This window comes from Hemicordylus capensis, chromosome 11 (assembly GCF_027244095.1).
Source record: "Hemicordylus capensis ecotype Gifberg chromosome 11, rHemCap1.1.pri, whole genome shotgun sequence".
Lineage (NCBI taxonomy): Eukaryota > Metazoa > Chordata > Lepidosauria > Squamata > Cordylidae > Hemicordylus > Hemicordylus capensis.
Window position 1 is genome coordinate 24,817,497 of NC_069667.1, and position 72,089 is coordinate 24,889,585.

Sequence of the window (72,089 nt, forward strand, 5' to 3'; positions counted from 1 at the left end):
GATTAGGAACATGGGAAGCTGCCAAATACTGAGTCAGACCATTGGTCCATCTGGCTCAGTATTGTCTACCCAGACTGGCAGCGGCTTCTCCCAGGTTGCAGGCAGGAGTCTCTCTCAGCCCTATCCTGGAGATGCTGCCAGGGAGGGAATCTGGGGCCTTCTACATGCAAGCAGGAAGGTGCTCTTCCCAGAGCGGCCCCATCCCTGATGGAGACAATCCTACAGTGCTCTAATGTGTAGCCTCCCATGGAAATGTGGACCTCTGCTGCCACTTTGACCCTCTCAAAGTGCAACCCTCTCTGCTCAGCCACTGATGTTCTGGGTGTGGGTGAGTGTATTGTGCTCCAGAGAAAAACAGGAGGAGGAGGAGGTTTCAGGGGGAAAGTGGAAGCAGGCAGGGGGAAGGGTTTTGCGCCTCCTCACACCAGCATTTGGCCTGACCCAACAGGGCTCATCTTTTATGTATAGCAAACAAACCAGGGTGGGCCCTGCTTAGCAAAGGGGACAGTTCATGCTCACTTTGGAGAGGAGAGCTGGTCTGGTGGTAGCAAGCCTGACTTGTCCCCTTTGCTAAGCAGGGTCCACCCTGGTTGCCTTTGAATGGGAGACTAGAAGTGTGAGCGCTGTCAGAGATTCCCCTCAGGGGATGGAACATTACTTTCCACTCTCCTCTCCTCCTCCACACTCCCTCCCCCACCGCTTTCTCTTCTGATTTTTGAAAATGCCAGACATGGGAGTTGAGAAGGGTGAGGGCAGAGACGGTTGTCCTGCCGTTGCCCTGAAAGGCTAAGGGGCGGGGGGAGGCAAGGGGGTCAAGCAGGCACTTTCCCGCCTCTGCCCGTCTGCTGCCTGAGGGGGACACCTCACAGGGCCTCACTGGTGAGCTGGCCACGGGGAGACCTGGAAAAGAACCAGGAAAGAGTGCGTTTCCGATAGGTGGTGGTTGGCAAGATAGCCAAGAATCAGCCCCATTGCTGGAGAGAGCTAGCAGTCATGGAATCACTTGCTTCTTTTTCTCCCATTGCCCCGAATGGGAGAAACGGCTGGATGTTGCTTATGTGACCACCGGCCCTCTCCTGCGCCTGCCACAGCCTTGACACGGAGAGTTCTGGCTCCATTACGCCACACAGCACGTCAGCCATCCTTTCTTAGGCAGTGCATCTCATCTCCAATGGTTCCAGGCATTCCCTTTATTCCTCCATAGAGCGCACATTCACATGTTATGTTCAACACCCGTACGGAAAGGTGCACCCAGGTCATTTTGAAGTCTGGACCTCAAGGCCTTTGGAGGCCTGTAAATTAAGCATCATCATACTCCGCCAGGTGGCCACAACACCCAGGACAGACTAAAGAGCATTTGGGAGGCCCTCGGGGGCTCTTGAGGCCCTAGACTTTGACCCCAAAGTCCAGGGGTAAGATTGCCTCTGCCCATATGATGAGTGTACAGTATACACAGTACAGTACAGATCTGAACACAGGTACAGTAGTACACGTCCTTTCTGTCCTATGCATCTGCAGGGCCTGTATCCAGGTCCACTTTTAAAACAAACACAGGTACGGCCATTCACACCAACACGTGTACGAGTGTATAGGTATCTGTACACTCGTACAGCATAATGTCTGAATCAGGCTGGAGTGGTGGTGAATTGTATAACATGCTATTCCTAGAAATAGAGTGGGGAGAGGCAGAAAAGAGAGAGAAGGCAACATAGACCTTTAGCAAAACCATGCGAAGGAATTTAATTGCTCCCTCTTTTATTTACAGTAACAATCACACAATGCTGGAGGACACCCATTTCCAGTTATTTTGCATTTTATGATGACTCTTAAGGAGAAATTGAACTGCCAGAGAATTATGCAGCAGAGATTCAAGCATAAAAAGACGGTAAGACCCCATCTTTAAAAAATTGGCCATAAATCTCAAAGCCCGATCCTAATGGCACCAGGCTGAGGACTTTACCTGGAAGAAAACCTCACTTATTTGCTTCCAAGTAAGAAGGCTTACAGTTATAGCCAGGCAGCCTGGCCCTAGAGATATTTGCCCAGGGGTAACTCTCACTGGGACCTATGCCCAGGGTAGCATGCAACAGTGATTTATTTGTTTGTTTGTTTATTTGTTTATATCCCGCTCTTCTTCTGATGAGCTCAGATGGTTTTTTTAATCCTCACAACCACCCTGTGAGGTAGGTTAGGCTGAGATACATGACTGGCCTAGAGTCACCCAGTGAGTTTCATGGTTGAATGGGGATTCAAACCCGGGTCTTCCCGGTCCTAGTCCAACACTCTACCCACTATGCTATGCTGGCATATTTGTATTTGTAAAAGTTAGCAGCCCTAGTGTGAGATTGCAGCATTCTTCTTTTTTCTTTTTTTAAAGGCTAGGTTGGTTCTAGTCTGCCTCTGTGTGTGTGTGTGTGTGTGTGTGGCATGAAGTATGAACCGCTTTCCAGATGCAGCTGAAGTTGCACAGTGAGATCCCTCAGGATGATAGGAGGCTCGGCTGGCTTGTGTATGTGAGAGAGCAGTGCTCCCGTGCTGCCTGTGTGTGAGTCAGAAGAGCAGTTCCGCCACCGTGTAATAGCAGATGCTTGCCTGCGCTAAGCTGATTTACTTGTTTAAGATCTGACCTCATCAGTCTGTCAGAATGGATTCCCACCTCTACAGTTAGGGAGAGCTTAGCAGAAGTGTCCGTGATCTACGGGAAAGAGAGAGAAATAGAAAGCAAAGGAGGAGAAGGGCACACATGCCTTTTCTGGATTAAGACACAGGAGATAAACAGACTCCATTTCCTTTTCAGAACAGGAATCTCTCTCTCTCTCTCTCTCTCTCTCTCTCTCTCTCTCTCTCTCTCTCTCTCTCTCTCTGTTTTTCTTCCAACCTGCAAAGATGTCAGTGTCTGGAAAGAAGGAATTTGATGTGAAACAGATCTTGAGGCTCCGCTGGAGATGGTTCAGTCACCCTTCACAGACTTCCACTGGCACCGGAGGTTGTCTACAGCAGGAAGGATATGAGCATAGAGGGACGCCAGTTCAGAACAGGCTCAAGAACCACTCGCGGGACAGAAATGGGCTGAAGAAAACCAACAGTCCCATCCGCCACAACATCTTGGCGCCGGTGCCCGGCCCGACCCCGGTGCCCCACCGACCGATTCAAACCTGGCAGGAGCAAAACCTCATCGAACACCTGCAGGCAACGGACCAGCTGTCAAAAGCGGCCACGGGGGAGAACTGTGGCACACAAGACCCCAACAGAAACACACCGGACCTGCAGATGATCACAGAAGAGCACGACGACGAGACCGCGGAGAGGTAGGTGCTTTAGGTGACCGTGCGAAGGGGAAGGAAACAGCTGCCATCCTCCTGGGTGCTTCTTAAAATGGCATTTTATTATTCATGGCGTGTGTGTGTGTGTGTGGCGCATGGGAAAACTAGAAGAGTCCAGGTTCCTGTCCTGAGAGGCTTACCGATTCAGCACAGGGAAGATAACAGAGGAAGAGGAGGGAGATGAAGGCAGGGGCAGAACATGCCATTGTTTCCGTTACATATGCTTAGGTTACTTTGGCTATAGTAGGATATCGAGATTAAGGGGATGCTCTAAAGGCTTTACTGAAAAGATGGGTAAACTGCTCTTTCTTTAAAACCCAAACCCCGAACAAAAAACCTTCTCATTCTTGCTGTCATCTTGGAGCGACAGACATCCCAGGTGAATGAGCAACCCAGATCCAAGGAAGCAGGAAGAAGAGCTGGGGCTTTTAACCAAAGTAAATGTACCCCTTTCTGCTAAAATTGACACAAATCATTACTAGACAATCCGGAGACATTTTGTGCCCAGAGACAACCCCCTAGGTCTTTCACCTGCTTTTTCTTCGCTTTGCCTTTTCCGTAGGTCTGCAAAAGCTTGTTCATTTGCCCTTGATCCGATTCAGAAAATTGTCCCCTTTCTGTGACTTTAACAATAAGTTCAGCTTTGATAAACAGAAAATGCTGGATGGAAACAGACAATGTTTTTCAGTCTTTTGCCATTCTTGTTTATCGCCTCCTAGATAAATATTATTAACCTTGAACCATGTGGAGATGCAGCAACCAGCTTCTCAAAGGTTTTCAGAGTGCATTAATTTCGCAGGCCGTTAAATGAGAAGCGTAGGTTGCAATCCTGTGCACACATACTTGAGAGTAAATCCGATTGAACATAAAGGAGCTTGCTTCCAAGTAGATACACCTTGTTCCTCTCTGTAAGCACATGTACAGCCCCATCTTATGTCTGTTTATTTAGAAATAAGTCCACCTGACTTACTCCCAGGTCAGCGTGCATAGAACTGCAGACTTACTTGGAAGTAAATGCCACTGAAACAAATGGAGTAACATCCAAGTTCAGAGGGCAGGTGCTTTCTTGGGAGTCGAGTAAGAAAAGATCAATAAGATCCTAACACAAAAAGCACAGAGATGAATTCATTTGGAATTCTGATTCCAGAAGAAATGTTTTAAACAAATCCTTTAACTTGCACTTTCATATGTGTATGGATTTTCCAAAAAGACAAAAAGTTTATTTTTCTGGAAGACATAACACTACTTATAATGCAAGTAACTTTATCCAGAATTAGAAAATCCAGCTCTTTAGAAGGAGGAGAGAAAGAAAACACAGCTGTTTTTCTCTTATTTCCCCAGGATGCAGATGTGTTTTCCACCATACAAATTGCAATGCAAAATGTAGTTCAGTCCCAGGCAATTTCTGGCGGCAAAAACCAGATTAGACAACCAGCAGTTATATTACTTCTCATTCCTCAGCGTTGTGATATATGGCAGCTTTGATTCTTTTAAAGTCTATACCTGGGTGTAGGGGCTCGCTCACTGTTCAACAGCATCAGTGTTCTTTTGTGTGGCTTCAATGGGATGAGACCAATGTGATTACATCTCCCTTGCAAAGCCAAATCCTATATACGTTTACTGAGAAGTCAGTCCCACCGAGGCCCACGAGGCTCCCTCCCACCTAAGACTGCAAGCGTCATGTGAAAGTTGATTTGAACAACGGATGTGATGACAGAATCCTTTCCGTGAATTTGTCAACAAATTGGGGGAGGTGCTGTACAACAGCTCAATGGTAATGCGCATGTTTTGCACGCAGAAGGTCTTAGGTTCAGCCCCTGGAATCTCCAGAGGGAACTGGGAAAGACCCTTATTTTTGAAACCCTGGAGAGTTGCTGCCAGTGCCAGAACATAGAGAGCTGTCTTTTTGATGACCATTTAATGACGAACTGATCCGTAGCAGCATTCTCAAGGGTCGTATTGCACGGGACAGTGGAAGGTTCTGTTTGGTTCATCCCAACGACAAAGATTCTGCAGTACTGACTAGTTTTGACACACCCACCTGACACACCCTGACACACCCACCTGACACATCCACACACTCCTGACTTTCCAAAGCCAATTTGCTAGTTTCCGACGAGGCAAGGCTCTTTGCTGTTGGGGTGCCTGACAAAAGTGCTGATACCCCTCTGGAATTAGTCTGTTGTTTTGCAGGTTTCATTCTTAATTGCTAGCAAATGAGGGGAAATTCGCCCTGAAAAGTTTCCAACCTTGAAGATTTTACCTGCAGGAAAAGCTTTCTTCATAAGAAAGGAATATAGCTGAAGATGAGCCAGTCACAGGTCCCTCTACTCACTGTCTCTTGGAGCTGGATCTGATGAGTGAGAGAGAGAGAGAGAGAGAGAGAGAGAGAGAGAGAGAGAGAGAGAGAGAGAGAGAGAGAGAGAGAGAGAAGTATCTCATTCAACAAGTTGAAAGTTGTATTTTGAAACTGGCAAGAGATGCATTGTAACCTGGTGTTAACTGTAAATGAAGTTGTTGTTTTTATGAACTTTTATGGAGTTGTACTGTATGCTCCACCAGCACAATCCTATAGTTACTCTACAATACTACTCAGGAGTTAATTTCAACAGGACTTCCACTGAGTAATGTAGCTAGTTAGCGCTTTTTGGTTTGCGTTTAAAAGGCATTGGGCACTTAAACATTTTGTTACTTTACAATATGTAAGTCCTGCTTTTCCAGAAGTGAAGGGACTAATACCACAATACATAAATAAATAAGTCTTGTGCCAAAACAGAGTCTCTCCATCAATAAGACCAGGACTCACATCATAAAATGCAGCAAGTTAAAAGAGAAGCAACAAATCAGCCAATACAAAAAGTATCCTTTAAAAAAAAACATGCTTTAGCTTGTCACTGAAATGCATATAGGGGAAGAGCTTGCCTGGTCTTAACAAGGAAGACGTTCCTCAGAACCACCACTGAAAAGGCCCTACTCCCAGTGGATGCCCATGGAATATCTGATAAACTGGGCACACAATGTTGGAAACGGCAGTATTATATACAGGGAGGTACATAGGAGTGAAGCCTCCTAATGGCGCAGCAGGGAAGTAACTTGCCTAGCGAGCAAGAGGTTGCTGGTTCAAATCTCCGCTGGTATGATTCCCAGACTATGGGAAACACCTATATTGGGCAGCAGCGATATAGGAAGGTGCTTCCTATATAGGAGCGATATAGGAAGGTGCTTCCCAGGGAGATGCCTCTCCAGGGAGGGCTGGGAGATACCCTTGCCTGAAACTGTGGGGAGCTGCTGCTAGTTAGCATAGCCGGTACTGAGCTAGGTGGACCAAGGGTTGGGCTCAGTATTCTAGCTCAACAGCAACTCTCCCAGATTTCAGGTTGGAGTCTCTCCAAGCCCTATCTGGAGATGCTGCCAGGTAACGTACCCGGGATCATCTGCATGCAAAGCAGATGCTCTACAACTGAGCGACAGCCGAATCCCTAGGTAGCAGGGGCGGAGCCACTACTGGGCGAATGGGTTCAAAGAACCCTGGCCGCCGCCTCTCAGGGGCTGCGCCTCGTGGCCCTGACACCCCCCCCTGCATCTGACGTCATGGGGGGTGCTGGTTTAGCTCCTGAGTGGGGCTGCGTTGCCCTGTTCAGGAGTTAAATGGCCGGCACTGTGTTTGCAGGGAACAGCCACTCCTGGCCGAGCCACGAACGCAGCGCCAGCCCCAATCTAGTTCCCGAACGGGGCTGCGTGGCCCCATTCAGGAGTTGGATGGCCAACGCTGAGTTTGTAGAGTGGCCAGAAGTGGCTCTCCCCTGCCATTAAGGCGAATGCAGTGCTGACCTGGCTCTAACTTCCGAACAGTGTCGCGTGGCCCCATTCGGGATCCAGACCACGCCCCCGTGTCTGATGTCTGACACGGGGGCATGGCTAGCCCCTGCATCCGATGTCAGACACGGGGGGCAGGGTGAGAGGGGCCACGGTGGAGGCTGGGCACGGGCTGCTCGTGGTCTGGTTCCGCCACAGCTAGGTAATGTAGTCTCCACCCTGCTGCACATTTACTGGTAGTGATGTCAGAGCTGCTTTCCTCAGATGAAGCTGGGATGGAGGAATACGACCGGGTAGGAACGACCCCTGCCATTAGCCCCGCCCATGCAGTTCCTGTGTGTAGATTCCACCTCCAGGAAGTGGCTCTGTGAATGGCACCTGGTGTCTCTAGTTTCAGGATAGAGCCCGAGCCCCTCCAGTTTTATGTATTTATTTATTAAAATTGCATTACCTTTCCTTTCTCTGCCTTTAACAAGGTACCCAAGGAGATGTGCCGGATGACATAATCTGAATATTCCATTAGAAATTCAGAATGATCACCTAGAAACAAAACAAAAGCCCCCCACCCACTGGCAAGTCCCTACACCTTACAGACTCTCGTAAGGCCACTGGAATGCTGCCACCAGCAGAGCCGCACATTTAAATTTCAAGTCACATCTGCAATTTCTATGCAGATGACATTGAACTGGACCACTGAGAAGCCGTGTAAGCTTATTTCAAGCTCACACAATGACTTCCAATCAACGTCGCCCAAATAAGGTCGGGGTTGATGATACAGAAAATCATTAAACCTGCCTCTGAGTCTGCAGGCTTTGGATGCGAGATTGACAAGGGGACACATAGCTTTCAGGAACTAAGGTCATCGAAATAGGAGAGGGCAAGGAAGAAGAGCTATTCCTCACCCCTGCTATCAGTCCTGTAAGTTTTTTTTTGGAAACGCTAACTATAAATATGATGGAAAATGATGATAAGTAAAATTAGAACAAATCCTTAAATTTTTTTTTTTGGCAGGGGAAATAATAAAGTAACAGAGCGCGGTGTGGGGGGGAGTGGCTATCAGGCTATCTTGTCCACCCTGCTTGAGACAGGAAATCCAGTGCTAGAGATCCCCCCAAGATGGCTGTCCCACCTCCAGGGAGGGAGAACCCCGGTTCCCCTCTAGGTAAATGGATCCTTTCCCACACAGCCCCTACCATTAAGAAGTTAAGAGCCCGAGGTGGCACAGTGGTAAAACTGCCGCCCTGTAACCAGAAGGTTACAAGTTCGATCCTGACCAGGGGCTCAAGGTTGACTCAGCCTTCCATCCTTCCGAGGTCAGTAAAATGAGTACCCAGAATGTTGGGGGCAATATGCTAAATCATTGTAAACCGCTTAGAGAGCTTCCAGCTATAGAGCGGTATATAAATGTAAGTGCTATTGCTATTGCTATTGCTATTCTCCTGTTGAGTTGTCCAAACCTCTTTGGGAAAACGAGGCCTCTAATTATTAAATTATGTCCCTGTTATAGTTTTGGGCCATTGCAGAAAGGATTGCTTTCTGTTTTCAGCCAGAAGACAAGGAATAAGGGAGGAGATGGGACCGAGCGGAGGGGCGGGGGGAGGTTTGTTTTTGTGTCAGACAGAGAAAGACTCCGATCGAGGCATAGGCCAGGTCACAGCAGCTTAAAGACAATTTAATCAAAGCACTCCAGCAAGGCATCCCATGTGCCATCAAATCTGCAGAGGACATCCATTCATATATAATATATGTCACTTGCTCTCAAGATGCATCCACATGGATGTTGACACAGGCTGCCAGATTCAACAGCAAAATAATGCACACCATTGGGACGTATGGTATAGAGCAGGGTTTCTTAACCTTGGGCCCCCAGATGTTGTTGGACTACAACTCCCAGAATCCCCAGCCACAAAGGCCATGTCTGGGGATTCTGGGATTTGTAGTTCAACAACATCTGGGGGCCCAAAGTTATGAAATCCTGATAAAGAGGGAGGACAATTTAAAGACCAAAGGGGAGGAAAGGCTCAAATGCAAGATCAGGCAATTCCTGTCCTCAGATGCTAGTAAGGATTTGTAGATGCCTCTTTATCCCACTTACCTTATTGTGAGGTAGGTTAGTCTGAGACACAGTGATTGTACAAGGTCACCACCAGGTGAACTTCTCATAAGAACATAGGAAGCTGCCCTTTACCGAGTCAGACCCTTGGTCCATCTAGCTCAGTATTGCCTACCCAGACGGGCAGCGGCATCTCCAAGGTTGCAGGCAGGAGTCTCTCTCAGCCCTATCTGGAGATGCCAAGGAGGGATCTTGGAACCTTCTGCATGCAAGCAAGTGCCTTCCCAGAGCAGCCCCATCCTGAGGGGAATTTCTTACAGTGCTCACATGTAGTCTCCCATTCAAATGCAAACCAGGGAGGACCTTTCCTAGCAAAGGGGACAATACATGCTTGCTACCATAAGATGGCTGACTGATGATTTGAACCTGGGTCTTCCCACTCCTAGTGTTACTTTAACACACACAATACTGCACAATTTTGGCCCTCCAGTGGTTGTTGGACTACAACTTCAACAGCTGGACTACAACTCCAGAGACACAATAGGCGCCTATTGGCCACTGTGGCTAGGGTAATGGAACCTCTAACCATCACCCCACATTGGCTGTCCACAAATACATCATACGGCAGGCACAAAGTCAACAATGTGTACGCCTGGATGGGGCAGCCGGTGTGAAGTGATGCTTGGCATAAGATGTCACAAGGCCTTCCTTATTTTTATATGTTAAATGTTGGAGGGTGTCGTAGATTAGATTCAGGTGCTGCCACTCACAGCAGCGATATCTTTCTCTCTTGCTTAAATGAGAGTATGCCGGCATTAGAAACGATGCTCCCTTTATTTCCTTTAGCAGCATTCCTCTCTTTATCTTGGGAAATGGAATGGTACGTTTTATTTTCCCCCATTATGGCTAGTAAATCTTTTAAAACAGTCATTGATTACCTCTGGTGAAAAACGACCTCTCAGAAAGTGTCTCTTGACAGCGTGCAGAAAGACACGGCCGCCCAAATGGAGCAAGCACTCGAAAGGCCGTCCTTCTGATTGCTTGTTTTTGCACAGAGGTGGGCTGTCCGGCTGGCATCAACAAGAAACGGCATCACAGAGTGTGCATTTTTAGAGGGGTATAAAAATGATTGCCCAGTTTATAGAAATGCAGTCTAAAAGCATTTTGGAGTTAATGGACAATTAAAGGTTATTTTATGGCTGAATCATTGACTTCCCGGCTATTTATGAGGAGAGCAGCGCAGGGCCATTAGGGAAGTGCGTTGCATGTTTTAGAAAGCTAGCCATCCCCTGTGCCATTAGGCCAGACACAGCGAGTGGGCATGTGTTGCCTTTTGAGGCTTGGTTCCCACCCCACAAGGTTAATGTTTGCCCCCTGTGATGCCTCCCTTAGAGGTACCACTTGGGAAGGCATGTGCTGCCTTTTTCTTGAATGCAAACAACTTGGAGCGAGGCAGAGAAAGGATACGCTCCTGGCCCAAACGGCGCCTGAACAAAGTGCCGACTGGAAGCGGCAGAATGGGTGGATTTGGGGGGAAAGCCCTGTCTGCAGAACCTCCTGGAGAAAAGCAGAGTGCAAATGTTTTTCAACTTTTTGGTGACCTTCATAACAAGGCTGAGGGATTTGCTCTGCATCCTCTAGTGAGCTTTGTGGCTAACCCTACACATTCCTCTGTAAACCTGACAGAGCACCACAGTACTGTAGCCCAGGATATTTCAGATTTTCCACCCAGTCTCAAGAGTCCCTCTGTCTCCTGTTTTTCTTACACCAAAAACCAATCGCTCCGAGTGTGGACTCCAGGCACCTTGTATTAGCATTGGAGTGCTCCGCCTCCGGGTCTGAAGCCCCCTTGGGTTGCCAACACCTATTAATCCTAACCCAACTAGAAGCCTCACAGCATCTTTCAGGATTGGTCCAGCATGCTGCTTGCAAGCTGACGCATGGACCGATCAAAAGCACAGAAGCCCAAGTGAGGTAAAAACTATTCTGAGCTCTTCCATAAGGTTAGAAGCAGCTTTTCCCCCAGTACATTTTCAGATCAGCTTTGCCATTTGATTCCTGGTTTTTTCTGACATGGAAACTACATTGTGGCTTGTCTTCCTGTCCGGATTTAACTAGAGCTTCTCTTTAATTAAGCTTCTCTGAGGCGAGCTGGTCTTGTGGTAGTAAGCATGACTTGTCCCCTTAGCTAAGCAGGGTCTAACCTGGTTGCATTTGAATGGGAGACTTGATGTGTGAGCACTGCTAGATATTCCCCCTCAGGGGATGAAGCCGCTCTGGGCAGAGCAGAAGGTTCCACGTTCCCTCCCTGGCTTCTCCAAGTTAGGGCTGTGAGAGATTCCTGCCTACAACCTTGGAAAAGCCGCTGCCAGTCTGTGAAGACAATACTGAGCTAGATGGACCAAGGGTCTGACTCAGTATATGGCAGCTTCCTATGTTCCTATGTTCCTATGAGGCTCAGTCCTTGAAGCCTTTTACAGCTCCAGTGTCTGAAAAGGGGAAAGCACTTTTGACCAAGTGGAGAGCAGAAGTCCCTCTAATTTCCCCCCTCTATGTGTGGAATGAGTTTTGCTCTGGGTGGCAGTATCAAGGCAGGCATCAAGGCATCAACATGGGGCCAACCTGATTCAACCAAAATTAACTGAGCGGACATTAAAACAAACTTGTGAGTGCGCACATGTTTGCACGCCTTCGAGGGAACGCTGGTGGAGAGTACTGAACATATAAAGTTGGCCTCTACTGTATCAGACCATATGTACTTCTAGTTCAGAGCTGGCCACACTGAGAGGCCCCTCTATTTAAAAATAATAATCTGTGACTTGTTTTGATTTTGTGTTATTTATTTGTATCACCATTATTTTGCTTATTTTTCTATTCCATTTCCACCCAAACTTTCTTCAGGGACCTCAGGGTGGCACACATGGCTCTCCGCTCAGTTATCCTCACAATAACCCTGCAAGGTGGGCTAGACAGATAGCGTGACTGCCCAAGGGAAGCATGCACTTGGGTTGCATGGGGATTTGAACCCCGGCCTCCGCAGTCAAAGCTCAGCACTCTGTCTGCTAAACTCCACTGACTCCATTGAGCTGCTTGGTGTTTTCTCCCCTGTCAGTGAGGGGCTGGTTTTTATACCTGCCTGGCTGAGGATTCACTCCACAATGTGGAACTCTCTCTCCATATCATCATAAGAACAGCCTTGCTGGATCAGGCCCAAGGAGGCCTATCCAGTCCAACATCCTGTTCCACACAGTGGTCCCACAGATGCCTCTGAGATGCCCCCAGGCAAGAAGTGAGGGCATGCCCTCTCTCCTGCTGCTGATACTGCCCTGCAAATGGTATTCAGAGGCATCTGCACCTCTGAGGCCGGAGGTGACTTCGGGCCACATCCTTTCTGAACATCTGTTTGTTGGTTTCCGGGTTGCAGGGAGCGGCCAAAGGTAATCTGGCCAGCATTCCCTCTAACAGGGAATCCCAGACGTTGCTGACTACCACTCCCAGCACCCCCAGCTGCGAAGGTCTTTGGCTGGGAACTATGGGAGTTGTAGTCAACAACATTTGGGATTCCTTGTTAGAAGAGACACTGATTCTGGCACCTGAAGTGGAGAGCCTTGTCCCATGCCCCTGGGGGCGGCGGGGGGGGGAACAGCCCACTTTCAAGACCGACCCTTGCAAGCTTGGAAGGTGGCACAGCTAGCAAGGAGGAGGGAAGGTTGCCTGCAGCCTCCTCTCCTCTTGCTTCTTGCAAGCCTTGCCAGGCTTGCCAGGAGAGGAGACCAACCTGCAAGGGTCAGATTAGTCCCCGGGCACCACTGCTCATAGTGGCAGGGGGCATCTTCTTGCCGGGCTGGTGACCCAGGACTCTGCTTCCTGAGGCGGCCGCCTGGCCTTGCCTCACGAAAGGGCCGCCCTCGAGCTCTGCTCTCAGAGCAAATGGTGCCCAAGGAAGAGGGCCCCTTCGGCACCCTCTCCGTTTGTCCAGCTTTTTGATACCTTGTTTGTTACTGCATTTATAGCCTCTTGCATAACTCTGATCAACTTCCATTATCTGTATTCAGTTTGCAGACTCGGACTGGAAAAAAAAATCTGTATTTTTCCGTGCCATTATATTCGGCATAAATAAAAAGCAAACATGTTTCTCCGAAATATATAGAGAGCTTTTTCCGTTTTAGGAATAATCGGCATGCCCAGTGCCCCCCACATCCAGCTGTGGCTGGTGTCCCACTTCCCGCCCCCCTTTTCTGGCTGTCAAGACTCTCCTCTAACCCACCCCCTCTCTTCTGAGACCAAGTATAACCCTCCTGCGTCATCCGGACAACAGTAGGAAGAGATCACTGGGACAGTACGCTGCTTCCCTGATGATGCCGTTTCTAGGGAAACCACTGATTCTAATTAAGGTGGACCTCTCTGACAGTTTATGCAAAACTGCACATCACGACATGGTGCTGCACATGCCCTGGGAATCCGTGAACCAAACCTTCGCTGGCTCTCAGGTGCTCAAGAACTGGTGTCCAGAGCAATCATTTTCCGTGACTTGCTGGAGAAATGTTTTGTTAAGGAGCCTCAGCTGGGCGTGCAGCAATCATGTGGGTGCTGAGAGGTATCAGTCGAGCGCAACACCTGATGTTTGCTAAGCCACAAACACAGAAAAACTCAGCCAAAGAAAGAAGCTGGATTCAAAACTTGGAACAGGTGCAAAGAAGCACAATACAAACAAGTACGGGAATGGTGATGAGCAGAGCTAAAAACATTTCAGAGGGAGTAACAGAGGACTAATTCAGTGCATGAAGCATTTGCTGTTTACACAGGACTGAAATATTACTACGAGGGATATTTATATACCATTCTTCAATCAAAATTCCCAAAGACGTTTACCTAGAAAAATAAATAATACATACATAAGATGGTCCCCTTTCCTCAAAGGGCTCACAATCTAAAAAGAAACATAAAGGTAGACATCAGCAACAGCCACTGGAGGGACGCTGTGCTGGGGCTGGATAGGGCCAGTTGCTCACCCCCTGCTGAATATAAAATACACTTTGAAAGGTGTCTCTTTGCTCAGTTAGCAGCGATGCCTGCCTGAAAAAGAGTGTGGTGGCATCTCAGCCCACTTTGGAAACAGCTCAGAGGCCAGCCAAGTAAAGAGTTAACCGATTCATCTACTGAGGACTAATTAATCTGTTTATCAATCTAAATAAAGATTGATCAACTCATTTAGCCAACTAAGATTAATCAACTAATGCTCAGGGGGGTGGCAGGCCAAAATGAAGCCACTTCAAGCACTTAAAGGAGAGTTGACCAAATTTGAGTAAAGCTATTTTTGGTTCTGGTGGGTTACTGTAATAGGTGGAGAAAAAAGAAAGAAAGAAAGAAAGAAGGAATATTAAAAGGTGCGTTTTCCTTCCCACAGTCATTGGTAGCTTTTATCTATGAGATTAAATAGATGGAGAGAGAGACATTTTCCTCCTTACCTCATATTATTAAAACTCAGGGTTGTCCAATGACCATGACTGACAGTAGATTGAGGACAGACAAAATAAAGGCTTTCTTGACACAATGCATAATTTAATTAAACAAACTCTTTAATTAAATTATGCATTGTGTCAAGAAAGCCTTTATTTTGTCTGTCTGTGACTGACGGCACAGTCACCGAGAGCTCTAAAGGGGATCAGACAAATACATGGAGGAGGAAAGGCCTATCAGTGGCTATTAACCAGGTTGGCTAAATCTGTCTTCAGAAAGTATAGGGGGAACCTCGGCTAAAAGCCAAGCTTCAAAGTGGGGTTAGACTGGATCCGCACAGATCCCGGCGCTGCACATGAGCAGACTAGCCCAAGCTGGGCTGCCTTAGCCAGGGTTAGGTTGCTTGTGAGAACAGCCTTATTATGCTGTACTTGCTTTTAAAGGTCTGGACACTTGTACATGTGCTTGTATGAACGACTGTAATGGGCCTGCTTTCATTTCAAAAGTCAACATGGGGACAGGCCCCTCAAATGCATGCAAGGGTAAGCCTTGCCTAAATTGGCTATTTACCTGACAAAGGAGCCCCCTAATGGCACAGCAGGGAAATGACTTGACTAGCAAGCCAGAGGTTGCCGGTTCGAATCCCCGCTGGTATGTTTCCTATGGGAAACACCTCTATCGGGCAGCAGCGATATCGGAAGATGCTGAAAAGCAATCATCTCCTACTGCACGGGAGATGGCCATGGCCAGCCCCTCCTATATTCTACCAAAGACAACCACAGGGCTCTGTGGGTGCCAGGAGTCGACACCAACCCGACGACACACTTTACTGAACAAACAGTGGGTTGCTGTAGCTGCATTCGACAGAACGCATGAATAGCTCCACCTGTGTACACTCGTATGTGTGCTGAGCACACACCACGTGTACGTTCAGGGTTTTAGAAAAGCATCTGAAAACCCAGCTTTTTGGTGAGGCTCTTTAGTGTTTTATCTGCTGCTATATCTGGTGGACGTCAAACTTTTTAACTTTCAACTTTTAAGTTTGGTTTTAACGGGATCTTTTAAAAGTTATTTTGCTGATTTTGCTATTGTTGAGTGTTCTATCACTTTTGTGAGCCGCTCCAAGCAGTATTGCACTGGAGGAGAACAACATTTAAAAATATGTAAATATTTGGCTTATCATGCTTTATTATGGGTATTATCTTTTTGTTGCAAGTTGGAAGACGGTGGTTCTTAGCTCTTAGAAATGCAGTCCCTAAAAATGCTAGAAATTCGAAGCCATGACAATAAACAAGGGCAGTAAAGTCAACGACAGGATGGTCACCCACCTCACAAATATCGCTATAAGCATCTTTCTAGGCTAAAAGGGGAACACATCACAAACGAGCTTCAAATTCACTTTGCGAATGCAAACCTGTTATTTATTCTAGTCCTCACCAGGCGATCTATTTGGCAAATCATTTTCCTGCAATCATTCATATCTGAATCAGGTATTAAAATGTATAAGCAATTGCTAAATAAATAAGATTAATTGTAAAGCAATTATCAAAGAGCAGCTGGGTGAACAATTACTGAATCCAGCATAATTAGACCAGCAGCACATGACCCCTACAAATAAATCAGGTCCATGGGCACAAGCTCCTCTCTTCAGGATCTGTGCGGTGGGTCCCCAGTTACAATAATTCTTCTGCTTTTCATAGCCTTTGGACTTGGACAACTAATCAAACCATAATTGGCTATTTACCTGACAAGCAGAAAGGATGATTAGAGCAGAGCAGTGCACACAGCTTTAATTTACTATCATGCATGTGAAGGCACTTCTCCTAGGATGTTTGGGTGCATAATGAGGAAATTATTTATAAGGGCACAATAGCTAAATAAGTTTCAAAAGCTTCATGGGAGCTGCCTTGCAGGGAGATATTGCAATGTTTAATCAGGGCTTCTCGCATACTCTACAGGCCAGAGAAAACAAGTGTGGGAGCCAGTTCCAGCCCCCCTGAATTCTTTTGAGTGCCACTCTCTTGCTTTGCCCTCTGCTTGTCAAGGATTGGCTCATCTTGGTTCAGAAGCTTCTGGCACTGGCTGGCATGCCAACATCCCTTACCCAGTCTTGGTGTGTGCTATTTCCCTTATGGCCATTTGACCGGCTATCATATCCTTCCACCTGCTCTTTCCCTGTCTCTACTCTTTCCCCTTCTGGATTATGAAACATTCACACACTTGCGCATAAGGGATTTTGTTTGCTGATACGGATACTGCCCAGCTCCTGTCGGCTACCCCTCAGGCATCATTTTAGAAGCTGCTCTGCAAAACTTTTGATTTTAAGCGCCCGCAGTCTGGTTCCATCTTGGTTCAAGTGGAGCCTGTCCCTTTTGTACAGGCTTGGTTTGTCCCAAAACATTCCCCAGTGGCTAAGAAGTCTAAGCCCCTCCTCCTGGCACAATCCATGCATTGAGACCCCTCAGCAATGCCTGTCTTGCTGGCTCTGTGAGTGGAACAGGTAGCATTTCTGAGAACTCTATCTTGGGGGTCCTGCACTTCAATATGCTATCTTGCAGCCTAAATTTGGCTTCCAAGACCCTCCCAACTACATTACCCAACATCATTGGTGCTGACGTGCACCACAACAGCTGACTCCTCCACAGCACTGCCTAACAGCCTATCTAGATGCCATGTGATATCCACAACCTTTGCACCAGGCAGGCAAGTCACCATGCGGTCTACACATGGGTCATAGCCCCACGGGCCACCTCCAGGCAGTTGCAGGGGAGTCACAGCAGGAGAGAGGGCATGCCCTCAACTCCTGCCTGGAGGCTTCCAGCGACATCTGGTGGGCCACTGTGTGAAACAGGATGTTGGACTAGATGGGCTTCCTTGGGCCCGATCCAGCAGGGCTGTTCTTATGTTCTTATAGCCCCATCTCTCTATGCCCCTAGTGATCGAATCACCCACTGTAAGGAAACCCCACCACCCCCCGGAGGAGTCTCCTCTGTGTGACAGGATATGGGCTTATCATGCAAGGAGGGGTCCCATCTAAGGAAGCATCTCCCCTTTCCTTGGAATAAGGTTCTTCTTCCCCGAGACATCCAAGGAGGATGTGTGAGATCCCTGGATTTAGATAGTCAGTAAAGCCGGAAACATTGTAAAGCAGCTTGTCCTGTCCCCTTTCAATGTAGGTCTCTCAGTACTTTTGCTTCATAAATACAAACAAGTTTGCTATTTTCCGAACCATATAAACATGCAACAAGAGAGCCAGTTGTGGCAAAATGACTCATTTTAGTCCCAGACTCATAAAAGCAACCAGTGATGATGAATGGAAGTGTTTTCTCAGACCTAACATCATACAAGACTTCATTAATGTTACATGAGTTTCCCATTATATTGGGGATGCATCAGTAACACCCACAGAGGCCATTTTCACAAGCGTCTGTCTGACATATTTTTCAGTGAAGCTTCTGGCCAAGGCTGATTACTTTTTCTTCTTCAAGAGAGAGGCACTATATCTTGTTTTATGTTTGCATTCTATTCCCACCAAATGACTATTGATTAGCTACCCCTTAATGTCTCTTAACAATCTTGCTGTAGTTTAAGTCAGGGCGGTTAGTGAGCAAGGGTGGTTTCCAGATAGCAAGCCTTACTGCAATGTTTTGTGTGCCGAATTCAAACCACGGTTGAAATCAGTTGTAAGGTTCGTTGCAAGGTGTTACAGGCAAATACAGCTCTCTCTTTTTTTTTTTGGTGCAACGCTCATGCACCAAAAAAAAAAGAGCTGTAATAGGGCTGTAATGTATGTATGGCTGTAATGTATGTAGGGCTGTAATGCAGCAATAAAACCCCAAAGAAGGCATCGGAAATGTGAACGGCATCGTGCTTAGAGCGCAGGGACAGCAGACACAGGCAGTATGGAAGCACACTTAAGGGATACATTGTGACACTGTGGTAGCGTGCAATCTGGAAAGAGCCGAGGAGTTGCCTTATTGGCACAAACTAAAGCTCACCTCTAGCCCATCCCACCGTGGCCACCAGCCAAACGTCTTCAGAAAGCTCTAAAGAAGGATACGAACCTGGTGGTCATTTCTGTTGCTAGCCACGGTTAAAAGGTACTACTACATGCTGAATGAATATTTATGGGCAAAGAAGGAATTCTTGTCCATGCTAGAGCACTGATATCCAGTCTTGTTTGTAGATACCCAATAACCAAGAATAGACCCAATTAAGGTCTGCCAGTTTCTGACTTTGGCTTTCCATTGACAATTCTGCTCTTTAGTTCCTTCTGTGGCTCAACAGAACCCTCTGGTTGGAGGACCTTGATTTGGCCACTGATTCTTCAAGGACTCCAGGGAACTGATGGCTGACAGGGCTTGACTGAGGAAGCACACCCCATTTATGGCCAGACCTGTTGGGTCTCACTGATCCCTGGCACAAACGGAGAGCATGTCCTTGGGCATCGTTAACCAGGGTTGCACATTATAGGAGGAGATCATAGAAACATAGGAAGCTGCCATATACTGAGTCAGACCATTGGTCCATCTAGCTCAGTATTGTCTTCACAGACTGGCAGCGGCTTCTCCAAGGCTGCAGGCAGGACTCAGTCTCTCTGCCCTATCTTGGAGATACTGCCAGGGAGGGAACTTGAAAGCTTCTACATGCAAGCAAGCAGATGCTCTTCTCAGAATGGCCCCACCCCCTGAGGGGAATAGATTACAGTGCTCACACATCTCCCATTCAAACACAAACCAGGGCTGACCCTGCTTAGCCAAGGGGACAATTCATGCTTGCTACCCCAAGACCAGCTCTCCTCCCTAGCTGTGGAGAAGGCAAGGGGCTTTCCCAGATGATGGTTTATTCAATTGCTTTCGAAGCTGCTTAAGGATGTGGGATCTTTTGCAGATTCCAGATGCCTGCATTGAGTTCCAAAGAATCCTATCATGCAGTTTTCAGTGCTCCAGTCAGATGGGGAGCACCGCTCTTGTGTGATTTTTGCTGTGTCGGCTGCTAGCTAGCACTTATTTTCTTGTCTCTTTTTGTGACGGGGTCTCTTGGTGAGGATAGTGCCAGGAATAGGAGGAGCAGGTGAGGGTAACATCAGGGACCGGGGTTGAGAAATATGGCAGTGTTGAGCAACTTAGAAAAGGAGAGAAAACCTGGTGAACAGAGGGGAAGAGGCCATCCAGACATCAGAACAGCATGGCAAGAGACAGGGAAGCGAGGATGTGGAAATAACACAAAGGGGATCAACTGCTGATGAATTTGTCATAATTTCCGGGTAAGCCAGTTAATAACCATTCTGTAGAATTTTGTTACAAGGGAGAGTTCAGGGAGGGTGCTTGTAAAGAAGCAGGCTTCAGAAGAACCTTCATTTCTACTTAATTTCTGAAACAATCACACCAGCAGGATTAAAGAGGACACCCCCAGGACATTTTCTGTCCTCTGCACTAATTCCAGCTCCAGTACGTTGTTGTCTTCTGCCTGGAAAAGCAATGCTCGCAATTTGAAACGCTATTTTCCTAATAGTTCCAATTTTTGAGCTCAGTCTCCCATATTTATCTCCTAATGCAGCAGCCACATTGGCAGCTCAGTCTGAAATGTATGGGGCATTCCAAGGCATATAATGAGTTTCCCACAAATGCTCAGTTAGTAGCTGGCACCGAGGAGAACTCATTTTGACTGAAAATAGGAGAGAGAGAGAGTGGAAGCCAGAGTCATGCATTCTCAGTCAACTAAAACAAATTTTGTGCTATGTATGGATGATCATTTCTGCACAGAAACCGGACCAAGTTCTCGGTGAGCACGAATGGAGCGCAGCCGCAATAGTTTGATCACAAACATGATGGGGAAATGCCAGGGGACAGCCTCATTGGGCCAGTCTCCCTAGTTTCAGCCCTGCCTTATCTATTTTTTATTTATTTTATTTTACATTTTATGTCCCGCTCTTCCTCCAAGGAGCCCAGAGCGGTGTACTACAGACTTGAGTTTCTCTTTCACAACAACCCTGTGAAGTAGGCTAGGCTGAGAGAGAAGTGACTGGCCCAGAGTCACCCAGCAAGTCTCATGGCTGGATGGGGATTTGAACTCGGGTCTCCCCGCTCCTAGTCCAGCACTCTAACCACTACACCACGCTGGTTCTAGTAAAGGATTGTGGCAGTGACATTGACCAGGCTAGCCATAAGTGAGTTGGGTCTAGTCAATTTCACACTGGAAAAGGAATAAAACATTTGGTCTCGTCAATTTCACATCAAAAGGAACGTTTAAAAGGTGTTTTTGAACAGAAGGGAAAGCAGGAGCATATATGGTTAAATGAAACACGGATTTACATAAATGTGTAAAACTGGCCTGAGCAGAGCTTTACCTCCGCTTCTTTAAAAATGTATTGGCTGACATCTTGAAAAATGCTGCATATAGAAATGGAAATAACAATAACAATAACAATAATAATAATGTGCACAGCAAAGGAAAAAACACAGGCACTGATGCTTTCCCAAGCAATGCAGTATGGGTGCTTGCATGGAAGACTACTACTACTACTACTACTACTGATATTTATACACCACTCTTCAACCAAAGTCCTCAAAGCAGCTTACTACACACACACACACACACACACACACACACACACACACACACACACACACTGGTCTCCTGTCCCCAAAGGGCTCACAGTCTAAAAAGAAACATAAGGCAGAGGGATGGTGTGCTGGGGATGGATAGGGCCAGTTGCTCTCCCCTTGCTAAATATAAGAGAATCACTAATCTAAAAAGGTGTCTCTTTGCTCAGTTAACCCCTCCATTTTCACCCATCTTTCCTCCTCTGTGAGGCTTTCTGTGTCACCTGAAAATATACCCCTGAGGGTTGTACAGTCCTCAAGGACATATCTTTGGGTGGTCCAGAGTGCCTCAGATGAGGGGCAACATCAGCAAAAACACTCCCTCCTGCTAGTGCACAGGCTGCTTTGCACAGAAATGCATGTGCACACAGGCGTCCTTTGCTGCATTCATGCCGAGTCGGGTGCTTTCCAGATTACACACTACAACAGTGTCACTACTGTCCACTAAGTGTGCTTCCGTCCTGCCTGTATTTCGACATCACAGCCCCTGTGCTGTCAGCAAGGTGCCGTTCACATTTCCGATGCCTTCTTTAGGGTTTTATCCTTGCATTTTAGTCCTACAACGTTGCAGGTGCGTCGGAAAAAAAATAGCTGTGTTTTCCCATTGTGGGAGGGTGGCGCAAGCTGTTTACGTTTTTAGAATGATCCTGCCAAGTGGAAGCATCTTACTGCTGCCCAGAGTGTAATCTGGGAAGAGCCGCGTCAGGATGTCAGCCCATGTCTATACACAGTCTTAGAGACTGCAGTATGAGAGACATCAAATTGCACGGAGGCTAAGGCTTGCTCTGATCTCCCGGCTTCCTGTGCTCCCAGCTTGGTGAGCAAATGTTTTGAAATGACTGAACCTTTATGACTTTCCTAGTTGTTCTTTCCTCCCAGTAAATAATTTTGCATGAGTATATTATCTATTAAAAACAAGAATAATGTGTCACTTGGCAGAAATCCCAGAGTGTGATTCAAAATATAAATAACTCTCCTCCCATATTAGTTCTGCAGTAGGTGAATTTAATTAATTTGCTTTCCTTTTCCCAGACGCCTCAGTCACACAGCAGTTTCCCCAGGCCAATGATCACACCGGTGACCTCATGTTATCTCTGTTCTCCGACAGGCTATCCATAAGCAGCTGCTCCTCTCCTCTGGGAGTGAACAACAATAGATCAGATGAGTATTTCCATTCCACAAATCATGCAGAGCAGACATTCCGTAAGATGGAGAATTATCTCCAGCAGAAGCAACTCTGCGATGTTCTCCTCATCGTGGGAGACCACAAGATCCCTGCTCACAGGTAAAACGGTTTGTCTCAAGAAGTTCTCCCTGCACCCCTGGAAACGTTTGTCTGCCTCTCTGTCCTCTCCTTTGGAAACCAGGGATCAAAGAGGAGAGCTGGTTTTGTGGTAGTGAGCATGCATGGTCCCCTTTGCTAGGCAGGATCTACCCTGGTTTGCATTTGAATGGGAGACGACATGTGTGATCACATCCCTTTGGGGATGGGGCCACTCTGGGAAGAGCGCCTGCATACTTGCATGCAGAAGGTTCCAAGTTCCCTCCCTGGCAGCATCTCCAAAATAGGGCTGAGAGAGACTCCTGCCTGCAGCCTTGGAGAAGGCGCTGCCAGTTTGTGTAGACAATACTGAGCTAGATGGATCAATGGTCTGACTCAGTAGAAGGCAGCTTCTTCTGACCCCTGCCACAACTGAGTTTGTGCACAGAATGGTAACCCGTGCAAAATGAAACCACAAAAGCTTGTGCCCTTGTTATCCCTTCCTGTTCAGCGCGGCTGGGGACAGGTGATGAATTGCTCCTTAACTGGCTTCAGTTCCTCATAGAAAAGGGACTTTAATGACCGATTTCTTTTCTTTCATAGCAAAATAGTAATATTTGGTTATGAGCAAGAGAAATAGTGAAAAGGTGGCAGTCATTAGAAACCTCTTTCTACGTGGGGAACAGACGCTGACTAATTAAGGGGCAATTCATCATGAATCCCCATTTGCAATGAACAGGAATCAGCATGGGCAGAAGTTGCAAGGAGGAAGCAGCTAATTAACATGGCAGGAGATCTTTGCTCAACAGAACTTGCTTGGTGTAAATATTATAGAAGAATCTTGGCCATAGATTGCATGGGGCATAGCTGTATATAGTGCTAGACAAAATAGTGACATTACCAGATAATAAAATCCTGGGGGTGGTTAATTTTACCCCCAGTAGGTAAACAGCAGAGCACTAAGGAAGGCAGCACACACTGCAGTTACAGAGTAGGTAGCAGAGGATGGTTTAGTTGGTACAGATATTTAGAGAAAACGCATGGAGAAAACACATGAACTAAATACTAAGTATTTATTGGTTAAGTCCACCTTAAGCGGTGCAGCAGGGAAATGTTTGACTAACAAGCAGAAGGTTGCTGGTTCGAATCCCACTGGTACTATAGGGCAGCAGCAATCTAGGAAGATGCTGAAAGGCATCATCTCACACTGCGCGGGAGGAGGCAATGGCAAACCCCTCCTGTATTCTGTCAAAGACAACCACAGGGCTCTGTGGGCGCCAGGAGTCGAAATCGGCTTGACGGCACACTTTACCTTACACTTGGATAGGAAAGACCTAATTCTAATCTAAAAGACTACATAAAGAAGAGGTAAGGAGATGTTAGAGATGTTTTCATCTGCTCTCTAAGAGGAACGGAAGGATTGTGACTCAGCTCAGGAAGTGCTGAAGAGTCAGATCCGGGGTCACAGAGTAGCAGGGCTGCCCTTAGGGCATGGCAAACAGGGCGATGCACTGGAACTCCATCTCCAACATAAAATGCAATGCTGTATAGCGCGCAGAACTGCTGTTTTAATTCCGCTTCTATCCAATTGCAGAAAAGCGATGCCTCAGCAGCACTAAAGGTTCTTAATGCGGAAGCAACCCAAATGTGCAAACCCAACTGCCTGCCTGCTTGGAGAATACATTTGCATCAAGGACTCAGAATAGAGCAGTTCAAGCCATCAGCCAGCAAGAGGGATTTCGTTCTGCCAGTGAAGCAAAACAGTTATCTAGGAGAATATTAAATTACTTAATCACTCTTTTCTCTTGACTACACACATGCCTAATGTTCTAGGCTTAGGCTAGAGAAATATTATTCCATGCAGCCAATGCATCATTTAAAAAACAACACCAACACCACGGACCCAGGAAAACACGCCACAAGTATGGTTTATGCTCCCACTGAGATTAGGAACTCACAAAACCATTCTCAAAATGCTTCTCTTCCCAGGTTGGTTCTAAGTGCTGTCTCTGACTACTTTGCCGCAATGTTTACCAATGACGTCCGTGAAGCCAAGCAAGAGGAGATCAAAATGGAAGGCGTAGATCCAGACGCACTGAAAGCCCTTGTGCACTATGCCTACACAGGTAATACCTAGTCCACTGCCTTAGGCTGAAAAAACCCACACAGAGAAGCCAGCTCACCAGGCCCACTTTGGACCGAGAAGCATTGTAGGAGGCCACACCCACTGTGCCGCTTGAGGAAGGGCTTCTTTTTTGGCTGGGGTGCTCTGCAAACTTGTGCTACCACTAGTGGAACAGAAACCACCTGGATGCAGGGAATCCCTTATTTGCAAACACACAGGATGGTGCAAGGAGCTCCCCATTTGCATATATACTGGGTTGCCGTAAAGGCTGCACAACAATCGCAACATGTTGCACTAACGGAAGAACTAGTCTGCAGCGGAGATGAATTGATTTGTGCAAAACTGTGCTACATCCTTACTCTAGTGCAATAGCATTTGCAGCGGCACAAAACTAGTCTGCATGCTGCCCACTGATTTGCCCCACCTTAAGTGGCGGAGCGGGGAAATGCTTGACTAACCAGCAGAAAGTTGCCGGTTCGAATCCCTGCTGGTACTATATCAGGTATGGGAGGAGGCAATGGTATACGCCTCCTGCATTATACCACAAGAAAAACACAGGGATCTGTGGGCGCCAGGAGTCGGAACCCTTTTACTTTACTAAGGGCCCACTTAAGGACAACATGACCTCTAGTCTCTTCCTTCCTGTCCCAGTACAACCCAATATATATGCAAATGGGCAGAGGCACTCTTACTCCTGGACTTCGGGGCTGAAGTCCCCACACCCACTGCCCCCCCCGCAATCCTCTTTAGTCTGTCCCAGGTGGTGGGGTCGCTGCACTGTGTTGGACAGCCAAGCGTGACCTCTGCTTCAGAGACAGAAAGGGGAGTGGGGGAAGAAATATGTGGGATGGGAATACGTTAAGTTGGGTGTTGAAATGTTTCTGCCAATGCATATTTACATCATCATCATTATTATTACTATTACATTTTATATCCTGCTCTTCCTCCAAGGAGCCCAGAGTGGTGTACTACATACATACTTAAGTTTCTCCTCACAACAACCCTGTGAAGTAGGTTAGGCTGAGAGAGACGTGACTGGCCCAGAGTCACCCAGCAAGTCTCATGGCTGAATGGGGATTTGAACTCGGGTCTCCCCGGTCCTAGTCCAGCACTCTAACCACTACACCACACTGGGTCATAAGTATACCTGTTTAATATTCTTACATGCTTGTGAGTTCAGTTGCTATTTGTGCCCTCAAGAACCTGCGTGTTAAAAATGCTGCATGTGTCACGGTACATGTGTGTGTATGTATGTGTAGGAGGAGGATGCTTAACTTGCAGCAGGGTGTGTGTGTGTGTGTGTGTGTGTGTGTGTGTGTGTGGTGTAGGGGCCTCCACAGGCCTTTAGGTCCAGGCTCCAAAATTACCTAGGTGCGATTCTGCAAACGGGGAACACCACACAACAGCAAACTTCTCCCAGGCTTTTCTCCCTGCAAACGAATCATTCCTTTTCATGCATGCATTTGGGTTTTGGTTTTCAACTATGCAGGTATCTTGGAACTGAAGGAGGATACGATCGAGAGCTTGCTGGCTGCAGCTTGCCTTCTCCAGCTCTCGCAAGTCATTGACGTTTGCTGCAACTTTCTCATGAAGCAACTTCACCCTTCAAACTGCTTAGGGATTCGGTCCTTTGGGGATGCTCAGGGCTGCACGGAGCTCTTGCGAGTGGCGCACATGTACACCATGGTGAGGATAAGAAAAGAGGAGTGAACCACTAGAAAGTAGAGAGACGTTTGCAAGGGGGTAGGTGCACCGGGGGCAGAGCCACCACTGAGCAGATGGGTTCAAAGAACCCGGGCCACCGTCCCTCAGGGGCCGCGCCTTGAACCCCAGACACACAGCCTGCCTCTGACATCAGGTGCCGGGGTGGTGGTAGTGATTTGGCTCCCAAATGGGGCCCTGCCCATTTGGGAGGACAACCATGCCCCACATCTGATGTCAGATGCAGGGGGTGGGGCTGGGGGGTGGGTCATGGCAGCAGCAGAACCTGGGCCGCCACTGGCCTCCCTCCGCAACTGAGGTGCACAGAGGAGAGACAATGCTCAGAAAGCTTTGTGGGAGCAAAAGATCTTGGTAGATATAAATATTACCGGTTTGCACTGAACCAATATTAAGAGTACTGATATACCGCTTTTCAACAATCATTTCTAAAAGCAGTTTTACAGAGCAGAGATATAAGGACACCCAACACAAAAGGTAGACTCCTTGTGTGGTAGGGACAGTGGCTCTCTCCCTGCTAAATGAGCCATGAAGCTGCCTTCTGCCCAGTCAACCCATTGGTCCATCTAGCTCAGGATGGTCCAGTCTGACAGGGAGTGGCTCTCCCAGGTTTCAGGCAGCAGTCTTTCTCAGCCCTACCTGGAGATGCCCAGGACTGAACCGGGGACCTTCTGCACGCCAAGCAGACGCTCTACCTTTGAGTGATGGCCCCATCCCCTGGTGGTGACTCCAAGGTACATAGGATGCTGCCATATGCCAAGTCAGACCCTTGTTCCATCTGGTTCAGTATTGCATGCACTGACTCTCTCCAAGGTTTCAGGCAGGAGTCTTTCTCAGCCCTACCTGGAGATCCCAGGGATTGAACCTGGGACCTTCTGCATGCCAAGCAGATGTTCTGCCACTGAGCTACGGGCGCATACCACTTGAGCATCCAGTTATGTTGCTCCTACAGAGGGAAGTCCTGGGGCCAGAAGCCCATCGGCCCGACTGCATTGAGTTTGAAGGGTTTTCAATCTGCCACGGAGCCAACCGATGAGCCGCACCAATGGAAGCATTCATGCCTTTCCCTTTCCTTGCCCTCTTTTCCAAAGGACAAATGGATGGCGTTCTCTGTTTCAAGATGATAGAGCAAACGGCTGCTCAAATCCCCTTTCAGACATCAGTAAGACTGCAGTAAAGAGAAAGAGGGCATGCAGTTCGTCTTTGCTGGATTTAGATTCCTTTGGTGGCAAGGAAATTGCGGCTGTGTTTTTAGAATGAGAACAAAATAGGGAGGACCGGGTAGGGAGGGACAGAATTGCAAAATACAAGGCGGGGGGGGGAGATATTCAGAAAGCCCACATGGCTGTGCTTCAGATACTAATCCGTTGCTAATTCAAAGCAGAGGAAAGAATAATCAGGCTGTCAAATGGGGAGAGAGAGCTTGCAGGGAAACTAAATCAAGGTATAAATATTTCAGAGGAGAAGACCGAACACAGCCACTTGTGCCTCTTCAAATGCAGAGAGAGAGAGAGAACAATTACGAGGTCTCTGGATGTGGAGGAAACTGTTGTGAGGATGTGCACAGCAGCTGAGCCAGCTGAAACCACGGCCAATTCAGAAGCAGCTTAAAAAGCTCTGTGAAGCTCAAGGAGCCAATATGCATAAGGCTCTTTTCAGGCAACCAAGACGGGTACACCTGGATTGCATAGGGCCATCACTCAGGGGAGAGCTGGTCTGGGGGTAGCCAGCATGACTTGTCCCCACAGCTAAGCAGGGTCTGCCCTGGTGGCATATGAATGGGAGACTGGATGTGTGAGCACTGCAAGAGATTCCCCCCCTCAGGGGATGGAGCCGCTCTGGGAAGAGCAGAAGGAGGTTCCAAGTTCCCTCCCTGGCAGCATCTCCAAGAGAGGGCTGAGACAATACTGAGCTAGATAGACCAAGGGTCTGACTCAGTAGATGGCAGCTCCCCATGTTCCTATGATCCACTGAAATCTAATCTCGGAGGGAAACAATTTTGTTCTCCGTTGTGCTGCTAATTTAGGTGGGCATCTGTAAGGAAAAATTGGTGGATTAGTCACATTGCTCAGCTCTTCACATATCTGTTTGTTCTCTTCCTTGCAAATGTGCCTATTTGCCACAATTAATACACACCCTCCTCCAAAAAGCTTAGTACTGAAAGAAGTGAACATAGGGAGGCGCCTTATGCAGAGTCAGACCCTTGGTCTATCTAGCTAAGCATTGTCGACACTGACCGGAAGCAACTCTCCAAGGTTTCAGGCCTATCGGGAGATGCTGCCAGGCAGGAACTGAACCGGGATCCTTCTGCAGATGCTCTTCAAACTACTGTGGGCCCACTCCCTAAGGGGGAGTACCTTACAGCAGACTGTGCTCACATGTAGTCACTCATCGAAATGCAAACCAAGGAAGACCCTGCTTAGCAAAAGGGGCAATTCATGCTCGCTAATGCAGTGAGCCCAGTTGGAGAAAATTGGGCAGGGGGGGATTTGCACAAGAGCACCAGCAAAAGGGAATGAGTGTGCCTCCCTCCCACCTGACAGTGCTCTCCAGTAAATGCCCCCCGTGCCTGCATTCTGAATGCACTCAAGAGATGTGGGTTAGGTCTGGACCCCACCTTTGCACAAAGAGCATCTAGTTCAACCCTCTGTTGAAAAGGGAAATGGTCCTAAAGATAAAGAAGCCTTGAAGCTGGGCAATCGAGAGCCAGTTCAGATATTAACCAGCCTCACAGAGACGAGCTTCTTATCCTTTTACCTTTGCTGTTATTGATGTGGACTATTAAGCGTTTCCTGCCTGGTAATCTTGCTTCCACAGATGAAATCGTTTCCCTTAAACAGCTTGTACTATTTTTGAAGCTCGCAACCACTGTCCAGCCTTCTTCTTTTCTAAGCATCTTTTTTTCTAAGCAGGAAGTGCAGGAAGGAATCAAGCCAACATTTCCTTTATCGCTCCCACGAAATGTGTTTTTTTAAAAACAAAAAACACCCATTCAGAATGAAAAGATATTTACAATAAAGCATAATATAGGGGGCCAGGCATTGCTTAAAACTGAGTTACTGAAGGTTTTTTAAAAATATATATTACCATTATAAAAACCAAAAAATATAAAAGGTATTTACAAAATGGAAAAGCATTTATACACCTCGATATAAATGTTCGCCCTTTGCTCCAAAAATTAAGGCAAGGAGGATGCCAATAAATATTTCTTGACACTCTGCCTGCCATTCTTACTAATTTCACCTTGCTTAAACAGCAACTCAGTCTTTATAAGTGGGCATTCTCCTTCAGTCCTGCAGCTGTTAAAGAGTTTTGCAGCTGTTAAGAGATTTGAAATTAAATGAGCAAATGTGTTTTTGGCACATTTTGACAAAAGGGTGTATTCATGATTTGTTGAATTTATATCTACCAATTGCTTTCAGCCATGGAGACTAGGTTGAGAACAGACCACCACCCAAAGCACAAGAGTTTTCTTCCATTTGTTTCCAGAACTGTATTACTTGAGAGCTCTTTGCTGAGCAATTACTGCATGCTGCAGAGGATTCTGGGATGGGGGTATGTTCTGTGGTGCACTGCATGTACCACTGTCTTGAGCAAAACAAGTGTGAGCCCTAAAATACAACCTGCCCAAAGGCAGGCAAAGCTTCATAACTATGGGCAGGCCATCTTTCAGGGAAGCTTCCATACCTACGAAGCTTCCAAATAATCCCAAGATTCCCTCGAGCACAGTTTGAAAAGGAGGAGGATAGAAGGAGAAGCTCCACAAGTTCTCCTTTTTGTGCCCAGAGTTGCCTTCCACAGAACGAAATGGATGGGATTCATGCAGACAATAGGATTTTTGTACATGCATTCATTTTTGCAAAAAGGTTTTTGGAGGGGGAACAATTGTTAGGAGTATTATTTACCTGTGATCCTCTCTGCACGAAAGGATAAAGAACGATACAAATGAAGAAATAAAATGCAGATGAATTGTGAGGTTATTTCCCCTCCCTTCCTTAGGAACACTTCACTGATGTAATAAAGAACCAGGAATTCCTTCTGCTGCCTGCTGGCGAAATCGCTAAACTGCTGTCCAGCGATGACATCAATGTTCCCGATGAAGAATCCATCTTCAAGGCTTTAATGATGTGGGTCAGACATGACATGCAGAACAGGCAGCAGGAGCTGGGGATGCTTCTCTCCTACATCAGACTGCCTCTCCTCTCCCCACAGGTGGGCGTAATACGCTTTGTTATGAGGCAATGCATATTGTTATGAGGCAGTGAGGACACTCGCTTGGATGGCTTGAAGAGGGGCTTGGACAAATTCATGGCGGACAGGTCTATCAGTGGCTACTAGTCTGGTGGCTACAGGCCACTTCCAGCCTCAGAGGCAAGATGCCTCTCAATACCAGTTGCAGGGGAGCAACAATGGGAGAGAGAGGGCATGCCCCTCTCAGCTCTTGCCTGTGGGCTTCTCGGAGGCATCTGATGGGCCAATGTGTGAAACAGGATGCTGCACTAGATAGGCCTTATGTCCTTAGAGTTACACATAGTTTGAACTTCCAGTATGCAATGGAAAGCGTCCCTGGCGATTGGTTCTGCATGGATCCATAGAGGGGCATCACTCCACACACCCTGCAATTGCGGTTAGTTCAATTTAATGTTGAAAGTGCCCACAGAGACTGCAGTGCACCTGTGCCTCCCTCTTTAAAGGAGGTTAGAGTTGTCGGCTCTTGAACAATACATTCAAGAGGAGATCTAGTGACCTGTTGCACGGTCCTTTTCCATGCTAGTGTTTCTCTTCCTTGGTGTGGGGGGTGGGTGGGCAGGCTGCATGTCTCTGGGCAGAAAGTGCAATGTCTGTGATGCTCATATAGTTGTTCCACTAGACAGGACCACTGAGCATTATGTCCCTGGACCATGGGAGATGAGGGGGCCACCAGGGTGCCCCCTCCTCCCACTCAAAGATCCCTCCTCCGTGCATCATGCTTCCCCCCCCCATCAAGGCCAGGGGCATGAGGGAGAAAAAGGAAGCAGCCAGCCAGACAAGCATGAGCTTCACAGGCTGGAGAGGGTGAGGGGGCCTCCGTGCATCCGTCCCCACCACTAGCCACGCTCCCTGCATCTTCATGATGATGTGGGGGAGGGGCATGGGGTGGTTTGTCAGCGCGGGGGGTTGCAGTGGAGGGCAACACCACTGCTTCAACCTGTCCCTTAGCCTCCACCCTGCTCACTAAGCCCCTGGGAAAGAGATGAACCAGGAGAGAAGAGGCGTACTCTATGCAGCTCACAGATTCATTCAATATAATGCTATCCAAGTAGAGAGGCATTTTGGATGAATTGCGCCCCTGTGCGAGTGGCCACCAGGACATTGGGTGACGTGGAGACATGCACGCCCATGCTCCTCTCTTATGCCACCAGAAGGGGCAAGTTGGAATATCACCAAACTGTTTCAGAGAGAGCGTTGAAAGCAAGGCTTTAGAAGAGCGTTGGAACTCCAACAGAATCTGACAGGGCATCCCTGTAAGGTCTCACGGGATGGAAAAAAATTATTCCTACCAACCTCAGAATAACTCTCGGATCGTTTCAATATGAACATCAAGTCCTTTGTGTGCCTCAGTTACTAGCAGATCTGGAAAACAGTCCCATGTTTACCGATGACCTTGAGTGCCAGAAACTTCTCATGGAAGCGATGAAGTATCACCTGCTACCGGAGAGGAGGTCTATGATGCAGAGTCCGCGCACCAAGCCGAGGAAGTCCACCGTTGGCTCTCTCTATGCCGTGGGGGGCATGGATGCCACCAAAGGTAGGCCCAATGTCTTGCAAAGTGGGTCTGGTCCCCTTAGCTAAGCAAGGTCCACCCTGGTTGCATATGAATGGGAGACTAGAAGTGTGAGCACTATCAGATATTCCCCTCAGGGGATGGAGCCATGCTGGGAAGAGCATCTCCCAGAGCGGCTCCACATCTCCTGAGGGGATGATCTTACAGGGCTCACACTTCTAGTCTCCCATTCATATGTAACCAGGGTGGACCCTGCTTAGCTAAGGGGACCGGTCGTGCTTGCTACCACAAGACCAGCTCTCCTTTTATGGTGAAACAGAACAAGACGGAGGAGATCCATCGACTGAATCTCCTGACATCTTTGCCAAAGCAAGCAGGCATTTTCAAGCAGGATATTTTCAAATTGAGGAAAGGTTGTAGCGCTAATCACACTATTTAGTACTTTTCCATATGTCTGGAGAGCTATGACTACATTCTCTTGGAAAGAGCTAAAATACTTTACTCACAAATTCCTAGCAAAAGGGATCAAGAAATAGGTTCTGCTTTTTGGTTTGTCCTAAAGGAAATGTGTGAATGAATTTCACAAGTCAATTCACAGTGACTTTCTGCACACATTGTTCATTGGCCAGAGGCTAGAAAAGCTCTTCCGTAGACAACTGCAGCCCACGAATGATTCACTGAAATGACTCACTGGAGTCACAGCCCTTTGAGAAGTGCCAGTTTTGAGAGACAGGGTCCTGAGCATCTGATGCTAGGAAGACAAATCTGAATGAAGGATTCGCAGAAACATGACGACAGAGGCCATATATTTCCTTGGTTATGAACCCCAGGCACAAAATGCATAAATTGCCTAAATGGGGAAAAATTAATCAGTTCACTTAACTGATAAATAAACTAAATTTATAATAATAAACTGATTTAATAGACTAAAAAGGCATCCTTGCTTAATGGAGCAACACATTAAGCGAACTGTTTTAAAAATATAAATACTAATAACAGCAGTAAATGGCAGACACCCCCTTATGAGGAGGCATTCCCATTTCATTCTCACACAGGAGAGAATGCCTCTTCTACGACAGTGTCTGCTGTGAGATGCAACATTTAAGAAGGAGGAAAGGATGCTTGCTTATTTCTAAAAAACCCTCCAATTAATTAATTAATTAATTAATTAATTAATTGAAACCCATTCAATACTGCAATTTCTTTAATTGGGCAATGGCTCAATTTGGACCTGAGCATCTGGGATCCTCAGGCTTACCATCATACTTAACAAGGGGTCCAAAGGCAGTGCATTCCCTTGGGTGAGGTGCCAGGTGCTAGATTGCCCTATGCCACTGGTGGGGGCCACCCACTCTCAAAACCAGCCCTTGGGAGCGCTGAAAGCAGTGTTCCCTCTAACAGGGATTCCCAGACGTTGTTGACTACAACTCCTAGAATCCCCAAGCAAAAGCTATTGCAGCTGGGGATTCTGGGAGTTGTAGTCCACAACATCTGGGAATCCCTGTTAGAAGGAACACTGGTTGAAAATGGTGCAAGGGGTGGGGGAGCAGGAAGGGGGCCAGCAGCCTCCTCTTCTCTCATTGTGCTTCTTGCAAGCTTGGCAAGGAATATGAGGAGAGGCGCTCCTGGCCATGGTTGCAAGGGTTAGATGGGTTCTGAGGAGCTGCTTTGAAGGTGGTGAAGGGTGGCATCTTTCCCTCCTGTTGCCACCCCAGTGATCTGCCGCCTGAAGCAGCCATCTTGCCTCGCCTCATGAAAGGGCAGCCCTGACACTTAACAGCTGCATTTCCAACAGGCACCACCACAATTGAGAAATATGACTTGAGGACAAACAGCTGGATACAAATCGGAACCATGAGTGGGAGGCGGCTGCAGTTCGGAGTCGCCGTGATCGACAACAAGCTCTACATTGTGGGAGGGAGAGATGGCCTGAAAACGTCCAACACAGTTGAATGTTTCAACCCCGCCAGCAAAGCCTGGACTGTGATGCCTCCAATGTCAACCCACAGGCATGGCTTAGGTAAGGCTGTCCGGGTATCTGCAAAACCATTTACTCCAGGAGTAGTTGATGGCCCATTAAACACACAGCAGCAATTTAACGACTGTCCAGAGACCGCTAACATTTCGCTCAATGGCTGAGCACTTGCTTCACGTTATCCTACCCCAGGCTCTGTTCCTGGTATCTCCAGGCAGGACCAAGAAGCAGAATAAGGAATTTTAACATCAAACTCCCCAAATTATGGGATAATTCTGCTGTGGAGCAGGAGAGCAGCAAGGGAGGGTGCTTTGTGGGAGAAGAAGCTGGAGAGAGAAGAATGGGAGAGAAAGTAAAAGCAGCCTTGAGCACCCAAGGCAAGAGAGATAAAAAATGACATGGCCATGCTTTCTTCCAGCAGCCAGCCAAGACAGTATTGACTGGAAGGGAAGGGAAGAAGCAAGCCTAGTTGTCTGAAAAGCTGCTTCAGATAACTGGGGAAATCGCTGTGACGCAAGACATTTTGCTGCCTGAGGCAAAGTGGTAGGGGCGTTCCTAGTGCAAGACGGGTGGGGAAGAAGAAGAGGCATTCCCTGCTAACTGGGCAAAGAGGCACCTTTTAAAAGTGGTGATTCTCTTATATTTAGCAGGGGGAGAGCAGCTGGCCCTCTCCAACCCCAGCACAGCATCCCTCCAGTGGCTGCTGCTGGCTTCTGCCTGAAGTTTCTTTTACAGATTGTGAGCCCTTTGGGCACAAGGAACCATCTTATTTGTTAATTTATTATTTCTGTAGGTGACCTGCTTTGGAAACTTTTTTGAAAAGCAGGAAATACGTATTTGTTGTAGTCGTAGTCGAGTGTGCCCCAGCAGGCCAAGGAAGAGAAAAGGAAGAGTGTGCCCCAGTACGGTGAGGAAGGGGGGTAGTAGTCGATAGTGGAGTGGCGCTAGTGGGCTCTCTCAATTGTTTCACCTGTGTGCGGAATGGGTTTTGCAATTTTGTGCAAATGTGGAAAACAATTATTATGGAGAGAAAAATTTATTCAACCTCCCCCTCACCCCGGAAAATGCATGTCTCTGATGGACAGATGAGCGGGAAGCAAATATGTGAAATAAACATTACTTTACAAATCAAATTTCTGATCTATTACTTTTCTCTCCTTCTCTTCCTTTCCACTTTAAGGTGTAGCCATGCTCGAAGGACCCATGTACGCCGTAGGTGGCCATGACGGGTGGAGCTACCTCAACACGGTTGAAAGATGGGACCCCCAGGCACGGCAGTGGAATTACGTAGCCAGCATGGCCACCCCTAGGAGCACTGTGGGGGTTGCAGCCCTGAACAGCAAGTATGTAGGGCCTTTGTACACCAAGGCCATATTCATTTCAGGTTTGAGAAGATCTGCCCCACCTTCCTCATAAAAAGGGATCCAGGACAGGTAATGGGCGCACATTAAAACCCAATACAGAAACATTCCCAGAACTCACACCTAGGCACATTTCAAAAGGGCACAAACTGAATACTGATAACAACAGCAGAGCTATTTGATTCCTGAAGGACCTCCTAAAGAGTCCGGTCTCTGACAAGCAATAAAAGCTACACAGGGATGGAGTCAGGCAGGCTTCCCTAGGCTGTGTGAATAACTGTGTGTACAGTTCTGCACATGCATGCACTGTAGACAGATTGTGTGTGTACCAAAGATAGCATGTGACTAGGGCTAAAATGTACATCTTAACAGAATTCCCGAACTGATGATGCATTAATTCAGGCATTAATGATGCATTCATTCATTTGCTGTGAACATGGAGATGAACTGAGCTGGGAAGCAAAAAGGCTACCAGTAATCATCAGGGCAGCACAGGCAGATACGATGCTGAAGCTTCACAGCGTAGGTGGAATCAGCACAAGGGAAATTCAAAGGCTCAGGCATTAGACAAGACCTCTGACACCACCACTGCTTTCTGCTCCTGGCTTCTGTAGGCTGTATGCTGTGGGTGGCCGCGATGGCAGCTCCTGCTTGAAATCCATGGAGTGTTTTGACCCCCACACCAACAAATGGAGCATGTGTGCTGCCATGTCCAAGCGGAGAGGGGGTGTTGGAGTCGCAACCTACAATGGGTTTCTGTATGCCGTGGGAGGCCACGACGCCCCTGCTTCCAACCACTGTTCGCGACTCTCTGATTGCGTAGAAAGGTAAGGGCATAATGGAGTAAGTTATTGCAATCTTTGCTAAACATCCCCCCGCAACCTCACCATTGAAGGAAAACCCCACCATTGAGTGAAATGGATCCAACGGGGGTTTGGAGAAAGGGTTAAAAATGTGTTAGAAATTGCCTGCTTGTCTATTTCTTTTGTGGGTTGGATGGTAAGTAGCATCCATCATGCCCTACCACTCAGTCGACTTTGCTGTCCCTAGGAGCTACCCATGGGGAACAATGGGGTGTTTCGAGTTTCCCCATTGTTCCCAATGGCCAAAACACTCGATACATTTCAAGTTTGTTTTGCCGAAACAGCCGGCTCAGCCACCATTTTGATGAAATGTTTTGAGCATTTTGCATTTTGTTTCAAGCTCAAAACAAAATGCAAAATCCATTTTGTGCACATCCCTGTGTGCATGAAAATGTTTCATTGCTGGGCTCCATGTGGAAAGGGAATGTGATTGACGGTCACAATATTATTGGCACAGCAGAATGCATATCCACATTGCTCAGAACCTGACCCAGGTTTTTTTCTTGACCATTTCAAGCTGAGGACAAAATCATGAGTCTAGACAGCCCTCTGGTGGCTGAAAGCAGCTTTCTCAGTTGTCCTGATTTTCATCTCACCCATCTCAGAAACAACTGTAAAGATCTATAACCACCTCAGCAGTCAACATGCTTGGGGCTGAATGTGATGCAGGCACAATATAACTGGCTACAGTTTTATTTTTTTCCACTAGATAAGAATAACTGTTGGTTAACTTTACCATCAAATATTCTAGGTATGATCCCAAAACAGACACCTGGACTACCGTAGCCCCTTTGAGCGTTCCTCGTGACGCTGTTGGAGTCTGTCCTCTTGGGGACAGGCTATATGCAGTAGGTGGCTATGACGGACACACCTACTTGGACACAGTGGAATCCTATGATGCACAGAACAATGAATGGACAGAGGTAATTGCCCCATCCCTTCTCTCTCTGCTCTCCCAATATATTCCTGCTCTTCCACTTTGCAACTCCAGCTCATAGGAACATAGGAAGCTGCCTTATACAGAGTCAGACCTTTGGTCCATCCACTTCTGTATTGTCTATGCTGACCAGCAGTGGCTCTCCAAGGTTTCCCAGCCCCACCTGGAGATGCTGCCAGGAACTGAATCCGAGACCTTCTAGATTTAAAGCATGTTCTCTACAAAACATACCAGTCGACAGTGCTGTTTTTTTATTTAAAAAATGGGCTAAGGTTCAGATGCAGCCATAGTGTTTCATCTAGCTCAGTCTTTTCTATAACTAGGAACACAGGAAGCTACAGAGTCAGACCATTGGTCCATCTAGCTCAGTACTGTCTATACTGACTGGCAGTGGCTCTCCAAGGTTTCAGGCAGGAGTTTCTCCCAGCCCTATCTTGGAGATGCTGCCAGGGAGGGATTGGATCTGGGACCTTCTGCACGTAAAGCTCTACCACTGGATGATGGTCTCATCCCATAGCTCCACCACCTTCAGCCATCTGAAGATCTCCCCAAATGTCTCCACCCTTCCTGTCCTTTATGCCTGCAGCTATCCCACAACACACCAAATGGGCACTGCCTGAAGGATGAACTGACATGTGCCCCATTTGCAGGGTGCAAAGATGTGGGAGGGTCATTAAGGTGAATGTTCAGAAGAAGTTGAAATGAGGGCTCTCTCTTCTTTCTCAAAACCTTCCTTTTCACAAAGCATGGGCCTAAGTTCTCGCCCCCTGCAGAACGAAACCCAGGAATATGTTACTTCAATCCCTCGTGTTTTTTCTGCTTGCCACACTCTGCCTTCCCCTTCCCCTGTTGTCTTCCCTACAGATCTTGCAAAATATAGATTGCAAGCTCAGTGGGGCAAAGCACTGTCTTGTTGCTTAGGTTGCTCTGGAATGTGCCATGTCAATCCAGACATTAACATGAATGTTAAGTCCAAAGCTCAATGGTTCTCCAAGGCCAGCCATTTTGATTGGAAGCTGGTTGCACATTCCCAAGGAGGGTGGGGGATCAACCCTAGGTGGGTAACCAGTTATAGCCAGTTGGTGAGTGGGAACCAGTAGTCAGAGTTGGAGGTGTTCAAAGCAAGAACAAGAGTGGGAAAGAAATCAAGAGTCTCCTTTAAGGGAAATGGAGCCTTCCCAAGCTCCAACACCATCCTGGAAGGTGCGCTAGAAGGGGTACCCCTTCCTAGCACTTCCCCAATCGTATGGGCCACTGATTGGCCACTGTGGGAAACAGGCTGTTGGACTACATGGGTTTTTGGTCTGATTCAGCCAGGCTGTTCTTATGTGATATTCTTACCCACCCCAATACCTAGCATTCTATCCCACTTTCCCAACATTTTGTCACATCATATACTAGTGTTTCCAAGAACCAGAGCTCAGGATGGTTTTTTCCCCCTGATGGCAGTGACTTAACTTGAATGTTGGTGAACAATTAAGTTGACCAATAGCAAGTGAATCTTTCTTCTAAATACACTCCATGGGGTAGGAGCCAGGATTTATCTCTGTCTGGACATGAAGCTGCTCATGGTTCAAGCCATTTTAAAAACGATGTTTAGAATGTTGATCTTAATATATTTAGACGAGCAAACAACAGATTACAAGAAGCTAATGTTGTGTTTTTGCTTTTGTAGGAAGTTCCAGTCAACATAGGACGGGCCGGGGCCTGTATTGTAGTTGTAAAACTACCGTGACGGACGTGACCGGGTGTGAAATAATACATGAGCACAATTTCACAAAGCAGCACGGCAGAAAGAGGAAGCGCGTCCTTGGACACTTTCATTACAGAAGGGGAAATGAGCAGACGTGTCAGTGTGCAGACTGAGCATACAAATAGCATTTATCTGCATTCCAAAGACATACTGGGCAGATGCTTCATCATCATGGTGGCGTTAACCTCTGCTCATGAGGAGAAGGTGGGGATACACTGTGCTCCAAAGACGTCTCAACACTCTAAACCAAGGGTAACCCCAATTCGGCTGTGGAAAACTGACTGTGCAGCCCCCAATGAATTGTGTGCATTTGCACATCATTGCTTTGCTCGCCTAATTGATTCTCCAACTGCTAGAGATGGGGAAATGGAGCCAGGAGTCATCTCTATCCCTTGCCTAAGGAAGCCCCACTCATTCCCCATCCCACATGCTCCTTTGACTTCTGAGCTCGTGGGTTTCCAGCAGTAGGCACAAGGTAGCTTCCTACCTCCTCACCCCCCACTAGATCACATAATGAGATCTGTAGTGATAATTTCAGCAGTGAGGAACTGTTAAGGGCCATGAGCACAATGAAAACCCTCTAGACAGGGCTCCTTGACTTCAGTCCTCCAGCAGATGTCAGCCTACAACGGGCTATTGGCCACTGGGGCTGGGGATTATGGGAGTTGTAGTCCAAAAACAGATGGAGGGCTTAAGTTGAGCAGGCCTGCTCTACAAAATGCGGGTTTAAAATATGGCATGTGCGGCTGCGATTGAAAAGATAAACTGGTTAGCAGGAGAATTCCAGTGCCATGCTGAGACTGATCTTGCTAAATAGCGAATGACTGCAACACATAACTTTGATGGTAGAGGCTTTCTGCCTTTAGCCCAGGGCACATGCTTAACTCAAACCTGGAGGGATGAGTTCAAGTTTGTTTTAAACTGAACTCATCCCAAAGTCGGTTGTGGCATCCCTGGTGCAAGTCCACCTTAGGGGAGCCACTCAGAGAGGTTCAATGAGCCACCTCACCAGGAACAGGGATTGAAAGGGAATCAGAAGCAGCGTTATGTCCTTTCTTCAGGGAGACACTCATGATGTGAGAGAGCACTCAAGAGCTCTTCACACATTATAATGAACACACCTACAAGAGAGAGCAGGACCGTGTAGTCCCACCCCATACATGTTGGGCATAACTTGTGTGCACCCAGTTGAAGACAATGCTTGTTCAAGGGTATTCAGCACCTGTGTGTTCTTAACACCTTTGAAATCTGGGTACATAAAAACAGCCCTGCTGGATCAGGCCCAAGGCCCACCTAGTCCAGCATCCTGTTTCCCTCAGTGGCCCACTAGATGCCTCTGAAAAGCCCACAGGCAAGAGGTGACAGTATGCCCTCTCTCCTGCTGTTGCTCCTCTGCAACTGATATTTAGTAGGGATGTGCACGGATCCGGCAGGGGGCGGCTTGAGGGTGAAGGGGGGATACCTTTAAGGGGAAGGAAGGGTGCTCTTACCCTTCCCGCCATGTTTTCCCCACTGGGAAAAGGGTCCGGTGGGGCAGTAGTGTACCTCCCTGCTGCCCCATTGCCTTGTTGGACTGGAAGTGACCAGAAGCATCTGAGGTGCACACACGCGCCAGGTACTTCCAGCCACTTCCGGTCCGACGAGACAACGGAGCAGCAGGGAGGTACGCTGCCGCCCCGCCAAACTCTTTTAAAGTGCAGCACAGGTGGGAGAAATGTGGTGGGAGGGGTAAGAACCTCTCCCGCCCTTAAAGGTATCCCCTGCCTTTGAACCAGCTGAACCGCCATTTTTTTGAACCTGTTCAGAGGCCCATAAAAGGGCCTCCAAAGAGGGTTGTTCACATCCCTAGTATTTAGAGGCATTGTGCCTCTGAGGCTGGAGGTGGCCTCTGGTCTTCAGACTAGTAGCCATTGACAGACCTGAAGTTATCTAAGCCCTTCTTAAAGCCGCCCAGGTTAGTGGCTGTCACCACATCTTGGTGGCAGAGAATTCAATAGGTTAATCATGTGTTGTGTGAAAAAAAGCACTTCCTTTTGCCATGCCTAAATTTTTTAAGGTGCAATCCCACTTCCTCTTCTACGTGTGGCTTGTAATGTGTGAAAATTCTTTGAGACTGCTTTCCAAGGTTGACTTGGGTTTGTGATCCTTCAGAACCAATGGTCTCTGCCTTCAAAGTGAAAAGCTCATTTCGTTTACAGAGATTTCTGATGAAATGTTAGATGAGTTTGGTGCTTTGACAAAACTGCAGTGCTGCTATTTTCATATTCATTGCAATGTGTCCAGCAACTCTCAAAATGGTCTTTGCTCACAAATCCATCGGTCAGAACACTTTAAACCAATTTGGTCTTCCCTAAGAGAATCACTGCTTGTTAAGACCTGTCGTGGTAACGTAATCACATTTGGGGAATCAGGAAAATACGTATATCATATTGATATGACCTCACCTGCAGAGTGCAGACCTCATGATGCATTCCGATAACTGGAGACCAGAACAGATGTGTTGCGCAAAATTATATTCCATTAAAATAAGCATGTTTATATTCTAAATGGAAAGATGTAGAATACCAAGGAGGGTGATTCAGTGACCACTTTGCTTTGGAAAGGAAAGGAAGGAGAGAAAAAATCCCTGGCCAGTTTCTCATGCACTGCCTTGGGATCCCAGGATGGGGCTTTAGCTCAGTGGTGGAGCATCTGGTTTATCATGCAGAAGGTCCCAGGTTCAATCCCTGGCAGCATCTCCAGGGAGGGCTGGGAAAGAGCCCTGCCTGAAACCTTGGAGAGCTGCTGCCAGTCAGTGAAGACAGTACTGAACTAGATGGACCAGGAGTCTGACTCAGTATAAACCAGCGTCCTATCCTATGCTCCTATGATGAAGGTCAGCATAAAAATGTGTCAGTCCCAAGGGCACCCTGGGAGCTTCTGAACACTTGGGCTGCTCCATTCAGTTCAATGCACAAAACAGATCTGCAGGTTCTTAAGGAGAAGGGCCAGAATTCAAGAGACTAGCATATCTTTTGTAGGTAGAAGGCCCTTCAACTCTTGGCACCTCCAGTCAAAGGAATCCCAGGTTAGCAGGGGTAGGATCCCCACCTCAGGGCCAAATTAGACAACTTCTTATTCGGAAAAACTGCTTTTATTTGTAAAAGCAAAGAAGGAAGGCTCTTTTCTCTGTGGCACCAATTTCCTCTTTGGGCCCTTGCCCAGGGAGAAGAGTACAACTTGCTCCTACTACACATCCTCTCCAAGTAAATTATTTTTTTTAAAGGTTCCAACTTTTTAGATTCCAACTTTCCCCATGAACCATTATTCTCATGCATTTGTTGCATCTTCAGATCTGCAAAACTCCTCTAAGAGAGGAATCCAAACTCGCTACGAGACAGCTTCCCATGTTCTTGGCTCACTTGGTCAGCAATTAATCTTCCTGGAAGGTCATTATGAGAAACAATTAAGGAGTAACAGGTATGGACCCACAACAAAAAGTTGCAGTATGTCCCTGGTGTGCATGTGTCACATAGGAACCTAGGAAGCCGTCATATACGGAGTCAGACCACTGGTCCATCTAGCTCAGTATTGTCTACACAGACTGGCAGTGGCTTCTCCAAGGTTGCAGGCAGGAGTCTCTCTCAGCCCTCTCTTGGAGATGCCAAAGAGTGAAAAATTTCCCATTCTTTTTGTTCAAGCCCTCCTTCCTCCCCACTTGCTACTGAGTTCCAATAGCTCCGCCCACCTGCTTGTCTGTTCACTGCCCTGTGAGTCCACAAACATTCCACTCAACTGAATTTATGGGGCAGCTTGGGGTTGCTCTTGGCTGCTTAGTCCCCACCCCTCACCCCCCGCCCCACTTTCAGATTTCTGCAAAACTGACCTGCAGCTCACCCCGAGTCTCCCAGTATTGCCTCTCACCTGTAGGTGCTCCAGTCAAGGAGCAGAACATTCCCAGCTCTTTCAGCTGTGGTTGGCCAGTACGTCTTGTCTCCATATGTGCCAGTGTTCTCTCATCCCTTTTGCCTCTATGCTGCCCCCGGGGGATGACCCAACACTTCTTAGGCAACCAGATTCAACTCCGAGCCCTGCAGCTGCAGAACAGCTCTGCCTGTGGTCACTGACTGGCCTCCTTACCATGAATATTAACTCCTTTCAATTTCTTTTTTTCTATTGAATTCCCCCCCCCCTTTTGCCTGCTGATCTATGAAGTGAATGCGGGATGGGGCGTGGGGGTGGGGGTTGAAGGAAGGGGGTGCTATTACTTTCTGGCGATTTCACAAACTGCTATCATATCACACACAAGGAAACGTTTCATTGTATATAGGAAGCTCGGTCCTCTTACAAATATTTGGCCAGTGTGTTTTAAACGCTCCAGTTTGCAAGACTGGTTTATTTGGGTTTTTATTTTATTTTAAAGAAGCCATTATTCGGTGGCTAGGTTTAAAAAACTGCCCAAAGGGAAGGGGATTGGCAACTCTGCCCACATACTCTTTTAAAACAATCTTTATACTATTATACAATTTGCAAGAAATACACACCGTATTTACCCAAATTCAAGACTAGGGTTTTTCGAATCGGAACAACTGCAAAGATCTATAACCACTTCAGTTCTAATAAACATTAGAACTGGCCAGCAGTTTGGTTTGTGCCTTGTGTGGAGGCCCCAACTGGGCCTCTGCTGCCCCCCCCGATGGGGGAAGCACCAGCGGGGCCTCGGGAAGCCGCCGCCGAGGAGCTGCAGCACCGCCAAGGCATGTAAGGTGGCCTCCCACCCGCCCCGCCCATCCTTCAATGGGTTCGGTAATGCTTGTAAAGGGGGATCCCTACTAGATTCCCCTTTGCAAGCACTAGAACCGGTCGAACCAGGCTGAACTGGTTTGATCTGAACCGGGCCTGGTTGGGCTTGAACTTGAACCGGCCCCCCTGTTTTTGGAGTTCCAGTCTGGTTTGAGCTTGAACTGGTTAAACCGGGCTGGTTCGAACTGAACCCAGTTCAATTCAAACTGGTTTGCACACCCCTAGTCCTGTTCCTTTGGGGCAAACACAGGTATAACCTGTATTTAACCTTTATTTTTTAAGGGGGGTCGTCTTAAATTTAGAGTCATCTTCTATTCAGGTGAAAACAGTTAATGAAAAAAAAAGGGCAGACCATAGAAATATTTAGCTAACAGACAAGGGTGGGGTGGGGTGCACAGGTATGTAATGTATGTGTGTTTTTTTTTTTTTAAAAATGCTGATAAATTAACACAATGGAAAACTTATATTTATAGTTCAGCATGCTGTTTAAATAAAGTCTACTTTCTCTGACAATTCACTGGGTAATACATAATTTTTTAACACCTGTTCTTGCTATTATTCAAAAGCAGGGACATTTTTACAGTTCTAGGGTTTTGTTTTGGCTGAGCTGGAAAATACTCTCCCTGCCCACATGAGAGCGTGCCTGTTCTCCTGGCATGCCCCTTTATCACGTGGGGAGGCTGTTCATTCAAATGTCCCCACTACTTGTCTCCAAATATTTGCTTCGACAAGTACTTGGAACGTGTGCTTTAGGGGCCTTGGATGAATAGCACACAACCCCTTCCCCCCGAGATAAGAGGGGCATGCCGGAAGGACTTTGGGAGGTCCGTGGGGAAAGTGCTGGGGGTGCACTCTTCGCATGGCCCCTTCCTAATTACGTGGGCAGGGGCAGTATTATGCATATCAGTCCTTTGACACCAATAGGATCTTCCCTCCTGCGACTAACAACAATTTCCCTCAAGACCCATATTCCCTTCAGTTATAAATCATGCATTGGCGAATATTCTTTTCCAAGCCTAGGTTAAATACCCTCGGCCCGCAGGCCCAGAATCCCAGTCTCAGTTGGGCTACCCCAGCCGGCATGCGTATGTTTTAAAGCAGGGATTCTCAACGTTGGGTCCCCAGATGTAATTGGACTTCAACTCCCATAATTCCCAACCAAAGGCCACTGGGGTTGGGGATTATGGGAGTTGAAGTCCAGTAACATCTGGGGACCCACATGTTGAGAATCCCTGTTTTAAAGTATGGAAGTACAAGAGATGCCGTTACATTAGCATCGTGACTGGTGTGCCCCCTGAGTGGCTGAGGCAGTGACTGAAATCCTAGAGAGTTCGTGTCACGTGGCAGTTAAGAAAATGAGATGTGAGTCGCAGTTAACGTTAGTGTCGAGCGGCTTTGAGCAAGCCACAGTTTCTCTCCATCAGTGGCCCCAGAGTCGAATGGGGGGTGCTGCTCTCAGGACTAAGCAGGGCAGTAGAACTGGATCAAAACTCCCATCACCCCCAACTACTGGCCCCTGTGGCAGGGGACAATGGGAATTGTAGTCCAGCAACAGCTGGAAGGCCAAAGTTTTGGACCCTGGTTTACTGAGATGGTTTATAGGACACATTTGGAACTCTTATGAAAGGAACAATATAAATACATCCTACTACTATGACCATGGTTATGACGACTTCTTCACAGGTGAAACTAGAGACATGTTCCTCTAACCCCAGTTCCCAGATCACGGCCCATGGCAATGGCTGTGTTCACATTGTTTTCACGCTGACATCCGTGAACAGTATTCATTGGCACCATGTCTGGATATTTGCAATATCTTAAGATTTGGGGGCCAACTCCTTTCAGCCAATGAACTTGCTTGGAGAAAATGGTTCTCTCTCTCCCCGCTCCCTGAGGCTGACATAAAACTCTCATTTATTCGAGAAGAAGAAATACCATTCCGGACATTGCTTGCTCCATAGATTATTAATGGTGCTCAGTCATTCAGGCCACTGATCTCATTCATGGGAACAATATAATCTGGATCCCTTCTCTGTTTCATTGTTGCATGCATTACATGGAGCCACTGCCTTCAAAAATACTTAAGCAGTGTTCCAGAGTCATTTGTTTATTTTAAAGATTGAGATCACACTTTTCTTTTAACCCTAACTAACCATTTCTAATATACCATACATGGATCTTAATCGCAGCTGTATAGAATTTGGCCACCAGATACGACGCTCTGGTGTATTTGTCAGAAAGAAGTAAGTTTATGTAAAGCTCATCAGAATTATTTGGGTCTCTAAAAACAAGAGCAATGTATCTCAAAGGCAAATCACGATGGAAGGAACGATACAAAAGCACATGACCAACTGTCTCAACGTCCCCATTCCCACAAGGGCCCAGACTCTCGAGATAGGCGACTCTCCTAGACCAACCCTCTAATACCACAGAATGCAGCACATCCAGCTGAGCTAATGTTAGGGCTCTTCTGTGTGTATTAAACGATGAAAATCCTCTGTTTCTAGTTTTCATACTGCCTCCATACTTGAAGGACACCAAACTAGACAGGATATTAAACTTGATCATTCTTTTCCCAACTTCCCCACCCTTAAAAACAACAACAACAAAATAGCAGCCAGGGGACCCCAATTGGTATCAGAGGTACAGGGAAGGGTTTTTTTTAACTCTTTGCATACAAAAAACTGATATAGAAACAAATACCAGCTTCCCTAGTGGAACAAACAGCAGTTCAGGGGGTGGTAGTGGTATCCATGATTGGGACTATGTTTTTTTTGGGGGGGGTTAATTATTATTTATTATTATTTATTTGATTCGATTTCTATACCGCCTTCCAGAAAGGGCTCAGGGTGGTTTACACAGAGAAATAATAAACAAACAAACAAACAAACAAACAAACAAACAAACAAGATGGATCCCTGTCCCCAAAAGGGCTCACAAGATAGACACCAGCAACGGTCACTGGAGGTCCTGTGCTGGGGGTGGAGAAGGCCAGTTGCTCTCCCCCTGCTAAATAAAGAGAATCACCACGTTAAAAGGTGCCTCTTTGCCCAGTTAGCAGGCTAAGCGTTCCTCCCCCTGTGCCATGGCCCTGATCCGAAATGGGGACCCTCGGAAGCTGCTGCTAAAAAAAGAAGGAAAAGCAATACTATGCTTTAACGCCATGCCTTGTGTGACCCCGACCTTGAAGATTTGATCACCCCAATATCAGGCACAGCTCCTGCAATACAAGATGTGCTCAGGAGATGGAGCTGTGTGATAATCTTTCAAAGAAAAGCCGTTCCGAATATGATAACTCTGACTGCGGCAGTTTGAGCAGTAAATAAAGCAAATGAATATCCCCTCTTGCTGCTTCCGTCGGGACTTGGGTTTTGGCCAGTGCGATGCATCCTCTGCCCCCAACGTAGCAGCTCATTTGGATGGTGCACCCCCACATTGCTCCAGAGGGTCTTTAAAAAAGCCAGCACCACTCTGAGGTTGCTACTGCTGGCTCTCAGATTCTTCTCAGCATGTCTGCTGCAGCCTTTGCCAATTCTGATCATGGATTTCATAACACATTCAGCATTCTCCAGCTGGTGTTTGAGTTCAGTTCCTTCTATTCACTGGAATAGCTTGTTGGATTAAAGAAGCACAGCAACAGTGTAAACAGAATATAAAGCAGATTTGGCTGTGTGATTAGAATCCAAACTGGCTTGATTCTGATTTCATTTAATCATCTTTCTCCTCTAGCACTATTTAGAATTTATTTAGAGCCATGAACAGGGGAGTCAATATCACAGAGATGATGGGGTGGATAGCAGCAGAAATAGGAGGGGATAAAGGTGACAAATGAAACCACATCCTAGAGCTTCCTTGTATCTAGGGATGCGCACTACCCCACTGAGAAGTTTCACTTATTTTATAGAGGCTCATTTAGCTTCCCTTGAAAATTCACAGCCCGTCCACCTCCCAAATGACAGCAATTGCCTGGTTTGGGGCCCTTTATGCATGCGGCTGCACAGAAAGGCCCAGAGTCAGGCGATTGCTGTCATCTGGGAGGTGGACAGGCTTGGGTTAGGAGGGGGATCGCTGCCTGCCTGCTCTCTGCTGCCCGCAAATTTGTCTTTCCCCTTTGCATCCCGCACACACCTGCTGCCGTCATAATTTGGGAGGTGGGCAGGAGGGTGTGAGGGAGCACTCACTGCCGTGCCACTGCGCGTTGGCAGTTTTAAATGTAAAAAAAATTCATTTAAACTCCCCCCTCCCTTGCTGCTGGGGCGGCAAATCTTTGGCCACCTATGGGCGGCAAAGAGCTTCATCTGCCCCTGCTCAGAGATTGGGCAGAACCAAGGCAGAAATAGGGGGCGTAGGAAAATCAGTTCTGTAATGCTCTCCCCTCCAGGGCTGTCTGGGTGGCATGCACGGAATTATCACATTTTACGCTCACAAAGAACCTGCAAAGTTGATTCGGTTAAGAGATGCAGCTGTGCTCAAGGTGATCCCCACCCACAGAGCTTGTGGCTGAATTTGGATTAGCATGTGCATTTCCAACACCTCTGCAAGCTTAACACAACTCAGACCATGTGGACCACATACAGTGTCTGCGCTGTGGATACTGATGGTACTAGAAGTACAATCCTCTGCAGACTGCCTTGGGAGCAAGTCCTATTGAACTGGGTAGGATTTCTTCCCATAGAAATAGTGCAGAATTGGACCCTGGAATGCTAATGCTTTAGTTGTGTTGGTGGGACTTACGCACAGACATTCCTCTATGGAATGCATCTTGTTTATTCACAGGTTACTTCCAGAAAAGCCGCAGTGTAAGGAGGAATTACTTTTCGCCCAAGTTCTCCACCAACAGAGGCCTGACTTCAGAAAAGCTAGTTAGATCGATACATTCTTGCACAGATGCTCCTATTCTTTGCCATAACCAATTAAGCGCATTGATCTCCGAGGACCTCTGGGGCAGGCAGAGCTGTTCAGCTTGTTTTTGACTACACTTTACCATTCATTAAACATGACTTTCAAATCCAGTAGTCTCATTACTGGGATATAATTGGATTTATTCACAATGAAGCCCGGGGAACATAGCAATAATGAAGTCACATCTCCCCACCTCTAAAACTCAGATTCTAGACTGTTTGTAAAGGGGCAGGAAAGTGCTACAGCCAAAGTTGAGGGCAAGCAGAAGCAATGGGTCATGGGTCTCAGACTCATAGCTGTTTCCCATCACAAGGTGAGAGACCATTGGGACACCTGTCTTCCCAAAAGACAAATGCAGCTCAGCAGTTTTATTTGGGAAATTTTCAAAATTCCCTTGGCCAGTCGAGTTTGCCCCTGCACTTTAGGCAAGGTTGAATCTGTCCACCATATGCTGTTATATTGCTCCTTTTATACTGATATTCTGCGTAATTTTATTACTTCCCTGTTATCACCCCGCCCCGCCCCCCCGCCAGCCAAACAGATGAATTTAATGCCACACTTCTTCTTGTAGATAAGAAATCTTCTATCACTCATAATGTTGCCAGATTTTATGCAGCTGCTGTCAAGATCTGCCAACAGTTAACTTCTGGTTAACCCAATTTTTTTTAGCTGCCGCTATAAACTGGCTATTGTGTTGGTGTGTACTGTTTGTTAGAACTCTTATCGGAACGCAATAGTATTGGTTTGTTTGTATGCTTGATCAATGATTGCACCAAAGTTATTCAAATGTAGCTACCAAAACCAAATCCATTCATTTGGGTTGCAATCCAGCACACAGCTACATACTATGGTTTTGATATGATGACTTGTGCCCCAATGGACCAAGAATTTCTCTCTTGCTGTGTGAATGACTTGCATTGAAGGCAATTTTTTTAAAAAAGGACTACCATTCAGTTCTAGAGATTGGTGAGGACCTCCTCCTCCAATGAGCCAACAACCAATTCTGGCTCTGGGCCTAGTGAACCCCGACACCCTGTCGTGTGAAAATTGCTGACCTTCTCCTGACATGCATCAGTCAAAGATACAGCCACTTCACAGTAAAGGAGATGGTAACATTAGAAACGTCTAGAGTTGCACATATTCCACAAGCACAGAAGTTTGTGAAGGAGCCATTCCTATGTTACAGCAAACCACAGCAGGGTTGCTTATCTGAAAGAGCAAGACAGGTGTTAATGTCAGAGGAATTTACATCTCTGATTAAAACAGAGGGCTTTTTCTTTTTCTTTTTTGCGGAAGAAGGAGGCAACATGAAAATATTTATATCTTTTCCATATTTTCCTAACTATGTTTTTCCTCATTAAAATCAGTACACTAGTTTATGCCACAATAAACAACTCTAATTAGTGGGATTACAGCACTTGATGCCAAGGAGACTCCATATTGCTTGCTAATCCTATTAACATTCTCTCAAAGATAAGTTAAACGTCTTCTATTTACTGTAATGTTTTCTCCAATTAAGATAGATTAGTAGACAGATATGGGATCTACCAAGGGTGTAGTGAGGGCCCCAGTGGCCCAGGAATAAGTTGCCAGATGCACCAGCCTCGCCTCGTCCCTCATGCCACCATGTTGACACGGAGGCGTGACCAGCATGGGGAACAAATGTGAGGTGGCCCCTCACTTTCTCCAGTTGATGGAGTTCTTTCTCCAACAACTCGATGCTTTCTTTTTCTCCCTTGCAAGGGAGAAGAGGAAGCATCGAGTTGGTGGAAAAGGCCACAGGTCTGGGTGGGAAGCACAGTGGGGGTGCACTGAAAGCCTCCCCAAGCCCTGAAGCTTAGGGACATTGGTCCTCCTCTGCTCTCTTGTCCCTACACATGTGGTATCTCTTCCCAATTTTCCAGGACAGAAACAAGTTATCCCACGTGTGCGTCAAACATTCCTGCATCCGCCATCTTGAATTGGAATGGATAACATCATTACAAACTACACCCTTCAGCCGTCCCTATGTATCCCTACAGCCCTGTCCCTGTGTGTCAGTCACTACAACTGTATCTGATTGGGTTCATATTGGTCCAGGTGTTCCAAAGTTGATGGGGGGTGGGAGGTAGACACACACACACACACACACACACACACAAACACACACACACACACACACACACACACACACACACACAGGGACATGGATACACACTCAAAATGCCGGGTGATCTTATAAGCCTACTGGAAGGTAGGCTAAAAATGAAATTAGGGGACAACTGAATGTTAGAGATGCATGGGTGTTGCTGAAATCAAGATCCCCACTTCTCTTCCTCCTCCTATTCATAAATATGAAAACACACTCAGGATGAACTGCCTAGAGCCTTTAGAGTCAGGCATACATAAACTAAATTAAATTAATTAATTAAGTCATTGTGCTCCATGTTCCCATCTCAATCTGCTAAACTGGCTGCTCTTGGCAGGAATGGAGGGGCTCACTGCAGTGGAGCGACAGTGCCCCGTCATCATGATCAATCTCTCTAGCAAACACTGCCCCTACGACTGAGCCCTCAAAAGTGAAAAGAGATTGGAAACTGCAGTCAGAACAAAAGAGCTGCTTGAATACAGCTCAACAGTCTGCTAGTGTTTCATCTCTTTTGGTTCAGCTGCACCGGTTGTCAGCTTGCATGCAGGCCCAATCTAAAGCATGGCTCCTCACCTTTAAATCCCCACACAGCCTAGGGCTGCCTTCTACCAAGTCAGACCCTTGGTCTATCTAGCTCAGTATTGTCTTCACAGACTGGCAGCGGCTTCTCCAAGGTTGCAGGCAGGAGTCTCTCTCAGCCCTATCTTGGAGATGCTGCCAGGGAGGGAACTTGGAACCCAGATGCTCTTCCCAGAGCAGCTTCATCCCCTGAGGGGAATCTCTTCCAGTGCTTACACACAGAGTCTCCCATTCGAATGCAAATCAGGGCATGCCCTTCTTAGCAAAGGGGACAATTCATGCTCGCTATGACAAGACCAGCTCTCCTCCCAGTATTCCTTTGCTACTGGTCCTTTGGCCACTAACTGCTTTAGATTTATTTATTTATTTATTTAACATATGTATATTGCCCACTACCCAAGTCTCTAGGAGGTTTACAACATCAAAACAAACCAAGAAATTTTAAAACCATTTAAAACATATAAAAGTTGAAATTAAAACAACTACCCATAATAACCACTAATTCGCTAAAAGGCTTGGCTGAAGAGATGTGTCGGACGAGCTGGCAGCACCTTTGAACGAAGCTCCCTTGAAGATCTTAATAGGCGACATGGTTCATATAACTTCACTACGAGCCCCACCGCCTACTGAGGTCAACTGATGAGGTCCGTCTCCAGTTACCGCCAACTCGTCTGGTGGCTACACAGAGACGGGCCTTCTCGGTCGCTGCCCTGAGATTGTGGAATGCGTTCCCTGCTCAGATACGATCCTCCCCATCTCTGGCAATTTTTAAAAACACCTGAAAACTCATCTTTTCGCCCAAGCTTTATCAGCTTTAAAAAAATTGTCTGTTTTAATTTTATGGTTGATTTTAAACTGTTGATTTGTTTTAACTTTTATATGTGTTTTTAATTGTTTCATGTTAACCACCCAGAGATGAAAGTTTGAGCATTATATAAGTTTGACGAATAAATAAACAAACAAATAAAATTAAAATAACGAAGAAGGGGTTATATCCTGGGCCCAAGCCATTAAGGGCTTTATAGGTAAAACCAGCACAACTTTGTATTTTGCCTGGAAACCTACTAGTAGCCTGTGTAGTTCTTTTAAAACCAAGTAGTATGGTCTCTACAGGACTTCCCAGAGACCAATCTGGCAGCAGCATTCTGCACCAATTGCAGTTTCTGGACTACGTACAAAGGCAGACCTGCATAGAGTACATCGCAGTAGTCAAGCCTGGAGGTTACCAGCATGTGCATTACTGTCTTAAGGTCACTCATTTCCAGGAAAGGGTGCATTTGGCAAACCAGCCGAAGTTGATAGAAAGCACTCCTGGCCACTGCCTGCACCTGAGGCATCAGAGAGAGGGTTGGGTCCAGAAGTACTCCCAAATTATGGACCTGTTTCTTCCGAGGGAGTTTAATCCCATCCAGAACTGGTAGATCTATTGGATTCTTTTAGATTTAATTCTTTCTAAAATCTGCCTTTCTGCATCAAACACAACAATGTTCCTTTTAATTAAACTTGGAAGCCACAATCAGATACCTATGGTCTGAGCAGCAGGTTATCAAGCATTTCAAATACATAAACAAAAGAACACTCTCTTACAATCTGGTCTTTTCTTTTTTTCTTCAATGAGCTTGAAGATCTTAGTGATTTTTTGGGGAAAATCTTCAGTCATTGGGAAATGCGATACATTTTCCCTCCCACAATTTCTTCAAAGGATACATAATTAATGATCGACAATCTTCTATTTTTGTCGGGGCCCTGATCAAAAATTGATGGTGATCTTCAGAGGTCATCCAATTATAATTCAAAGTATGTATATCTAATAAAAGATTAACACAAATTTCCATTTTTCCAAGAGACAAAAGCTATGTTAAGATTAAGTTATGGGTGAGAGGTTACCACAGTAATTTAAACCTCAGTACATCACTGGGAAATTATAGTCCTCTTCAAAGCAAAAATGAAGGGTAAAAAGCCTAAAGAAATTCTGGATTATGCTTGGGTAGGGAATATTATTATCATTATCATTATTATTATTATACTTGGGACAGCACGAATACTACGACACTATCTTTATTTTTTTCTTTCGTTATCCTAGATCCTTGGAAAGGGCCTGATAATTAAAGTACCAAATCCAGTCAATAACATCTGGTAGACTGTGTGTAGATAGCATATATTGTTGTTGTTGTTGTTGTTGTTATTATTATTATTATTTTGCAATCCAATTCCATGAAACAGCTCAAACTGCAGTTGCCTTGGCCCACCCCCCCACCCCCGTGAGCTTCATGGATGAGTGAGGATTGAACATGGCTCTTCTCACTCCAAGTCCAACACTCTCTAGGCACTCTTCAATAATAAAAAAAACAAACCCTTTGGTTTAAGTGGAGAGTTAAGATGAGGAATCTCTAGCTAGTGATTGGGGAAGCGATACCTGCTGAATTCCTGCCTCTTCAGCTCAATGTCCAGCTGAAAGACCAAGGCAAACTGTGGGTGCATGGAGCATCATTGCTGCAGCCAGCATAAACATATTGTAGCCAGTGCAACTGTTTTTAAACACGCATAATATGTTCTTTCCGGGTTACACCAGAGACCAATCTGGCTGCTGCATTTTGAACTAACTGAAGTTTCCGAACTACATACAAAGGCAGCCCCACGTGGAGCACATTGCAATAGTCAAGGCTGGAGGTTCCCAGCTGATGCACCACTGTTTTGAGGTCATTCTCTTCAAGGAATGGACGCAGCTGAGTTGATGGAAAGTGCTCCTAGCCATAGCCTCCAGCTGAGATACCAGGCTGAGGCCTGGATCCAAGAGCACTCCCAAGCTGCATACCTGTTCCTTCTGGGGGAGTGTAACCCCATCCAGCATAGGAAGATCTAACTCATCCCTCAAATTCTGATCCCCCACAATGAGCACTTCCATCTTGCTTGGATTCAGCTTCAATTTGTTATCCCTCATCCAACTCATTACTTCCAATAGGCAGGCATTTAGGGAGTGAATCCCATTTCCTGATTATGATGATGAGAAATAGAAGAAATAGATCCAAAAACCTATTACAGAATACATATAAAACACATATGAATACATGTGTACATATGAATACATATAAAATGCTGGGGTCATATGAACATGAGACCAGCCCTGCTGGGTCAGGCCCAAGGCCTATCTAGTCCAGCATCCTGTTTCACACAGTTGGCCCACCAGATTTATTTCTTTATCAAGTGTGTATGCCACCCCAAACATCTGTCTCTGGGTCGCTCACAACAAGATAAAAAGTTAAAATACAGAAATAAAAGCCTTACACCAGTTTAAAAGTACAATTACATTAAAATGCTTGAGTGAAAAGGTAGGCCCCGTGGCCCCGTTCAGGTGCTAAACCATGCTCCCCACATCTAACATCAGATGTGGGGTGTGTGTGTTGGGGCTGTGAGGTGCAGCCCCTGAAGGGTGATGGCCCCGGTTCTTTGAACCCTGTCGCCCAATGGTGGCTCTGCCCCTGTTCCAAGTTCCTTCCCTGGCAGCATCTCCAAGATAGGGCTGAGAGAGATTCCTGCCTGGAACCTTGGAGAAGCTGCTGCCAGTCTGTGTAGACAATACTGAGCAAGATGGACCAGGGGTCTGACTCAGTATATGGCAGCTTCCTATGTAGCTAAAAGAGGAAACAAAATACTTATGCACACAGCTCCAAGATCAGGGTGAGCAAAAGGAGAAAAGGGCAGAACGTGCACCAAGGAAGCCAAATGAGCTGTGGCAGGCTTACTCTGGGCGATAAATCACCCGGCCGGTAGCATCTCATTTCATGCATGCCAAATTTTACTCTCCCCACAGTGATTCCTGGTAAGGATTCAATTTTCCAATTACCATCCCAGCATTCTTTAAACTGATGATCAAATCAAATCCTCTCTCATAACTTTATTTAAATCTCTCCTCCTCCACTGAACTATAAAAGCGTTTTCTCAGAGAAAAGAAAATGTATTGAGGAAGCTTGCAGAGTGCTAACCTGTATGCACATATGAAGCTGAAGGGTGTGTGTGTGTCTTCTTAGGCATCATGGCTGTAGGCTGCTCTAAACTCCTACACAAACTAGCTTAATTCTGCTGTTAAGGTTTGCATGGAATGCTTCTTTCAGCATGAGATCAGAACTGGATTGTGCTAAGACATCTCTCTCAACCTCCAGAAGGTTAGCAAGCTACCAGGTTCTTCTGTCCCCAGCCAACCTCCTTAATCCAGACCAAATTTCTTTCTGAGGACTTGTTCCAACATCATTTTTCCAGTGTGGGAGTCTAAAAAATATGCTAAAATAAAAATTTATAATAATATGCAGTGTTGCTTCTTTCCACGCCCTGAAGATAATCTCAGGAACTCCAGGAGGTTTTACAGACAGGGCTTTATGCTGCGGGGGTATCTGAGGAGCGAATCTACTTCACAGCGGATTCGAGACAGTTTAATCCGAGGGATTAGGTGGAGCCTTCACATAGCCCTCGGCTGCTTCCCTACGCGCATCAAAGACAAGTGCTGAAGCTTAGCAGAAACACTGAGCTTCCCGCCCCCCCCAAAGCAGCTGGAAATAGAGGATTATTTTAAGTCGGACATACCTCGGGCCAAGCCAGAATTCACAGCCTCCCTTGGGGGGAAAACAAAGCCCTGTCTGTCCTGGTCCCTGATAGCCCGCAGGGAGGTTGGGTTAAATCCAGCGAATATGTTGACTGCACACTCCAATCAGGAGTGGATTTGGAGAAAAAGCCCTGTCTGTAAAACCTCCTGGTGACCATAGGAGGAAACCACAATGCATACATGACATATGGGGCCACTTTTAACCAAATTAAAGAGATGATCAAATTGACCCCATAACTAGTTAAACCTCTCCTCCTCCACTGAGCTCCAAAAGCATTTTCTTCCAGAGAAAGAATTTGTATTGGGGTAGCTTACAGAAGTGCCATCCTGGGCATGGATATGAAACTGGAGGAGATCTGTACACTTGTGTGAACATACAAAAACGCCCAGACTACATGATTCATGGAGGCAAATAATATCACCTTTTCAGACTGGCGCTGGTTCTCCAAGGCCCCAACACCTAAGGACCTTTTAACCTGATGTTGAACAGAAAGATTGAACCGCCTGGGGCCTTCTGCATGGGAAATGTGTGCTCTCTAACCAGGTCATAGCCCCTTAGCAAAGCAACGGAAGATCTGATGCTTCGTCTTCTTTGCTGCTCCCCATATAAAGAGCCAAGAGAAGATCTCTGCGAGCAACCAGATTTGACAACTCTGTACTGTATTTCTTTTCTGCCTGAGTTTTGTAGATGTGGAGTTACATTTGTGTCTCTCATACTAAGAGACTCATACGCTGCATGCAGGAGTCTGCAAAAGGATACAAAGAATTCCCCCACCCCTCCAAAACAAAAAACCTGGACAGTTTCTGCCAGTTAGGGCATGACCATGATGCATATTTATATAGCACTTTTCAACAAAAGTTCTCATAGTGGTTTACATAGATGCAAAATAAATAGATAAATAGACAGAATAAATAAAATGGCTACTGGTCCCCAAAGGGCTCACAATCTAGAAAGGAAAGGAAAGGAAGAGAGACACCAGCAACAGCCAATGGAGGGATGCTTTGCTGGAGATGGTTAGGGCCAGTTTCTCTCCCACTGCTCAATAAAGAACACCACCCCTTTAAAAAGGTGCCTCTTTGCTCAGTTAGCAGCAGCAGAGCAGATGATACTGGGCTAGAAGGGAGAGGGGTCATAGTTCAGAGACAGAGTGCACACTTTGCATGCAAAGGGTGGAGAGCTGGTCTTGTGGTAGCAAGCATGACTTGTCCCCTTAGCTAAGCAGGTTCTGCCCTGGTTGCACATGAATGGGAGATTTGATGTGCGAGCACTGGAAAATATTCCCTTCAGGGGATGGAGCTGCTCTGGGAAGAGCATCTAGGTTCCAAGTACCCTCCCTGGCAGCCTCTCCAAGATCGGGCTAAGAGAGATTCCTGCCTGCAACCTTGAAGAAGCCGCTGCCAGTCTGTGAAGACAATACTGAGCTAGATGGACCAAGGGTCTGATTCAGTTTATGGCAGCTCCCTATGTTCCAAAAGTTCTTATATTCAAGCCCCTGGTATCTCAAGGAAGAGCTGGGAAGAATGCATTGTAAAACCCTTAAGAGCTGCCAGTCAGTGTCCAGAGGGTAGTGAACTAGAGCATATCAGCAGCAGACCATCTAGAAAATGGTATATACATTCAGTCTCTGGGTTAAAGATGTAAGGGGCTGGAAAGACCTGCACCTCAAACCTGCCAGCCAAAGCAGACAACACAAGGCTAAGCTGACTAGTGGCTCAGTGCCATATAAGACAGCACATGGATTTCGCCCACAACCAGAACCACTTGTTAAAAGGAACTGCAGAATCCACATCTCTGACTCCAGGGCAGATGTCCACACTTCTTTCCCCCCAGTCCCAAGAAATATCCGGAGATAGGGAGAACTCTTGCATTTCTAGCCCTAAGTGGTTTTTTCAAAAAATAATAACAGGAAACGTCCTCCACCTTTTTCTTCTTGACCTTAAATCCCGAAGCCTTCCAAGTTGCCCTTCAAGTTTGCCCTTTTCCTATTTCTTACAGCACAGTCAGACACGGTGTTATTATTGCAGCCTTAAGAGGGTTTACTGAGGCATTCAAAAGTATTTTTAATGCAGATTCCACACTCCTTTCCTATTCATGCCAGACAAAGCCATAATTGCAACTTAATAGGTATTTCTTTCCCCCTCCAAGGGGGGGGGGAAAATGGAGGGGGCAGGAGGACGGGCGGCTGCAGCCATTGCCAGTGTTGACCAATACTACCGGGGGAGAGGAAGGGAGGTAAATTTGGATTTTAAAGCATAAGCAAATGCGAAGATAATTTAAGGCTGGGAAAGAGTTATGTGACTCCGAGGAAGTCAAAGCAGGCTCATTTGCATTTCTGCACTCAGCAACGGGGGCTACGAGGTGTCGATTATGGTCCATGTGTGACCTTTTTAGTTTTTAGGTAATGTGCCTCAATTAATTGTCTGTGGCATCATAAAGAACCCTTTTCACTGCAGCATAACTCTGAAAAGCCATAAAATTCTTTCTGTATAGCTGAAGTATGAAATGCACAACTGACCTTAGCACTTAGCAGTAGCTCACCGAAGCCAATGCAGAGTTTCTGTCAGCATAAATTACAGCGAAACCCAAACAGACGAAAGCTTTGCTGGTACACGCAGCAGGTTCGGGTAAAGCCATCAAAATGCTCATGCTCTGGAAAAAAAAAATCACAATTCAGCCCATCGGTTGATTCCAAGAACCTTTTAAGCCAGGGAATCATGGTGCCTAGAAATTAAAGCATGGTGCCTAGACTAGGAAATTCAGAGGTAGAGCTCTTTAATAAAACCTTTATTGGCCCTAGGCAGTCCTGTTTCCATTCTAAGTATGTTACTTGTAAAGAGAAACCCATTTACCCTCCCATTCCACAACAGGCCCATTCACACATTATGTTCTACACTTCTAAGTATACACAGGTACAGCCATTCATATGTTATGCTCAACTCAGGTGCAGAAGTATGCTTCTTAACTGTACCCTGCATTTGAAGGGCCTGCATCCAGGTTCACTTTTAAAACAAACACAGGTTCAGTCATTCACACAAACACATGTACGATGTACAGACATCTACACACTTGAACAGCATAATGTCTGAATCGGGATAATGTCTTTGTGGTAGCAAGCAAGAATTGTCCCCTTTGCTAAGCAGGATCTGACCTGGTTTGCATTTGAATAGGAGACTACATGGGAGTGGTGTAACCTGTCTGAACCCTGCATTTGAAAGGCCTGCATTCAGGTTCACTTTTAAAATAAACACAGGTACAGCCATTCACACAAACATGTGTATGATGTACAGACATCTATATTGTCTGAATCAGGCTACTCTGGGAAGAGCACCTGCCTGCTTGCATGCAGAAGGTCCCAAGTTCCCTCCCTGGCATCTGCAGATAGGGCTGAGGGAAACTCTTGCCTGTCACCTTGGAGAAGCTGCTGCCAGTCTGGGTAGACAGTGCTGAGTGAGATGGACCACTTTCTACGATGACTGGCTGCAGCTCCTCAGGGTTTCAGATGGGTCTTCCCCAGTACTATCTGGAGATGCTGGGGATGGAACCTGGGGCCTTCTGCATGCAAAAGAGGTGCTCTACCATTCAGCTATGGCAACAAAACAACTGACTGTCAAAGCCAGATCAAGAGTCTATCGAGGCTGCTATTCTGTTCCTCTAAGTGGCTGTTCAGATACCTCTGGGTGCCCACATGAAGGTGAAGACATTGCCCCACTGCCTATCCCCAGGGCCTGCCATCCAGAGTAAATGGCTTCTCTATATGGAGAGCGACCATGAGTAACAGCTGACGACAGACATCTCCATCAAGGAAATCCTCAGTCTGTAGCTGAGCCACTATGCTAAAAAATGGTTTCCTCATGGAAGGTTTGTTTCCCCCCTTCTCTCTTTCTTTTCTTTTGGGAATTGAGAACGTTGTGTGAGGAGCAGGAACCAAAGCAATGCCATGGCTGGGTAAGTAAGCGGTGAACAAACTTAAGCCAGTTTAGTTTAAGCTGTAGAGGTGTGCACGGAACCGTCTGGCTCAGTTCCGTTTGAGGCTGGACCGGCCTCAAACGGAACCGAGCCAGTTCAGTCCGGCCCCCATAGAAACCCCCCCCTGCCGATCCAGTTCCGGACTGGTCCGTGAACTTTTTTTTAAAAAAAAATTAAATGTCAAAGAAGTGCCGAAGGGGCTACAGGTACTTCCTTGACGTTTATTTTTTTTTAAAAAAAAGTTTGCAGACCTGCCGGAGGTCTGACGGAACGGGGGTGGTGGTGGTGGTTTGGTTTGACCACAAACCCCTGAACCTGGGTTGCTAGATTTGGCTGATTTTTAGCCAAACTTTGGGTTACAGCCCATTTTACCCATGAGTATACCCCTTGGATCCTGGCAACTTTGCCCTGAACCCCTGGACTGAACCGCCGGACCAGTTCGCACATCCCTATTAAGCTTGGCTGGTGCCACAAACTCACTCTATGGCCTTTGGCAATCTACGGTTCTCAGGCCTTGATCCCAATGTGAACTTAGCTTACGAGGTTGTCATAAATATTGCAGAGATACAGAAGCACATGGTGTGCTTCAAACGCTGTTTTAAAGTTCACGAAGCATCAGTGGAACAGAATGATGGACTGGGTTGGACTAGAAAGTAGAAATGGGTGTTGGCGGGTTGCTGGGCGGGGAAGAGCAAAGCATAGAAGCTGCAAGGGTCCTTTGCCTACAAGGCTGTGTGTGCATTCATGGATTTCTAGAGCAGGAAGGGACTAAAGGGTGATCAAGTCCAATCACCCCCTTCAGTTACCGATGACATTCAGTCAACCTATGAAATAGTCATCCAGTACTGACCAGCAGTCACCCACCGAAGTAATTCTGCTAACTTTTCCTTCTCAGTGCCACATGTGGCATTGGAAAATGTTCATTGCAGAGAAGAATCGATGCAGGCAAGCAAATGGCGTGTAAAATTGAGTAGAAAGATCTTTGCTTTTTCTCCATATTTGTCACCCAGGATCCTTAGAATGGTGGTGGATTGACAAAACGTTCAAGTGGAGGCTTCCATCCATCTGTGGCTTGTTTTCATTAAGCAATATAATTTCATGTCAAGAGAATTTATGCCCAGTTCTGACACACATTATACTCTTGCATTTAAGGTGTATCAAAAATGTTTTCGATCATCCAAGCTTCAAGAGCCTTCCATTCATTCTGCTTCTTTGTCCACAGCGTGACCTTCAGTTCTTTCATAACAAAAGAAAAGGACGGTTCTTCCATCATGAAGAATGCAGCACAATTTTTTTTGCCTCTTACATTATAGGAATCCTGGAGCTTGAAGTGGGGTGTGGTGGCGAAGACTGGAGACAGGCCTATTTGCACACTTATGAAAAGCAATTGAAAGCACATCTGTTTGCTTCTGTGCTGGTTTATATGCTTATCGAGCCAGATAATTCTCTCCCTCTACCAAATGTTCAAGGGCATGACAAAATTCTCAATGGTAAACTGGTTGGAAACTAATCAGTCTAGGAGACTAGACTGATTTATCTTGGCACTCTCTTCAGTAGACTGTTTTAAAGGATATTTTTAGATTTTATTGTCTGTTTATTTATTTGAGTGGTGCAGCCCTAGTCTACACTGACTAGCAGTCACAATCCCTGCCTGAGGTCATTGCCTCGCCTTGCCTCATGAGCAAGTCGCCACTGGCAGGTGCTCTACCACTAAGCCCAAGTCCCTCCACCAGGGCCCCCCCTTGTGGCTTTGGTCCTGGGGCATACCTATAATAGGGCAAGTGGAGACAGTTGTCTGGGGGGCCCACTGCCTTGGGAGGCCCCCCCAGAGGCAAGTCACATGACTGACTCCCCCAGCCGCACACCCGCCCGGGCTTCCTTCAGTTGTATTCATCCTCCAAAACTGATGTGAGTGTTAAGACCCGGAGCTACCAGAATGGCATGTCTTTCTCTAGTACCATGAAATGACTTGCATCGTCCACAATTTACAAAACCTTAAAAAAAAATAATTTAGGATGCTGTTCTATTGTGGCACATCGGTCACACACACACACACACACACACACACACACACACACACACACACACACTTACTTTTACTATGCTTTTGTTACCACTATTCAGCCTCATTTACGATTTCTTTACTTCATGAGCTGAGCTTCAGAGAGGTGGGGGCCCATTTTGAAATCTTCTCTCCGGGCCCACTCCAACCTTGTGACGCCCCTGTTTGGCCCTGCTGATCCCTGTGCCCCTATGAAAAAGTCAGGCCATTGCAAAAAACTGCTGATCTTGCACTCAACACTCGATGCCAAATACATGTTTGACAGATTGGAAGAGGGGATGGAAAGCATGAAGCTTGGAGCTTGACATTCAGCACTAGTATCAAGCAAAAAATGCACGCGGGGGAAAGGGTAGAGAGAAAATTAATTGGCCGTGTCCGTTAGCACCATGCAAGCTGGGGAGTCCCCTGAAGAGATCACTGTCGAAACTCAGTAGTGATGAGAGGCCTGGGCAGAGCTATTATGAGGGAAACTGCGAAGGCAGAGACTAGGAGCCCGAATCCAGAGGGGCTAATGGGCTACTGGTGCATACCTTATATTCTCATTTGTGATTCTGGCAATAAAGAGATGAGGGACGATAATAAGGAGGCCCCTGTTTCTTGTAATGAGCTGCTGACTTTAGTTCAACAGACTTCTGGGAACTCAAGCCGATGCAGGCAAAAGAAGCAGAGAAAAGATGGGAAAAGAGGTTGCGTCACTAGCATTTACTAGCATTAGTTTCCTTAGCCCGATTCAGACATTATGCTCTTTGTACACCCGTTCACCTGCTTGTGTGAATGATTGCACCTATGGTCATTTTGAAAATGAACCTGGATACAGGGCCCTCAAATGCATGGGAGAGCTGGGAAGTGTACTTCTGTACTTGCGTTTAGCATAGCATCTGAAAGGCTGTACCCATGTACAGGTCTGTATCTGTGTGCACTGTACACTCGTCGTACGAGCGCTGAACAAAATGTGCAAATGGGTCTCTTAATTTACAATGGTTTGTGATATAAAGGCAAGACATATTCACAGAGCCGCTAGATGGCAGCACAACCTAATACACAAGACACGTTCGCCAACAGTCTATTTTACCACCAGCACAACCTAGTTATTAAATACACACAAGGAAGTGGCGCCGAGTGTGAGGTTCTGTGTGTCACTCTAGAAGAGGGAAGGCGGAAGCAAGAGGAAGACAAGACATTTCCCTTTCTTTCAGGTACTCGCACTTCAGGTCGGACCAGGTCGGACCGGTAACCTGGTGCTCTGAAGGGGAATTTAATGATCGCTGTCCCAGGCTGGCTGAGAGGAACTTGTTTTCTGCTATTGTCTGTCGCCAGCTTAGTGCACACTTGACAAACTGAAGGAAGCTTAGCTGTGGTTTAGTAGGCTGTCTGGGAGCAAGAAGTTGCTGGTTCGAATCTCCAAGCATCTCTGGAGGATGCCCAGAGATGCTTGGCGGATGTGCGAGGGCATCTGGGAAATGTAGTTCCTCTCATGTAAATTTCCAAGATGGCCACATGCTACTGCCAGACATTCCCCTTGTGTCCTCCTGGCCAGCACCGGGCACCCCCGGTTCCAGTGAAAATCTCCCCACTGGTGCTGGAAACAGGAGGGACTGAGCGGGAAGGGCCGCAGTGGGAGGGCCTGCCCTCCATGGCACCAGGGGGTTGCTACGAATGCATCGGCATCAGAACACACCCAACGCACAGCCCTGATGTGCACAGATCATCTGTGCAGAAACATCACGTGCGACTTGGGCTCCCATTTAACTGTGAAACAGCAAACCTTCACTTCTAAATCCAACACGCACGTATTTGGGGCAGATGGCTAGGCTGGCATGAGAAGAGCTAATAAGACAACCTCCGTTTAAGTTCATGTAGTTCAGCTGACCTAGGCTGCAGACTGGCTGCATGCCGGTAGTCATGGACGGGCCATAACTCATCCTCACCCAATAAAATCTAATGGAAAAATGCAGGGCGACCAGTTCCCAAAGAGCGGCAAATGAAGGGAGCACCATGGTCCTGGGCACGAGCTGAAAGCAATACCAGCAGACTCAATGGCATCACAGCATGGGCCTAATTATTCAATTTTTAAACTAATTTTGAGGGCTTTCCAGTGACTATGGGGTTTAATAGTCTTAACAGGCTTTCGCTTAATGTATTACCCAGATAGCAAAGACTGATTGCTTTTTGCACTAGAGGGGGAGAGAGAGAAAGAGAGAGAGTCCTAGCATGACAAATGGACCTAATGCATTACAAAATGTTTTTGCCTAGGATCTCATTATCTCATTCATAAAAAAAGAGTTTGATGGTTGACGACTGCTACCCATAATTATCTCTCTGCCTGCAATACTTTGGAGCTGTTTGGCGTAGCACCAGCGCTCCTGCTCAACGCTTTCCTCCCCTGTTTCTTCTCCGCTGCTGCCTTGCCCGTCACATCCAAGTATTATTTCCGACGGCCCCTTAAATTCTCCCAGTCGCGGGTGCAGCTACACTAGAGCCTGGTAGATCACACGGGCCACCCACCTCATCCTTGTAGTTACTGCACACTACCACCAGTGATGGGAGCTGTATGCAGGCTTTCCTCCTGCTTCTGGTTTGCTTCAGAAAAGCAGCAAAGTTGAAGTGCCTTTTTTTAAAACTAAGAAGGAAAGTAAGCTCATATAGCATCAGGTTAAAAAATGCAACCCAGTGTACGGACTGTCTCAAAATGATCGTTTCTGAGCCACAAGGCAGAACGTATTCTGGTGCACCAAAAACATAAAGCTCTCACCCTAAGCCCCTGGTGCCAAAGTGTGGAGGACTAGACATAGGAACATAGGAAGCTGCCATATACTGAGTCAGACCATTGGTCCATCTAGCTCAGTATTGTCTACCCAGACTGGCAGTGGCTTCTCCAAGGCTGCAGGCAGGAAACTCTCTCCGCCCTGTCTTGGAGATGCTGCCAGGGAGGAAACTTGGAAACTAGATGCTCTTCCCAAGGGGAATATCTTGCAGAGCTCACACATCAAGTCTCCCATTCATATGCCAACCAGGGCAGACCCTGCTTAGCAAAGGGTATATTGGGGGATGGGGCCACTTTGGAAAGCACATCTGAGGTTCCAAGTTCCCTCCCTGGCAGCATCTCCAAGATAGGGCTGAGAGAGATTCCTGCCTGCAACCTTGGAGAAGCCGCTGCCAGTCTGTGAAGACAATACTGAGCTAGATGGACCAATAGTCTGACTCAGTATATGGCAGCTTCCTCTGTTTCTATCCAGTGTGGGGATTTGAACTCACTTCTCCCCAGTCCTAGTCCCATTCTCTAACCACTACACTATGCTGACTCTGTATATGGCAGCTCCCTATGTTCCTATGTTCAAATCAGATATGTTCTCTTTGGTCTGTTTCAAACCCATTTTTAAATGTCTCTATCAAACATTAAGAGATATAGGGTTACTCCTACAGATAGGGCTGGCATGGCGTGTCCTTATGATGCTGCACGCACCCCTCTACCATTTATCCTGAACTATTTCCCCGTTCCTGCTCGGCAAGAGAAAGGCGGAAGAAGCAGCCAGCTAGGGTGGAGTGGGCTTGCTCGGTGCCTAGATGTTAGGGCATGGCTGAAGCACAACTCGGCCTCCTGAACCTTCAGGGCACATATTGCTGCTCGTCAATATGGCAGCAGCAGCTCTGCTTGTCTTGGGACAGGCTACTGGACCCACACTCCAGTCCAGCCAGCAAAGGCCTTTATCGTCCTCATCCCATTGCGATTGCCAAGGGTCCTATATTGCCAGGATCCTTGCAAGAGTCATGAGAAATGGACTCTCTTGCATTGCCTCTCAACGGTTCTACAAGCGGCTTCTGTTTCCTCCACAGCCTGAGAGCACCCTCGATTCACAAACATTCCTGATCTCGGCAGTGCAGATAATGAGGTTTTGGGTCCCACCACAAAATACCTCTGCGTGAGATATTCCATCTCTTTGGGGATGGGGCCACTCTGGGAAGAGTACCTGTAGGCTTACATGCAGAAGGTCCCAAGTTCCCTCCCTGGCAGCATCTCCGAGATAAAGCTGAGAGAGACTCCTGCTTGCAACCTTGGAGAAGCCACTGCCAGTCTGTGAAGACAATACTGAGCTAGATGGACCAATGGTCTGACTCAGCATGAGGCAGCTGCCTATGTGCCTAATTGATCTTTCATACAAAATAGCATTGCTGATAGAACCTATTTCATTCCTTGGACACAACCAGGGGTGTAACTAGGAGAGCAGTGGGAGGGCTGTGTTTGTTCGCCCCTCTCCCTGGTGCCTTCATTATCTCCCAGAGTGCGGGAGATAATGAAGAAAATAGGGAGGGGTGGAGCGGGTGACCCCTCTGGAGTTTGGGGCCCGGGTTCTTTGAACCCATCCACTCACTCATAGCTGGACACAACTGCTAACGAGCAGATTTCTCTAGCAAAGAAGTCCACTTTTGAATTTTGTTCAGTTCAATGAAATCACGAACGCATATGTTCATCTTGTGTCCCCCCTCCCTGCCAATTCCCACAAGGAATTGCTGCTAGATTAAAATTTGCAAAGGGTTTTCCTTCCATTAGACTCTGATAATTAATATTTCATTGTATTTAAGACTCTACGGCAGTGCCATTTACTGCTGCTGATAAAGACAAGCAAGAGAGCAAGGTTTAAACTGGATCACTTTATTTCTTCACATGTAGTTCTTGTATTTGGGACTCCATGCCGTTCCCCGAATAAGCTGCCACCAAATTAACTGGGAGATGGATGACAGCCAATTCAATTAGAAGGGCCGTGATCAGAAAACATAATTCACCCCATATTGTTTGAGCGCAGACCTCTTGCTTTGGGGAACTTGGCAGAATTGATTTTCAGATGGCTCAGCTGTTGTTTTAAATGGTTCAGGGGCAGCTACACGCAGGACATTTATCGCCAAAGAACATAAGAGTTCTGCTGCATCAGGCCAAAGGTGTAGCATCCCCTTTTAATAGGACCACAGGAAGCTGCCTTATACACTGTCAGACCATTGGTGCATCTAGCCCTCTATTGATTGATTATTATTATTTATGTATTACATTTCTCTAGACCGCCCCATCCAAAAGCTCTGGGCAGTGTACGAGTTTAGAAAACATAAAAACAAACACCATTTAAAACACACTGCTTAAAACAATATAAAAACCCATTCTAAAACAATTCAGAACCGTTTCAAACCAATTCAGATACTTAAAAAAAAACCAATTTAAGTATTATATTGTTTGCCCAGACTGGCAGCGGCTTCTCCAAGGGTGCAGGCAGGAATCTCTCTCAGCCCTATCTTTGAAATGCTGCCAGGGAGGGAACGTGGAACCTTCTGCAGGCAAGCAGGCAGATGCTCTTCTCAGACGGGCTCCATCCCCTAGGAGGAATATCTGAACATCACAGTCGTAGTCTCCCAATGTAGTCTCCCACTAAAATGCAATGCAGGGTAGACCCTGCTTAGCAAAGGGGGCCATTCCTGCTCACTACCACAAGACCAGCTCTCCTCCCTTGGCCCTATTTGGAGATGCCCAGGCAGGAATGTGGAACCTTCTACTCTCTCCACAGTGGCCCCATCCCCTAAAGGAAAGATCTGACGGTGCTCACATCATGTAGAGGCTGTTCTCACAAGCAGCCAAGACTGGGCACAGAGCCTGGAGGTGGCCTATAGCCATCCAGACTAGTAGCCATTGATAGACCTGTCTTCCATGAATTTGTCTAAGCCCCATTTCAAGCCACTCAGCCCATTTCATGGCAGAAAGTTCCATAGATTTACTGTGTGAAAAAGTACTGCATTTTTTTGGCCCTAAATTTCCTGGCAGTTGCTTTAAGGACATAGGTAGCTGCATATACGGAGTCAGACCCTTGGTCCATCTCACTCAGTATTGTCTTCACAGACGGGCAGCAGCTTCTCCAAGGTTGCAGGCAGGAATCTCTCTCAGCCCTAGCTTGGAGAAGCCAGGGAGGGAACTTGGGACCTTCTGCTCTTCCCAGAGCGGCCCCATCCCTGAAGGGGAATATCTGACAGTGCTCACACATCAAGTCTCCCATTGAAATGCAAACCAGGGTGGACCCTGCTTAGCTAAGAGGACAAGTCATGCTTGCTACCGCCAGACCCGCTCTCCTTCCTTTCACAGGTCCTAGTCTTGACACTTCGCTCGACACCCCAGGCAGTCAATGGAGGTCCAAAAACTTTCAATGGAGGTCCAAAAACAGGTCCACGCCTCCTAGGAAGTAGGCAACCTGGCTCTAAATCCTTCCTCCGAAGGAGCAACTGGTTTACCTGGTTGAGGGTGCACCTGGCGCTCTGGGCAGTCCCTGGTTAGCCTCCGTGTCCGGGCCAGCCCTGCTGTGAGGACTCCTGTGTGACACAGGCAGACTCTGGGAGGCAGCCACTGACAGCTGGTACAAATCAGCCTCTAATTGCTATGCTTCAGCAAGCAGCAGCAGCTGCACAGAATCCCACAGGCCTTCTCCCCATCTTCCTTTCCAGGCTTAACCCCAACTGAGCATTGCAACCGAAATAAGATTCAACGCAGGGTGCCGTCCGAGCCTCAACTTCTCGCAAAGTAGAAGGACACCGTCTTGGAGAACCTTCACTACGCAACTTGCTGCAACAGAGTCCGAGCTGCCATGGCACCTTCTATCCCGCAATCCCTGACTGCATCTCCTAGGGTTCGCTCCTTGGGTTGCAGAGCAGAGCGCCTTCAGAGGGCAGCCCACAGCACTGAAGTGGTGTAGTCAGAGCCAGCATGGTGTAGTGGTTAGAGTGTGGGACCAAGACTGTGAAGTCGTGAGTTCAAGTCCCCACCCAGCCATGACACTCACTGGATAGGAACATAGGAAGCTGCCATATGCTGAGTCAAACCCTTGGTCCATCTAGCTCAGTATTGCCTAGCTCAGACTGGCAGCAGCTTCTCCAAGCTTGCAGGCAGGAATCTCTCTCAGCCCTCTCTTGGAGATGCTGCCAGGGAGGGAACTTGGAACCTAGAGGCTCTTCCCAGAGCGGCTCCATCTCCTGAAGGGAATATCTTCCAGTGCTCGCACATCAAGTCTCCCATTGAAATGCAAACCAGGGTGGACCCTGCTTAGCAAAGGGGACAAGTCATGCTTGCTACCACCAGACCAGTTCTCCTCTAATGACTTTGGGCCTGACATGTATCTCTTAGCCTAACCTACCTCACAGGGTTGTTGTGAGGATAAATATAGCCATGGATGTCTGGGCTTCTTGGAGGAAGAGCAGGATATAAAACGTATACATACATAAATTAAATAAATCACTTTGTTTCTCTGCCTGGTGTCCTCCTTGAGCCAGTGAGTGGGCTTTGGGGGAAAGGAGGAATTATATTTTAATAGAAGCAGAACATTGGACTAGGACTTTGGTTTAAGTCTCGTTATTGTGTTTTTTTTAAACTCCACACTGAGGCCATTCACACAACCGAAAACTGGGTAGGACAGTTTTGGGTTGTGTGGGAGCAAACAGCTAGGCAGGCCAAGGGAGAAGTGATTGTGTGGAATTAAGGTAGGTGGAAAGGCTAGGGGGGATGTTGACACAGTCCTCACTAGCTTTTCCTTCTACCTTGATTCCACACAGTCACTTCTCCCTCTGCCTACCTAGTTGCTTGTTCCCACATGGACAAAAAAGTTGGGAGCATGCACAACTCCCAAAACCTGTGTAGGACATTTGACCTACCCAGTGTTCGGTTCTGAGATCTCTCTCTCTGTCTCTCTCTCTCTCATAAATATCTTAAGTAAATAGATCTCAGCTAAGTTTCACTGCCACCAAGGCCATGACCCCTGGTTACATGAAAACTCTAACTGCGGTTAACCTTGCCGCTGGCATAATGCTCAGCCATGTTTAAAGTGGGAGGGGGAACATTTGCTCCAAAGAGTGGATAAAGTGCAGGAGGAAGGGTTCCCATGGCTCGTTCCCAATCTCGTAACCATGGGCAAGAGAGAGGCATTTGCCACCTCTGCACCGATTCCTAGTGTGTGTTGACTCCAACGTATTTCCTTACTCTCTCTCTAAGCCATCAGCTTCTGGAGAGCATCTCGCAAAAGAACTAGCCCTTGTCGCCGAAAGATATTTACAGCAAAAGCAAAATCCAACAAGGTCTTGCTACCCTTTTTATTGCCAAAAGAAATGGGCCGTGACACCCCGTCACACAGCTGATGGATATCAAAGCTCTCTGTGATTAGGAGCAGATGAATAGCAAACTTTCAAAGTGTCACTTGGAATTATCAAACTGGAATGGATTTTCAGCCCAACATCAAGGTAGCAGCAGCAGCTGATTAAAAAAAAAAAAGTACAATCCAATTTCCCTAAATGAATTAACTCCAAGCTGGCAAGAGTAGATGATTTGAGTAAAGTTTTTTCCCCCTCCCAAGGGAACTTCACACTCCGTTTGCAAGGTGTACAACATAACATGCCTATCACTTAGCAGGTAAATAAAATTGATAATGTAAAACCAAATTATAAAGAGGAGTCCTACAAAGTAGTCAAGAGATTAGAGCAATGTAAGATGCCAAAGGAAGTTTAGAACTGGATTTCCCCACAGCCAGTGGCTGGCACCTCACCACTTGCATCATGCATGCCCTGGCTGACCCCTGACTGTCCTGCTTGCCTCTGTGACTTGCCCTGTGATTACACAAGAACCGAGGGACCTTGGGAGCTGTCTTATACAAAGGCTGTTCTCACAAGCAGCCTAACCCACGCAATGGCAGCCCAGCCTGGCACTGCCCACCCACCTGACCCCGCTTTGAAGCCCAGCCTTTACCCAAGGTTAAGGGCGTGAGCACACTCTTAACCCCAGCACCGGGATCGTGTGTGTGTGCTTGGGCTGTGTTTGAAACCCAAGCACACAAAGAAATGGGCATCTAGAGTATCCATCTCATGGGGGTATCATCTCATGCACTGCACTTGTCACACGACATGCCGTCCCGGCCTCCGACGCATCGTCCTGGCCTCGTCCCGGCCTTTGGCTGCTTGCATGCCCAAGACAAGCGGAGCGATCATCTGGGGGGAAGGTAGGTTGAATTCTGCCTTCCCTGCCCCTGTGTTGGTCACGAGAATGACCTTACTGTGTCAGACAAGTGGTCCCTCTAGTTCAGGACTGAGGTCATTCACACAACTGAAAACTAGGTAGGACAAGTGTCCTACACAGGTTTGAGAGCTGCGTGCACTCCCAATTTTTGGTCGTGTGGGAGCAAACAGCAAGGTAGGAGGAGGGAGACATGGTCGTGTGATTGCTTTACAGTAGCATTAGGATCCCTACCCACTCCTCAGATAAAACCAGAATCCTACACACTGCAAAATGGGAACTCTTTGCTCTCTGGATCCTCCTCCATTATGCAGAGCAGTTTGACAGAGCATCTTGTCTCATTTCTATTACATTTCATTTTTTTTTTAAAAGCATCTTCATTTGAAATTCAGGGCCTGAAAACCCTTCTGTCCTAACCGCCCCCCCCCACCTTCTGCACTATTCAGAATGGTTGCTATTTGAAATCTGCTGGTACGATTACCTGACAATTAAATGGACAGGAAAACACACACACTTGCGCACGGAGACGAGACGCTGCCCATTGATTATTTATGACACCATTTAGGGATTTAACTAGTCATTAGCATTGCACGGTCCTCCCTGCAGTCTAGAACACGGAAAAAGTTATCAGCTTGTCCCCTGATCACACGAAGCCAAGGTTTCTCTCTTCCGTTTGGTTGCCTCCCCAGGTAGAAGTGACACCAGGAAAAAGGGAAAAACATCTGTGTGGCTAATTAGCTTCCGTTTGCCCTTAGGCTTTGCCCAGGGAGGGGAAAAAAAAACCTCACCCTGCTGTTTTAATGACAGTTATACCGACTCTGAACGCTGATATTAATGGGAAATAATTGCTCAGTTCATCGGCTCAGTCGTTCATAAACTAGCTAGCAACTAATGCTGGTACCAATCAAGCAGGCACAAGAAAGGGAGGGGAACCTTTCGCATCTGAATGGCCCACTCCAGAGACTTGGATCCCTTTTTACAAAATGCATTATTGGCTTCTCGGCAAAGCTGGTCAGGGCTGACCAGGAAACAACC

General features: G+C 46.9%; 1 protein-coding gene across 1 annotated transcript; it reads left to right on the forward strand.

Moving 5' to 3' along the window:
- The first annotated feature begins 2,556 nt into the window (after window positions 1-2,556).
- Window positions 2,557-44,310, forward strand: KLHL4 (kelch like family member 4). Its single transcript, XM_053274349.1, has 11 exons — window positions 2,557-3,308; window positions 22,366-22,542; window positions 24,508-24,644; window positions 26,133-26,329; window positions 30,362-30,574; window positions 31,964-32,150; window positions 33,922-34,146; window positions 35,282-35,444; window positions 36,077-36,289; window positions 37,077-37,248; window positions 38,938-44,310. The coding sequence occupies exons 1-11, from the start codon at window positions 2,887-2,889 to the stop codon at window positions 38,995-38,997; spliced, it is 2,166 nt and encodes a 721-aa protein (XP_053130324.1). The 5' UTR covers window positions 2,557-2,886; the 3' UTR covers window positions 38,998-44,310.
- The last annotated feature ends 27,779 nt before the right edge of the window (window positions 44,311-72,089 follow it).

What these genes read in the sequence shown, in the direction of transcription:
- KLHL4 (XM_053274349.1), top strand. Translation starts at nt 2,887, where the DNA reads ATGTCAGTGTCTGGAAAGAAGGAATTTGATGTGAAACAGATCTTGAGG. An exon ending in TGTGCACTATGCCTACACAG is followed by an intron (nt 24,645 to 26,132) that starts GTAATACCTAGT and finishes TCAACTATGCAG; the next exon opens with GTATCTTGGAACTGAAGGAG. An exon ending in TGCCTCTCCTCTCCCCACAG is followed by an intron (nt 30,575 to 31,963) that starts GTGGGCGTAATA and finishes TGTGTGCCTCAG; the next exon opens with TTACTAGCAGATCTGGAAAA.